A 58,272-nucleotide genomic window follows, 5' to 3' on the forward strand; every position below is an offset into this window, starting at 1 on the left:
TGTTGAAGACTGGTTTTTAATTTCAAGTAGAAATATTCGAAATGGGGGGGGGGGGGACCTGGGGAGACTTGCAGGGTGGGATGCACCAGGGTAGGTCTTGAAAATTAGGGCGAAAATCCATATTTATAAAGATTCTTAGGGCCTATATTTATAAAGAATCTTAAGAACCTTTATAAATATGACAGTCATATTTATAAAGATTCTTAAGAATCTATAAATATAAACCATATTTATAAAGGTTCTTAAGATTCTTTATAAATATGACTAAGTCCTATTTAGATTCTTTATATGGGCCCTAAGAATCTTCATAAATATGGATTTTAACCCTCCTCAAGACCTACCCTGGTGTGTCCCACCCCGCAAGTCCAACCCAATGTGTCCTGCCCTGTCCTTAGTTCTTCCCTAAATCACTTCCTGCTCCTCCTGACATATGCCAATGTTTCGATACAAATACTCTCATACTGTTCAAAATGAGCAATACAAGAAGATCTGTCAACATGGCATATGTCAAAAGGATGAGTAAGGTGGATTAACCCCTGAAGTAGACATCTTTATTCCTGCTGATGCCACAAATACTTCAGCTTTACTCCTGCTGCCACCAGACTATTTTATTCATCTTAAGAAGTGACTTCTCTTACTGGAAGGGTTTATTATAATGACCTTCAGTGCAAGAAATCCTTAGTTGAGTAAAATAGTCTAGCAGTAGCAAGAATAAACCTGAATAAAATTAAGGACACAGCAACAATAAGCCAAAAAGACATGAGAGTACTGAAGGGGTTAAAAGATAAACATGCATTGGTTGTGATGCATGTTAAATATCCATTAAATTCACATTCCAGTGAGCATGAAAATTTTATACTCTTCACTAACTTATCCCAATTTTTCTTTTTCAACTGCTTCACTTAACTCGGCGCACAGAAAGGAAATGCTATGGCTCAAAATCCTTTTAACATGATGTTTGTGATTAGCATCACATTTTACAAATCTACTTTCAATATTATTCAAGTTGGAAATTAAGGCCAAGTTAAAGTTCAGAGTATATAATCCCACAGCAATAAAATCTCCAAAAACATACATAATACTCATGCCCATACCATACCTTAGCTCCCAATTCTAGTTTCTGGAGCAAAATGCAACAACGTTTCCAAAATTTGTGGAATGCCAGCATAACATGTCTAACATTAATGAAACACCTTCACTCCAGTGATAATAGCCATGAGTTTTATATATATATATATATATACGAAGTTATGAAGTAATATTTCTTGCCTCTAAGACCCGTTCCCTTCAAAAACCTTGGAAATTAAGACAAGGTTAGCTTATGCTCTTATGACGAACAGTCTCCTACAATTTATATACCTTATTAATTTCTTGATCATGTAAGACATGCACCTCATACGAGAAGGGCTTAAATATAAATTTATTAGTCATGGTCTGGTGCAAGTAGGCAACTAATGATATAAAATACATATAAAAATAACATGAACTTTTAATCAGCTGTTCCCTGCCTATCCAGTCATCTCATAATCATAAAACTTGCCTCTGTCAACATGATACAAACATCAGTCAATTTAATAGGCAAAGTTGTTCCCAGAAAGATTTAATTAAAACACAAAGATTCAAATCACAATGACTGGACACCATTTAAAAAAACAGGGTTGTGGTGCGAGGGAATAAAAACTGGCAAGCCACATTGCTGTATGCCACTGTGGCCAAACTGGCTTGTATTTTTTGTTTACCTGTGCACCAGGAGCATGGATTTGCTTAAGCTGCAGTTCTCGGGTTGTGTGGTTTTCTATTTTTTAAGATACACAAATACTTCAATCAGCAAAACAACCAAGTGTGTGTATGTGTGAGGGGGATTAATATTTCTTTCAAAATATAGGAAATTCTGTGATTACCTTGCCAACATTAAGCTGTTTTTCATGTTACATGTCTTGAGGCAAAAAATAGAGTACTCCACTAGATAAAGTAATACTCAAAACATTTATATACAACCAAATCATTTATTACAATATATAAAATATTTTATTGTTAGCACATACAAATATATAAGTAATGGATGTGGGATCTTGAGGGCCATAACATACTAAAACCTACACGAGCGAAAAACTGCTAAAAAATCAAAGGGTCTGATTGACTGTACGGGCTGCTCCAAGAGATGCTCCCACATCCACATGCATTACCAGTGCATATACAGATGTCCTCATTTAGTAACAGGTATGGCCTAAAATACATAAATTTCCATACAATTGGCAATGAAATATTGGTACTCTGCATACTAGGCTTTCTTGGTCAGTCTTTTCACAAACAATAAATCAGATAAGCTTTAGTTAGGACACAGTCTCCTTGGTTACTAACCATAACCATGCAATAAAATTTGTTGCATTAGATTAAATGAACCTTCATATGAGGCAGGAATGTCTCCTTGGTTACTAGTCACAAAAACATGGTACAGCAATGAAACTATAGGGACACGAGATGACTTTTCATTAATCTCCTTGGTTACAAGTCATATTAATTTGTTACAGCAATAAAAATTTTGCAGACTTTGAGGGAGTTGCCTTCATGGAGTGGCACTGACATACACTGTGGACCTCCATCATCCTTGTGTTATATCATTTATAAAGGCACCAACATACTTGCATGTGTTGGCCTTGGTCATTATGGCACCTCTCCACACTACTCGATCTCTGACAGCCTCCCTAATCAGTCCCTTATCCCTGAGGTCACACTCTATGACCTCGCCCAAGGTCTTTTTCAGTCTACTGCTCACAACTCTATCCTCAACGTACACTTCTTACTTTCCACACCCAACTACCATCCTCTCGATATGGCCAAACCTTCTCAATCTACCCCTCCTCATCACAATACCAATACACTCCAGTCTCATCCTGCCTCAACTCTTCAGTCATTCAAGTCCCACCCATTTCCTTTCAACTCTTCAAATATTCAAGTCCCACCCTTCCTCTCAACTCTTTACCTACTCATCACAACACCAATACACTCCAATCTCATCCTTCCTCTCAACTCTATCTACCCCTCCTCATCACAACACCAATACACTCCAATCTCATCCTTCCTCCCAACTCTATCTACCCCTCCTCATCACAACACCAATACACTCCTGTCCCATCCTTCCTCCCAACTCTATCTACCCCTCCTCATCACAACACCAATACACTCCAATCTCATCCTTCCTCTCAACTCTATCTACCCCTCCTCATCACAACACCAATACACTCCAATCTCATCCTTCCTCTCAACTCTATCTACCCCTCCTCATCACAACACCAATACACTCCAATCTCATCCTTCCTCTCAACTCTATCTACCCCTCCTCATCACACCACCAATACACTCCAATCTCATCCTTCCTCTCAACTCTATCTACCCCTCCTCATCACAACACCAATACACTCCAATCTCATCCTTCCTCTCAACTCTATCTACCCCTCCTCATCACAACACCAATACACTCCAATCTCATCCTTCCTCTCAACTCTATCTACCCCTCCTCATCACAACACCAATACACTCCTGTCCCATCCTCCCCATCAACTCTTCCATCATGCAAGTCCCATCCTTTCTTTCAATTCTTCAATCATTCAAATCCCATCCTTCCCCTCAATTCCTTAATCATTCAAGTCCCATCCTTTCTTTCAATTCTTCAATCATGCAAGTCCCATCCTTTCTTTCAATTCTTCAATCATTCAAGTCCCATCCTTCCCCTCAACTTTTCAACTGCCAATCATATATCCATAATCCTATTAAACTAAGTCTCTTAATTCCCTCCATATGCTTCCAAAGGATAATGATGGACTACAGAAGTGCTAATTCAGCCTGCAGTCCACTGTGCCCATGCTAAGATGTGGCTGGGATCTATCTACTGCTAGACGCTTTAACCCTGTAAGGGGTGGCCACAAACAAATCACCTCCATGTCCCCCTGTCCCCCACCATTTTGCTACCTTCCCCCCCCCCTCTCTTGGATCACAAACTACTTTTTCAGTAAATTATTTGGACATACAAAAATAAATAAATGAGGACTTTCTGTTTGGACATACAATACATAAATAAATAAATAAATGAGGACATTCTGTATAAACACCCTTAATTCTTATACCATAACTTGGCCAAGTTATCTTTACAGTCTAAGATAGTAATTTTAGGCCAAGTTACAGCAGAGTATGATGCAGTTTAAACTAGTGATGCACACACACACACACAAAAAAAGCATTTTTTATAACTTGCAAGAAAAAGAAACAAAGCTTTTATTTAATTTTTTTTAACAAGCAAAAATATTTCTTTCAAAGGTTATTACAGGAATTTACAGCAATATAAGAGTTCCTTCAGCCAGTCTAGCTTATGTGTAATAGAACCATCTGAACCGCTGATATACTTAACTGTACAAGATGCAACCAAATTATATATTAATAACCTGTTTAATAATATACAACTTATGCAACAGGCTTCTACATACTGTTATCTCTTTTTCCCTAACCATAGATATAAAAGGATAATAAAAAAAATCAACTAAAAAGGCAAGGCACAATATGTTCAATAGTATCGGAGCTCTAGAATCGAAAATATATATATATTTGTTTTCTGTTCCACTTGGCAAAACTTAATCTGCCAAAACAAGTATTTTAATTCATATACCTTTTTTTAGTCCTTATTAATCTGGAGTTTATTATAGTGTATACAGAATAAAGGTAAAATACTGAGACTTGTAGCTCCCTACCCTGTCTTTGTTACATTATGAATGATAAAGATCTTGCTTACTTTGGTTGTACTTACTGTAAAGGTCCTTTGTACAAAAACTGATACAGCTTGAGCCTTGGGCTGAAGCAGTTATTATCAAATAATTACAGGCAGGAGAACAAGAATTAAGAAAGGAGTAAAGAATTTTCCCTGTAGTTCTAAGGTTTAAGGCAGTCAGTTATCAAGCCTGAAGGCCAGACTCGTCAGAGGCTCTAGTCCTGACTCCTGGCCCTGCTGCCGCCTCTAACGTGGAGTAGCAAACTGGGTTAATTTCTGGCAAATTTTAGAATACATAAACACCTCGTCAACACAGGTCAGACAGGTTACAAGGGAAATATTTATTGTATCTTTACTCTTTACATGCCTGTCAGAATGTTTGACTAATGTCTGGTCCACAAAATATGAACTTTGGCACAGAAAATGGTATAAGAATAATCAAATAATCCTACAGGGAAAAAAAAAAAAAAGTACCATACAGAGGGGCTATTGAGACCACCAGGGACAACTGAGACCACCTTAAGACAGTTTTACTATAGATAATTCCTGAGGGGACAGGGTGATGTGGTGATTTGTTTGTGGCCACCTCATATAAGGGATTAAGACGTCTGGCAATAGAAAGATAGATCCCTAGGGAGAACGAATAAATTTAAGATAATGCTGTTGGTATGGTTATGTAGGTATGGTATGTACTATTAATATATGTAAAGCACATTATTCCACTGATCCCAGAAGTACCAATAAATCCAAATAATTTTTTGTACTAACAAGACAGGAAATTTCAACTGTGAATGCTAAGGTGCTGCAGCCAAGCCGTATCCCTCAGCCAGTCCATACTCAAGTGATATGTAGCACTATATCCCATGTATGTATACAGCCAATTTGGTAATGATGGACATTAATGTTTACTCTATTAATGTTATGTAACATGGGGTAATTGAGACCACCATACTGGGGTAACTGAGACCACTGCTTATGTACTTTCTGTTTGTTTCTGAATGGTGTGTCATTATAAGAAAAAAGTGACATGCGCCAAGGTCAATACACTTTTAAGACTATGACACAGGCTGTTGCTGCAGTAAGGGACGGAATGAGCCAGTGTAAGGCAACCAAGAATTTTTGTATCTCCAAGACGTCATTACAACAAGTCGTGTCAGGGAGATCTAAGGAACCAGGGAGGGTAGGACAGAAGACATCCCTGCTGCAGTTTGAAGAGGGTATACTGCTCAAAACACTGCTGCCCTTGAGGATTTTGGTCTTGTGTTTGATATGTTCCACCTACGGAAATTTATAAAAGGCCACTTGGATTGTCAATACAGACATGTCGAACAGTTCAAGGACAATTTACTGGGAGAAGACTGGGCACGTGGGTTTATTAAAAAGCACTCAAATATTCTGACGCACCGGATGTGTCAGAATATAAGCAGGAACCGTACAGCTGTCTCGGAAAATGAAGTTTAAAAGTACTTTCATTATCTGGATGAGAGTGTCAGTGGAGAACCTACGGCCAATATCATCAGTTATGATGAGACAAACTTAACAGACAACGCTAAGACAGATAAGTGTAAACAAACCGGGATGTGTGGCCTTCAAGTTGCCAGACTGAAGCCAAGGATGTCATAACTGTCGACAGAAGTGTGCAGAAGGTAAAAATGTATGACGAGATAAAGAAAAAAGTTGTAACAAATCATACATTTCAGGGACTTACTGTGCACTAAGTTTTGTGGGGTAAGTGCTGGACGTAATGCAACACAGCAAATATGATGATGAAAGGACATTTAATTTCAGTTGACAAAGTTCTTTTTTTGTTATTTAAGTGGTAGGCTGAATGTGAGATCAGTGGTGGCCTTATTGTGTCCAAGCTGTTGACTTGTTGATTCCTAAGTTTAAGTGTTTAGGTTATAGTGCAGTGCAGCAAATACGATGATGACAGGTACCTCCCTTTTACTTGAAACACAAGTTTTTTTAGTTGTGGTCTTCTTTGCCCCATGCCGGGGGTAACAGAGACCACTTGCTCAAAAATCTTGAACTTAGGTTTATGTTTCATTGTTTTTCTTCAAATTTTTCATGGTATGTTCTCCAAGGATCTACCTGCCTCTCTTATTCAAAGTAAACTGATCCGCTGTATAGGTTGATATTTATTGACATTTTACTGAAAAATCCAGACTCAATAGTCCCACTGTAGAGGAAAATATATATATATATATATATATATATATATATATATATATATATATATATATATATATATATTTTTGCATCACTAGTTTAAACACATTACCAATCCTGTTATAACATGTGGCATTTTCCTATACACAGCTGGATCCATCTTGCTGTCTTGATATTTTCCTGTACACAGCTGGCTTCATCTTGCTGTCTTGATACCATCTTCAGCCATCTTGTTAGAAGTCAACTTACCTTCTGCAAATATTGCAAAAAACAAGTTAAGTGGTTTGCTTTCATCTGATGAAACTAGACCACTCCCAAAACTGAAATACTAAGCTGTGCTTCAGCGGCACCAGGCACCTGAACCCATTACACCACCAGGCACCCACACCCACTGCACCACCAGCCACCCAAACCCACTGCACCACCAGCCACCCACACCCAAGTCATCTCATTACACCACACCTCACACACACACACATCACGTATGTCAACCACCAACCAACAGCAGCAACAAAACCCACTAGGCCACCAGGCACCCATACCTGTCCTCTAAACACAGAAACCCACCCACGCAGCCCCCTCCCCACCCCCACACACAATGTCAAACACCAGTTGACAAACGACTAAACCCACTAGACCACCAGAAATGTTAATACCATACCTTAAGAGACCTAACATTGCACAATACACCTAGATGCAGCACCTTAACCCACTAGACCACCAGGCATCTCAAGACACAGTAGCCATAACAGACTTAACATTCCAAACACCAGCCAAGCTACATTCACCTGAAGCATCTTAACCCACTAGACTACCAGGCATCTATATAATTCACCCACTGAAGCACTCCTAAGATGCCATACCACATCTAGTTGAAACACCTTGACCCACTACACCACCAGGCATCTATATAATTCACCCACTGAAGCACTCCTAAGATGCCATACCACATCTAGTTGAAACACCTTGACCCACTACACCACCAGGCATCTATATAATTCACCCACTGAAGCACTCCTAAGATGCCATACCACATCTAGTTGAAACACCTTGACCCACTACACCACCAGGCATCCAACACCCAAACCCACTGCACCAGCAGCCACCCACACCCAAGTCATCTCATTACACCGCACCTCACACACACACACACACATCACGTATGTCAAACACCAACCAGGCTTGGGTTAAAGTTGGAAGTCAAGCATGGGACGGTCCAAAGTCCAGGCTCAAGTTGTTCTCTGCCGCCTTGACCGGCCATGTGCAGAATCAATACTCAAGTGACTTCACAAAGTCGGGCTTAAGTTGCCAACTTGCAGCAAACCTTCCACTACTTTCAAACCGGCTGATCACATCACCGAGTTTTGAACAGCAAGTTTGTCAAATAAGGCACGATAAACCAAGATGTTTTATAAAAGTACCAGCTAACTGATATGTACAGTCCATTACAAGTGGAAACCTTTGTTGGCATGCCCCAGTCCTCCATGTCATGTGCTTAGCAGTTATCGTTTACAGTACAATCATACACAACCTACATATTTATCATTTAGTACATAATGCAGCACAGAACTGTTAATATTACAGATGTTAATGTTGAAAGAGATGGCCATATACATTTCAAACTGCCACCACATCACTCTGTCCTGCCACTGCACAAACTCACACACACCCTCATACCTCCACCTTGCTCACATACTCTCCTAGTCATCTCATTCTCGATTCTCTCCACTTCATCTCACTCACATATTCTAGTCATTCTCAATTCTCTCCACATTCTCTCCATCTCATTCACATATTCTCCTACTCATTCTCAATTCTCTCCACCTCATCTCACTCACATACTCTCCTAGTCAATTTCTCTCCACCTCATCTCACTCACATACTCTCCTAGTCATATTTCTCTCCACCTCATCTCACTCACATACTCTCCTAGTCATATTTCTCTCCACCTCATCTCACTCACATACTCTCCTAGTCAATTTCTCTCCACCTCATCTCACTCACATACTCTCCTAGTCAATTTCTCTCCACCTCATCTCACTCACATACTCTCCTAGTCAATTTCTCTCCACCTCATCTCACTCACATACTCTCCTAGTCAATTTCTCTCCACCTCATCTCACTCACATACTCTCCTAGTCAATTTCTCTCCACCTCATCTCACTTACATACTCTCCTAGTCAATTTCTCTCCACCTCATCTCACTCACATACTCTCCTAGTCAATTTCTCTCCACCTCATCTCACTCACATACTCTCCTAGTCAATTTCTCTCCACCTCATCTCACTCACATACTCTCCTAGTCAATTTCTCTCCACCTCATCTCACTCACATACTCTCCTAGTCAATTTTCTCCACCTCATCTCACTCACATACTCTCCTTGTATATCCCAATTCTCTCACCTCATCTCACTCACATACTCTCCTAGTCATATTTCTCTCCACCTCATCTCACTCACATACTCTCCTAGTCAATTCTCTCCACCTCATCTCACTCACATACTCTCCTAGTCAATTTTCTCCACCTCATCTCACTCACATACTCTCCTTGTATACTCTCCTAGTCAATTTCTCTCCACCTCATCTCACTCACATACTCTCCTAGTCAATTTCTCTCCACCTCATCTCACTCACATACTCTCCTAGTCAATTTCAATTCTCTTCCTCTCATCCTACTCACACTCTCCTCGTCAATCTCCTTTTCTTCTCTGTCTGCCTGGCCAATCCATCAAGGCGCCTCTAATGCCCTCCAGTATTCACAAACACATTAACTATATTAAATTGGGCCAAGCTGTTGGTGGTCTCACTCATGGGTGGAGGATCCCTTCCATACTTCTGTGGTTAAGCCATAGAGTAAAAAAAAATATGTATATACCGGTATGTATAGTTTAGTAGATCTAAAATTTTGGAAAAAAAAAAAAAAAATCTATCTATCTATCTATAGCCCGACGCCCTAATCCCGCAAAGGGTGGCCGCAGACAAAACGCTCCAAGTCACTCTGTCACCCACCATTTGACTCCCCTCCCCCCAACTCACCCCCCCCTCCCTCATATACCTCTCAACTCCATCCCTCCACCTCATCCTCGGTCTACCCCTCCCTCTCCCTCCCTCCACCTCACCTACATACACCCTCTTAGTCCGTCTTTCATTCTCCATTCTCTCCACAAGCCAGAAAAAAAAAAAATCAACTCAAAATCTTGTTCCAATCACAAAAGGAAGTACTTTAACAGGATCTGAGATTTATGGGCAGAAAAGTACAAGCCAGAAAAATAAAATCAAAATCTAGTTCCAATCACAAAAGGATGTACGTTAATAGGATCTGAAATTCATAGGCAGAAAGTACAAGACAGCAAAAAAATACATAAAAGATAATAAAAAAATAAAAATAATGATCCAAACATAACGAGATGCCTGGACACGATACAGTACAGCCTCACTTCACGGCACTCCACCCACTAGACCAGTTATCAGATTTAACAGACACTTTGAGAGCCCCTGACAAACCATAGTGTATATCCCACCATCCCCTAAATGGGTAAAACCATATAAACCTACCACACAACTCCGGGCCCACCTGACAGTTTTGTGTATTTAACTTATAGTAATCTCTCAATTATCCGGTGCTTTCTGCTCGGCTGTATTAAAACTGTATGGCGAAATTTGGCAATATCCGTCTCAAACACAGGAAGCAATCGGCACTACAGCACAGTCGTGATTAAAGGCAAAGGGAAGTAGCGATCTTACACTAACACAAACATTTAATTTCTCCCTAATTATTCAATAACATGATAATATCACTCAACCGCGCAGGAGAAACTGAGTGGAAAATGGGTGTGTTTATGGATTTCCAGATAGCTGTATTTCTTTACAGCTCGTGCGTCTTTTGTGTCAGTCACTGCTTGGGTTCCTTGAGTGTGACCCACATCCCATACCCGCCACTGCCTGCCTCGGCTGTGTTTAGAAGCATTTACTTATTTACTCGCTCACTTCATATCAGAACTCTGAGTATGAAGTTCCACACTATCTCTGGTTATATTTAAGCATCCTGAATGTGGTAAGAACATAAGAAAAGCATTTATTGCCAAGCAGCAAGTAAAATCATTAGACAAAGTGGTGTGTGGTGTGAGCTTAATGCAAATGAGAATATCAGTCAGACAATCAGATAAAATGAGTCGTGTGTTTGCAATGTGGAAAGTTTCTTGTTGGAGAGTGATAAACTAAATATTTTAATGGTGACGGAGCAGTACATTAATGTCTCTGTGTTTAGTGCAACAAGTGTGAAAAGGGCTTGTGACCAGCCTTTGTTATGAAGTGATGGACTCGGGGCTAGAAACTTCAGCTCTTACGGTGTGTGAAGAATATACATGTTGATGTAAAGTGGTAAGATAATTATGAGGTCAGTTCTTGTGAATTATACAATCATGCAAATTATACTGCCTGACTGGTTTATTGTTCAGGATTATTGCATTCGTGTTTAGCATTTAAGTTATAAGCAGTCACTCCATGCTGACAATTACAGTAGGCTACAGTGTATATTGTTTCGACGTTCAAAAATAGGTTCACACTGCTTTTATTTTTAATGTTCTGAAAGTACCCCTTGGTGAAATATGCATGATGCTGGGCGGCGATTTTTCACGTGTAGATTAGAAGTTTTTGTCTGGTTGGTACTGGTGGCTTTCAAGGTTAGGCATTGAGGCAATCCTTGGTGGTTAAAATTCTGGGGTGTACTGGGGGACAAAACTTCTTGGTCAGATCCAATTGGCAAGACTGTACAGTAGGTAAACACACTGCCACAGATGTCTTACACCCAACACTAGGTATGACTATGACTATATTATGTACTGTACTATATGTAATGTATCAATAACGCATTTAATGCTTGATTTTAATCTTTTACTCCGAGGGTTGAGACGGATATCTCGGGGTAGTGACATTATCCGGCTCAACGTATGCTGGACAGCCGATTGGGGGTACCAGCATTTTGCAATATCCGGCATGGGGGTTGGCTGGATTACGCCAGATAATTGGGAGATTACTGTATTAATCTATTGTTACAACTCAGCATTCGAGATGGAAAGATGTCAAATAGACACAGGTTACAATAAGAGTACAATAATTACAAGAAGCAAGTAAATTTGTCTTCCTGAACTGTGCCACTCCCATTACTTCAATACTTGGTTACGGTTGTGATAAATTCTCTAGGTTTTAGGTTACAAGGCAGAGTTAAGCCATCAGTCAAATCAACCCTCCGATATAAGCATTCATTTTGGGCCCCTTAACTCGACATTTGGCCTTCCACAGGGACTCGGGGCTGTTCGGCCAGACTGCCTAGGGAACAACTTTTACTGCCCTCCAATACAACTTCCTCATTAACCACGCTGAAATGTATTAGGGATCTTTGTTAGGCTTGACTAAATGGGCGGAATACCTTGGCAATAAGAGTCAGAGCCATTAAGGTGATGTGGACTAGGCCAAGGACTATCTTAGACTCCAGTAAACTAGCATTCAATGAGTTAAGTATGACATTTTAAAGCCAACTCACCATTGAAGTATCCAGTTGAGAGCTTCACCCAAGAACTAAGGTGGTGGTGACTTCTTAACCCAGGCAGGGACGTCCTCCAACACCCTCCCTCCGACTCCAAGGACGTCCTCCAACACCCTCCCTCCAACTCCAGCAATGTCCTCCAATACCCTCCACCAACTCCTGAAAAACCATTACATCTTACCTCTCTAGAATTATGCATTAAGTTTCCTCTTGCCATCTCCTGACTACTTAATTAAATCTCTTAAACGATAGCTATATTTCATGGCAAGATAAACCAGTGTGGTATCACAATACTGATCAAATTCTTGTATAGGCTATGTATCAATTATCTATCTCCCCTGAAAGATGATGGACAGTTGGGAAGGATCACTTCAGACTGCAATCCAGGTTCACATTCGTAACAGTCTGGGGCCACAAAAATGAGTTGTGGGCCAAGGACACTATTTGTATATATATATATATATATATATATATATATATATATATAAACCTACCCCTATAAGGTAGATAGTGGTGACCATCAACCACTCACTTGATGCAGTGTTGTCCACTTCACTGTCATTCTGTTTCTGTGTCTGCCCTCCTCTCTCCCTCTCATTCATGTCACTTTTTTTTTTTTTTACCCTTCTTTCCACTTTAGGTGGCTCTACACTGAGTGACAAGCCTAACAGTTTCCTGCAACCCAGGAAACCAGATACAATGCTGGGTGGTAACCATATAACCAGATAACAGGGTGATAAGCAGCCTGCTATGGTGCCCTAACTGGGTGGAGATGCAAACGCAGCATCCATCCAGGAACTGAAACTCCATAATTTTCCCTGCACCTCACCGTTGGGGACACCGTCAACCACGAGGGAACATCAGTTCACTGGCTGGCATGACCCTGCAGAGGCAGCTGCTTGAAGGCAACAGATGGGTCTGCTTGACAAGACAGACCAGGGTTCATCAACAACAAAAACAAATACAGTACTGCATACAGTATGACACTATTTCTCTGTTCTCAAGTTGGCCAAGCTAATGCAAAGAGCATATGTAATGGCAAAATATATTAAATTACCATCATCCCCATCTCTTTCCCACCTATGGATGTTGTGTCACAGTTCAAAAATAAGAGGTAAACACAAGAGGGAAACCTAAAAGCAATCCCATCTTTTTCCCACCCCATGATGAAGTGAGGCAGGACCCAGAAACCAAAGCAAAAAACACTAAGGAAAACCAATCACCAGACTGGCCAGTGAAACAGGCCACACAGACATTCCACTCTTCTCTTACAACTAATGGTGGTGACGGATGCCTTCAAGTGTGGCACCAATGTGACCAGCCTGATCCACTGCCCATCCCAATGTTTTTCATCTCCGTCCTTACCCACTCACAAGAATGATGGTGACCTACTGGAGTGCAATTTCCCCCTAGTCACCTGGGTTTGCATTTCAGATGAGCCAGTGGTCACAATACTGTACCTACATGCTGGTGACCAATACCCTTTCACTTGATGGTGTTGCCTACTACTTCCTTCCCATTTCTCACTCTCTCTCTCTCTGCCATCCGGTTCCTACTTCTCCCTTTCCATCCTGTCACTTTTCTTTCCACTTCAAATGGCTCTACACTGAGTAACAAGCCTCAATGGTTTCCTGTAACCCAGGAAACCATTTACATTGCTGGGCAGTAACCATATATCCAAATCAGGTGATGAAGTGGAGCCCTACTACAGTGCCCTGATAACTGGGTGGAAACAAATCCGGTGTCCATCCAAGTACCAAACCTCCACTCTATTGCCCACATCCCACTGTGGTAATCAACAACTGCACCTACAAGATACTGTACTTCACTGCACCTACATACGGTAAAACTATTGTCCTCTACCTCTCAGTCACTATTTACCACGGTGGAGAAAGAATTTATAAGCAGCAGCAGCATTCAACACCAGCAGCACAAACACTTCCATGTTGAATATTCCTCCAACATTCTCCTACCACACTACTGTATACCTCAATATTTACCAAACATTTTATCTGTGTACCCTCAATATCTACCTTTATCAACCTGAATATCTAGCTTTATCAAGATATTAGGACCACCACAGAATGCAAGGATGTACAGCCCTAGTACTGCCATTCCATCATTACACTAGGATAAAACCAACAGCGTATGCGACTGCCCTAGTACTGTCATTCCATCATTATGCTACGACAAAACCAGCAGTGTATGCAACTGAGGTGGAGGGGGGGAGAGGGATGGACAGGACGACATGGAGGCGATTTGTTTTGTGGCCACCCCTCACAGGACTGAGCTGTCAGGCAATAGAGAGAAAAGCAGCAGTTATGAAAATCTAGACAAGGTTAAAATGACAACCATCTTTCTATTTCAAGAACAATTACTTCCGCACATTTCTCACTGCCTTAAAAACATTCTCTTCTTTTACCACAACAAAATCCCTCTAATTATCTTGTTATTCATCTCACAACTGGGCCACCACCACTGCCTTAGTACCAAGTGAGTGTAGGAAAATCAACAGGCCTTAGTTATGAGGAAAGCATCGTTTTCAATTTTGAAGGCTTGCATGTGTGTCAGCCTTGGTCACCTAACGGCGGCTCTCCATGCTGCTCGATACCTGGGAGCTTCCCTATTTAATCCCTTAACCCTGAGGTCACACTCAATAACCTCATCCCAGGTCTTTATCAGTCTACCTCTCACTACCCTACCCCAGCATTACTACTGCTCACTTTCAGCACCCAATTATCATCCCTCATCCTCTCCACGTGCATCCTTAAGTACTGTAATCTTTATCTGATCAAACTCGTCTACTCCCACATTTTATATACAGTACTAAACAATGGTTGCAGGAAGTTCAGTGTGTCCAAGTTACGAGTTCTGAGTCTCCTTGGTTGCTAGTCAATTTTCCCTTAAACTCTGATCACACTTGACAAACTGGGCTACAAACACGGTCTCCTTGGTTACTAGTGAATCTGACCATCTACTCTGATCACACCTGAACAAATGAGCCAGGTTTACGAAGTCTCCTTGGTTACAAGTCAAACAACATTCCACTCTGATCACACCTAACTGAGCTAGGTTTAGAGTCTCCTTGGTTCCAAGTCAAATAACCTTCCACTTTGACCACACTTGACCAAATGAGCTGAAAAAGGTGGAGGGAGCTTTTTATGAACATATGAATGACAGTACTTATTCAACTGAGCTAGGTTTAGGGGGTCTCCTTGGTTACTAGTCAAATAACCTTCCACTTTGACCATACCTGACCAGTTAAGCTGAATAAGGTGTAGGAAGCTTTTTAGGAAGAACAAATGAATTACAGTACCTATTCCATCACACTTCCGCCCAGTCCCCCTCCCACCACTCCTCTCCCAGTGGCAGTTCAGGCCCCCGAGCTCAGGCGTCTCTCTCCCATCACTGCTTTGACCATCTGGCAGTCATCCCTCCAGCAACTCTTATTCAGACTGTCTTGCTTCTGATGCTCGGTTCATGTCCACACCAACCCACTGTAATAAAGAAACATGTGGATTAGAAACATGTACACAGTGAAACATACTTCAAATACTATCTATTGCCAGACGCCTGTAATAAATTAGAAGCGTGGATTAGAAATATACAGTATACACAGCAATATATACTTCAAATACTATCTATCTATAATTATTGCCAGACGCCTGTAATAATTTAGAAACATGTGGATTAGAAATATATACGCAGCAAAATATACATCAAAATACTATCTATCTATCTATCTGCCAGAAGCATATAATAATTTAGAAACGTATGGATTAGAAACATACGCAGCAAAATATACATCAAATACTATCTATCTATCTGCCAGAGGCATATAATAATTGCATAAACATGTGGATTAGAAATATATACACAGCAAAACATACTGGAAATACTACATATATCTATCTATTGCCAGACGCCTATCAAAATTGCAGAAATATGTGGATTAAAATATATACACAGCGAAATATATTTGAAACACTATCTACCTATCTATATATTGCCAGATGCCTTAACCAAGTTTGGGGTGGCCACAAACAAATCACCTCTATGTCACCCTGTCCCCTGCCATTTCACTGCCCTCCCCCCAGCTCACACCTCCCTCCCCCATACTTGAAATAAATTTAACGCAAACACAGACACTAGAAATACACTGTAGCAATATAATCCTGTTCAGTGATCTTAACTATGTCTAAATCTCCCTCTCATCAGGGCACTTCATCTACACTTAGATTTTATTATTATTATTATTATTATTAAGAAAAAGACGCGCTTAACAAATTGGTGATGACTGACTGCGTGCAACATATCCGAATAACATCATTGTCTTTCAAATATCGGGTAATGTGAATCGAAACTTATACCTTTATCTATCTATCTATTTATCTATTGCCAGAAGCCTTAATCCCGTAAGGGGTGGATACAAACAAAACGCCTCCATGTCGCCCTGTCCCCTGCCACTTCACTAAATCAAATTTCTCTCTCGCTGCATTCAGCCAATCATCACCAACATTTCAGGCACATCTTCGTCTCGATTAAGAAGAGAGAGAGAGAGAGAGAGAGAAATAGTTCATTGGCGGAAAACTAATGCTACAGCGCCATCCTTTCCACAGCACTTCATTACTTGCATCAGATTGTACTATTTCACCTATTGTTACAAACTTTGTAGTGGTTCAGACAGAAATTTTAGGTTGAGAGGAAGTGAAAATTATAGTGTGTGTGTGTGTGTGTGTGTGTGTGTGTGTGTGTGTGTGTGTGTGTGTGTGTGTTACAATTTTACAATTATTAAAAATGAAGATCTTCACTTTTAAGCCAAATCAATGTGAGAAGAGTATAGCACTATATTCACATTAAAGTTACTACTATGCACTCAAGATGGAGCCAAGGCAGTTGAGGATATTTTGGAGAAGAGAAAACTGCAGTCTGATGTGAATGACAGGAATTGTCAAACATTATGCCATTCAGACCATCCTTCATCAGCTACATCAGTTGAACTGTGTAACCCCCTTCCACCTGGCATCACGCATGTATCAGTTGGATTCACACTACTTAAGTCAGCTGGTTTCCTTCACACTGAACTGGCTCATGAAATTCAATTAGCCTTCTGAGGCAGGAATGGGTCTCCTTGGTTACTATCTGAATTTACCCATCAATCTGACTACACATGGCCATCACATGACCAGCAAGGGGTAAAGGACATCTGACAGAGTAAATGAAACTTCTGGATTTTTGCTCAATTTAGGATGTCTAAAACCTACTGAATCTCTCCTAAGAAGAGAAGAGCTTTAGCTTTTGAAAGCTGGCAGCTGACTGGTTGTCCGAGTGTATTCACCAGTGCCGGTAATGAAGTACAGTATTTTAATTATTACAGTACTGTATATGGGTTACAGTAACCATTATGTCGATAAAATCACACAATAATATATATAAAACAGCATTTATAAGCTGGTGTTTCATAATACGACAGTTAAGCAACACTCATAATTTTACCCTGCATTTATATGTAGTGTAACACCAACCTATAAAACAACCATTTTTAACAATCATAAATTTGGGCACCATTTTGAAAATTTAGTTTTTATAATTGTTATCACCTTTGTAAACATTTTTTTTTTTTTCCAGTATATAAGAAACAGTACAGGTAAGCTCAGTCTTTAGAAACCAGTAGTTTTCTTTATATTTTAAAGAAAGCATCCATCAAGGAAAATTTGGGATTTCTTTTATTTCTGGAGCTTTTAGTATTAGTCATACCACAAATGACACCAGATATGAATCTGTGGTTGGTATACACCCTTTGTGTGAAATCTTAGCTCTGTAGCTCAATGAATACTTATGTTGCATACGTCCAAAGTTGGTTGCAAGGCCAAATGTTCAAAAATAGTTGTAAATTTTGAATGGCTGTATCTAAAAACCTTTACAATTTGGGATTCTTTCACAACTCTTGCATATGTATTACCATGAGTTTTTCCACATTTTTATTGGAAGTGACCTGGGGATCTCTTGATCTGGCATGGAATGGCATAGTTATGAGACAGGCTCAGCTTTGGATTATGTTATACTTGATTACAGCCAGGCCTTGGCAGGTTTTACATAATAAACTAGAGAATCTGAGGCACAACTGGCTCAACAAATAACCTACCCTAACCCAAAATCTACCACTGTCAAACAAGAACATGAAACAGACATGTTTTGATATATGCATAATTACTATTAACCCTTTCGTTACCGGACGACGCAGGCTGCGTCCAACCGCAGGCAAGTACTCAGCCAGCTCGGCCTTGGCTGAGTGCTAGGAGAACCCCCATTTCCGCGCTCTCCGAAAACATTTTAATTTCACACCCTCAGTTTTGCTTCTATCTCCGTGATTTTTCTCTCTCGTAATCTCAAATAATTGTACTTGCTTATGGGGTCGATAAAAACGTTCGACGAATTTAATTATGAGCTAATTTACAGTTTTTCTTTTCTTTTCATCAAAGGATGATTTTGTTGGACGCAGCTTGCGTCGTCCAGTAACGAGCGGGTGAGACTAGGTTCGATGTAGCCTGCATCGTCCAGTAACAAGCAGGTGACTTTTACACCATAACCCTAAGTAACGAAAGGGTTAATATGCATACACCTTCATTTTCTTGACAATCAAATAGCTGGGCCAGGCCTCAATATGACCATGATACTGTAACTGGTACCAGCATATGTGTTATCACTAACCCCTAACTGCCGGCTGATGTGTCTAGCCGTCACGATTTTGGGTGCAGAGCAACGCCAGTTGACATTTATAGCTGCAAGCGTCTTCCCGCCACGCTTTGAACTTTAACTTATCCTTACTCATCGACGGGACCGCCTGGAGACGTGGGGATACTTTCATTTGAAAGATGAAGAGTTAGTGATTCTTATGTATCTAATTTTTTCTCTAGCTGTTATAGTTTGGCAGATATTAGGGTTTGAAGTAAGGGTATTTTTTTCGTCATGGATATCCCCCGTAGAGAGGAGTGAGCAACATCGGAAAAACCCCAGCGTGTAGGGGTTATAACAATCAATTAGGGAAAGGTGTTAAGGAGCTTCTTATCATGGGTAATGCTGTAAATGATGTACTGTTTTTCTACGGCCAGACGCTTTAATCCCATAAGGGATGGCCACATACAAACTGCCGTCACGTCGCCCTGTCCTACATCATTTCACTGCCTTCCCTCCAACTTACACCCTCCTCTCTCATTAAAACAAGGTATGCTTTTCTTTTTTTTAATGCAGACTACACAAACAATAGATGGGAAAGTAAAAGATATACTTCGCTTATACACTCAAACCTCAAATACTGCAGGCAATAGGGACTGGACAAGGACCGTGGTGCTCAGATCCGCATCACTCGGACAACATGTTTACATAAATAATTTTAAGATCAGTCCGCATCCTTAAATCGTGCCACAACTCTGAATAATTAAAAATTCTAGTGAAAAGACGAGTTCTGCGGGGAGGGAGGTTTGAAAAAAATCGCAAAAAATCAAAGAGGGCTAAAGGAAAACTATATCATTATATATCCTCTATTACCACAGTACGAACTGATCTTAAAATTTAAATGTATGTTATACCAATGCTTGGATTAAGCAGGTTTCCTTAATTTTCTGTTATATTAAGAAGTGTCGGAGAATTAAAGGAATTGTTCGAATGCTGACCTTGACTTGGACTGTTATAATACTTTGTTGACTCAGTATCTCTATCATCATATGAAAATTTCATTGTTGAATTATAATGGATTTCTTATTGCTTTTGACGATCATATTGTTGACAAACTCAGTATCACATGATAATAAAGAGAGTATCAGTTTTGGCAACAACGAAATTGAACAAACACCTCCAGCCAATCAGAATCTCGGCAGGAACGTGTTGCCATACGTGCCTGGCCAGATTAATTGGTATGAGGTATAGGTGAGGCACAAGAATGGACTGATAACCATACGCCCAATTGGTCCTGATGTGTTGGGAAGCATGAAATTGAAAAAAGAATGTGGAACTGAATCCTAACTTAGAACTTATGGATCTTTTTTTTTTTTTCTCATTAGCATACATTTTTTATACACTTCATCCCCTGAAATCGTGAAACCCACAAATTTTCGTCTATCCATTTGGCCTTGAGCGTGCCCAGGAAGCATATTTCTGTTCTGTTGTGCGTATTCTCCTCACCACTGGGAACCCTCAGTCAGGAACGACACTAACCCAATCGTTTAAAAACTAAGCACATGTTTTTCTTGAAAATATGCTCATTGTGTTTCCCAGACAATTTTTTTCAACAACCTAACCTATCCCACTGGGGCTGCTTGGCTGAGGTGGCTGGCTGTGGTACTGAGACAAATTTCATTCATTCATTCATTGCCAGACGCCATGTATCCCAGGCGGGGTGGCCAATGGCTTAGAGTTAATTGTTTTACAGGGAGGGGCACTAATCCTCCACCAACTCCACTTGACACGTAGGGCTGGCTGTGGTACTGAGACAAATACCCATACAAAACGGAAATATGTGCCCAGGAAAGGTACAGGGGGTTACATCACCACGTGCAACTTTCCAATTTCATCACCAGGCCAGCTGACTTCCCACGTCAGCTTGAGTTTTTCCGCATGCTGACATGACTTGCCTCATTATGCTGTGCGAGTTACAACAAAAGCGTACTACTCAACTGCATGTTACTCAAGGACTGAGTGTACTGTATATATTTTTGATCCAGTGTTTTCAGCTCTAATCAATGAATGCCTCTGTTACAAAATCAAAGTAATTTTTCCCCCCCACTGTAACACTGTTTTCTGGCATCAGAGGGAAATAGTGATAACATGGCACTCGCTCACTATGTGTTCACAAAGTGTATTTACTGGTCTTCGCTTTGGTAGTCTCTCCTTTGTTTTGAGTGTATGTTCATGGAAACACCATTCCATCTACCTACTGCCAGACGTCTCAATCCCGTAAGGGATGGCCACAAACAAATCGCCTCCACATTGCCCTGTCCAATGGCACTTCACTGCCTCGCTCCCAGCTCTCAACTCCATCCCTCCATCTCACCCTAAGCCTCCCCTCCCTCTCCCCCCTTCCACCTCACTCACATACACTCTCCTCATTAGTCTCTCACTCTCCATCCTCTTGACAAATACGAGTGCATGTGATACTAAGTGATCAACTTTGGAGTGAATTACTGAAACTTGTGACTTGGAAATCATGTCTGGCAGGGATGGTACCCTTAGTGGAATGCATGGTTCTAATCAGGGCACTGAGAGCAAGCCTGATTTTAATTATTATTTTTCAAGGCTATGTGGTTCTTCGCCTGCAACATATCCCCAGTGAACCTGTTATATAGACCCCGGGGTATGATAATTACGCAATAAGTCTTCCTTTGATGTAACCCCATCGTATACCCCCCCCTTTTTTTTTTAAGCTGTAGGGTCCTTCACCTGCAACGTATCCCCAATAAACCAGTTACATAAACCTTGGGGTATGACAAGTTGTTACGTGACGAGTCTTCCCTTGGCGTAACCCCATCGCATACCAAGGTGTGACTATCAGGTTTGGGATGGCTTGATTTCATTAATTACAGCTGGTTAATCTGAATTAGGATAGGTTAGGTTGGACAAAAATAAAATAAATCCCTTGAAAGGTAAATTCTCCAGATACTGTACTGGTAATGCAGCACAGTGATTTTACATAAGCTATTAAATTTTTTGAAATGATGTATAGCGGTAGTGTTATATTGTACCTTGAAATTAGGACTCACAAGCAAGCCTACTTACAGTTTAATCCCACCCTAATGCCTCCCCTATATAACATTAAGAAAAATTAACCCTCTCGTTCTTGGAAGACGCAGATTGCGTCCAACCGCAGGCAAGTACTCAGGATGTGGGCTGCCTCGGTCGTGGCCAAGTGCTGGGAAACCCCCCCTCCTCCCCCCTGTTTCCACACTTGCAATACTTCAACATTTTCTCCTCACACCCTTAGTTTTGCTTTTATCTCCGTGATTTCTTTGTCCTCATAATCTCGAATACAGGTATACCCCAGTTTAATGGTGCACTTGATTAGGTAAAAACCCATCATTAGGCCGGGTATCGTATACCGGGGTAGATTTAACACGTAAAGTAATGGGATGTGTTTTTCAGCCTTGAGTTTCCCCCGCAACCAAGTCCAAAACCCACCCAAATGAGCCCCAAAACAAGTTTAAAGTCAATCTAAATGGCCTAACAGCAGTAAATGAAGCTGACCTAAGCCTAACACCTGTAATTAACTCACTAAAACCAAAAAATAAAATCTGAAGATCATCAAATATAAGCCTGGAAAAAATCAAGCTTAGTAAACTGTACACAGAAATGACACTGTATGGCTAAAACACATTAATGTCTAAAAAGTTTGCAAATCAACCTAACCACACAATTTTAGTTTTAAAAAATCATCAAAATCAGTTTAAAAAAATAAAAACCCATCGTTCTAATAGGGCTTGGCCATCGTTAGGCAGGGTATGGTGGTACTTCTACCCCCATTGTTAAGCCGGGGTATGACATCAAGGGGTAATGGATATTGAGGTATTACTGTAGTTGTACTTGCTTATGGTGTTGATAAAAACGACTGGTGAATATAAATTATGCAAAAAAAAAATTCTAAAGCAAAAATATCATGGGGCGATTTTGTTGGACGCAGCCTGAGTCATCCAGTAACAAGTGGGTAAGATCAGCTTCGACACAGCCTGCATCCTCCAGTAACGAGCGGGTGACTTTTGCACCACAACCCTAAGTATCAAAAGGGTTAAATGCTCAAATTTAAACCCCACAATCCATAAAATCACAATACCACAAACAATGACCCTAACTAATTATTAAATGAATTACACGACAAAATGAGATGGAGAACGTCTACCAATATATACCAATAAAATATGATACGTGGCTAGCCATGGCATTGTGATTTTACGAACTGCAGGATTTAATTTCACGCATTCAATTTTTCAAAATGTTACGCAGAGGAGGCATTAGGTTAAGTTTGGTTAGGTTTACATTTGTAGTAGGCTTGCCTGTGAGTTCTAATTTCAAAATATAATAGAGCTGTACGTTTCAAAAAATTTAATCGGTGAAATCTAAATCCTGAGATCCGTAAAATCACAATGCCACCGCAATTGTTAAAAATGCCAATAATGCCTTCCAGTTAAATTTATACTTACCTTAAACCACCACAAAATATTAATAAAGTAACTGCAGGCTATCCCTAAAGGCTATATTATGGAGCTTTGAAGGCCAATTGTATTTTTTTTAGTTCAATTGGATACCATCACACAATTTTATATAGCTTAGAAACACTCCATATAACATCTACACTAACACACATTCTTAAATATCATCGCTTAATGTATGAAACCTACAAGATACCTTCCCGGGGTCTATTATTTTCTTTTCACACCTTAGTTCACCCCTTTCTCCTCCTTATTTTCTTCATATGGTCACAGAAATAAACACTAACTGCTTCATTTATTATATTCTTATCTCCAGGGTGTGTTAAGGCACGTCCCGGTCATGGATAACAAGTAGGCTGGACATGAGACGCCATTACAACCATTTCCTACCTTAATCGGCTCCCAGCAGGTCCAGCATCCTTCCTCTACCCTTGATTTACATTTATTTTCATGAAGACATGCATACTGATACACTGCAAAAACTGACTGCATCAATTTACTCACCTTCAAAACCTTAAATGGCGACGATGAGCACAAACAAGCCAGAAATTTGATGATTAAGATCTCAGGAAAAAAGGTTCCGTACAACAACCATCAGCCATTTTCGTTCCAATAACATTCCACAGTCCTCGTGACACCTGCCTGATCAGCAGTTTTTAGTAATATTCGTTTGTTATTCTATAAAAAATGCGTCAAAATTTTACCATTTTATAATTATGCAATTAGTATACCGAATTATAACATTTTGATGCAAAATATTTTGCAACAATATACACTGGTCAATCACTCATACTTATTTTCTTTGCCTAACCTGACTAATTATCGCAGCAAATAAACCATTCATATACATTTGCTGGAGAAAGCTATATAAAACCAAATATAAAGATAAAGAAAATAGTTATAAGTTTTTACAACAACAAGCTAGCTGCGGGAAGTCCTGAACCCCCTACCATTAATCAGGAAAAATGTATGAGGTCCATAATAAAAAAGGGGGATATGCATATTAGCTAACTGTTCTGTTCAAATAATCGGTATCCTACGCATGAATTAACCTTACAGTGAGTTACGAGAAATTATTGCACAATCACATCACTGATTAAGCCTGTTATTGCGAAGATTTATGGGAAGTCTTTACTCATACTCTCCTTGTCCTACCTGTAAAAATAATAAGATGTTCGTGATAACGTCCCTCGTAACTAAATATGTGTTTCTGAAGGAAGGAGAGGAGTTGAACAATATGCAGATGAGGGAGAGGGAAAAGAAAACGCAATGGAGAGGGAGAATCAAATCCTGAGGGTGTTCTGTCACAGACATCCTATGTCCCATATTCCTGGGACCAAGAGACAGAGGCGTCGGAGATGATAATGAACACGGGAAACGAAAAGTTTTACATTTTCCTTTAATACAAAAAACAAATTATAGTTTGGAGAGGCAGTTGTTTGAAAGTTTGTCACACTGGGCTTAGATTTCGCAATGCCTTCTATTTTTCTATTACTATGAATATACCTTTGTGTCTTCTTGCATGCTACTTATTCTGATTGTCAATATATTAAAAAGACATAGCTTGCATACACAGGGCCTGCTTAACGTAGGTGTAGGCCCTGATGCGAATGTGTGTGAAGGCTTTATTGTTTGTAGAGGTCCTATTGTTTCTGATGGCATTATTGCTTGCAGATATTCTATTGTTCGTGGAGGTCCTATTGTTTGTGGGAGTCCTGTTGTTCGTGGAGGTCCTATTGTTTGTGGGAGTCCTATTGTTTGTGGGAGTCCTATTGTTTGTGGGAGTCCTATTGTTCGTGGAGGTCCTATTGTTTGTGGGAGTCCTGTTGTTCGTGGAGGTCCTATTGTTTGTGGGAGTCCTGTTGTTCGTGGAGGTCCTATTGTTTGTGAGAGTCCTGTTGTTCGTGGAGGTCCTATTGTTTGTGGGAGTCCTGTTGTTCGTGGAGGTCCTATTGTTTGTGGGAGTCGTATTGTTTGTGGGAATCCTATTGTTTGAGGAGGTCATATTGTTTGTGGAGACCCTATTGTTTGTGGATGTCCAATTGGTTATGAGAGTACTGTTGTTTGTAGAAGTCCTGTTGATTGTTGGGTCCTATTGTTTGTGGAGGTCCTATTGTTTGTGGAGGACCTATTGTTTGTGGGAGTCCTGTTGTATGTGAAGACCCTTGTGTCTGTGGGGTCCTGTTGTTTGTGGGGTCCAATTGTTTGTGGGGTCCTAATGTTTGTGAAAGCCTTATTGTTTGTGGGGGCCCTATTGATTGTGGGAGCCCTATTGTTTGTGAGGCTCTATTGGTTGAGGAGACCCTATTGTTTATGGAGGTCCTGTTTGTGGAGTCCTATTGTCTGTGAAGGCCTAATTGTCTGTGGAGGCCCAATTGTTTGTGAAGGCACTATTGTTTGTGGAGGTTGATGCCACTATTGTTTGTGAAGGTCCTATTGTTTGTGAAGGCACTATTGTTTGTAGAAGTCCTATCGTTTGTGAAGGCCCTATTGTTTATAGAGGTCCTATTGTTTGTGGGGTCCTAATGATTGTGAAGGCCCTAATGTTTGTGAAGGCACTACTGTTTGTGAAGGCACTATTGTCTGTGGAGGTCTTATTGTTGGTAGAGGTCCTATTGGTTGTGGAGGTCCAATTGTTCGTAAGAGTCCTATTGTTTGTGGAGGACCTACTGTTTGTGGAGAACCTACTGTTTGTGGGAGTCCTATTGTTTGCGGAGGACCTAATGTTTGTAGGTTTTATTGTTTATAAAGGCCCTCTTGTATGTGCAGACCCGGAAAAGAGGATTGGCCCCAAAGCCATATTAATGCCACTTGTAATATGGTTCACAAAAATGCAAATGTAAATCACTGCAGCATAAATCTGTCTGGATCACCGTTATGTATGAAAATAAGAAGACAATGCGTTATCTTAGCGCCTCTTTTCAGGCACTGTGCTGTGGAAAGTAGAAAAAATGAAGAACGAACTGTGAAGTCTCCCTTTTTGTGGAAGTCCAGACAGATTCACCTTTAATCCGGTGTCCGGCACTGAGCCTACAATATTAAGGTGATGTAGTGTTAAAATCGCTTGGGAAGAAATGTCCTGATGTCTTCTACACCAACGAAAACAAAGTGGGAAGCCATTGTAAAATCTTACTTTCCACGACCTACATCTCTTATTATGTGAGAGGGGAAGGGCTCTTCCGCCTTTGCAGCCAGTTACAGGAAGCCGTCAAAGTACAGTAGGAGTGACCTATCTACACTAATGGACGATCAGTCGGTCCACTACCGAATAAACTCATCTGATATCATACAAACTGCCTATTTGTGACAAAGTCAGTGAGAGTTAAAATGGTTAAATTATTCAGGTAGCCTAACCACATGATGCATTGTGCACGAGTGTTTCTTACTTTCACCTGAGTTGTTGCAAACCCAGATTCACCTGAGTCAAATTAATACTGTACTATAAAGTGTCTTCGATTACTGCATTTTGCATAAATTTTCAGAGCTTTAACTAATCTGACAAGACTCCTACTCTAGATTATCAAGGGACTAATAATTTTGCTGTATTAAAATGAAAAATAAGACTTTGCTTGGGACTGGATAAAGTTTTAGTGATATATGACAGAAACACAAGAGTCAAAGCTGTCTGGCTTGTCCACAATATATATTCCTTTAAATTATTACACTTTTCCTTCTTTAAATGTCTGATGACAGCTTTGTTTTGAATTCACTTGTCAATCGCCGGAGAGTAAGCGACGTGTCCGCGTAAACAAGCTAACAGCTGTTGACGTTTTGTTTACATTAATGAATTCTTGTATTTATATGTCATTTCCGGCCTCCGTACCTTGAAGACGAGAAGAAAGTGTGGTCTAGAGGTCAGCAAAAGGTCGGGAAGTGAAAGTAATCAAGAGGAAAAGGAGAATAGCATCGTGAGATAGGAGTATGTGGTGTGGCTGACGGACGAAGGGACTACTTTCATAATAGCGTTACATCTGAGTGGGTTAGTACGTCGTCCAGTGTTGCTGCTTGGCCTCACAAATACACATACTGCCATTTCCCTCTTGTAACCTGGATAGATGTTCGCGGGAAGGACAAGGCTCGTGGCAAATTTCAGCAACACTCTTCCTTGTCTTCAATACAAAAACAAAAAATACCTCATGATTTTCCTCCCTTAAGAATTAATTTTTGCTTAAAGAACAAGCAACACAGAAAGATTCTATACCATCCTTATCCTTCCTGCAAAAGAAATTGTTATGGCAGTAAAGTGATTATAAATATGTGAATGTGAGTAACCCTTAACCAATTCACTACCTTTGAAGTGGCACTGTGATTTTATGGATTTAATTTCAGGGATTAATTTTTTTTTAATGTACAGCGGTAATGTTATATTATGAAATTAGGACTCACGAGGGAGGGGGAGGCCTAGGATGAGATGGAAATTTATAGTGGAGAATATATGAGAGAGGGGCGTGTGAGCTGGAGGCAGGGCAATGAAATGGCATTGGACAGGGCTACATGGAGGTAATTTGTTTGTGGCCACCCCTTATGGGATTAAGGCATCTGGCAATAGATAGATGGGACAGATAATAGACTAAACTCTATCTTTTATTTCTACAGCTAACTTGCCACCTTCAAGACTGGAGGAAATACCACAGGAGAAGACTTTTGTGAAGAGTGAGAAGATGGAAAGTTAGAGACAAGGACTTTGGAGAGACTTTTTAAACTGAGAGAGACTTTTCAAACTGAGGAAATAGATACAGCCCTCATTAACCCCTTCAATAGATTAAAAAAAAAAGAAAAAAAGTCCCTTACTGTAGATAATAGAGGAGGGGAAGAAGGAAAATTAAAAACAAGGGCTTTGCAGAGACTTTTTCAAATTAAGAAAATAGGTATTGACTTCATTAATCCCATCAATAGATAGAAAAAAGTCTCTTAGGATAGATAATAGAAGAGGGGAAGAAGGATAATTAAAAACGAGGACTTTGGAGAGAGTTTTCAAATTGAGAGAGATTTACGCAATTGAGGAAATAGATACAGCCTTCATTAACCCCTTCAATAGATAAAAAAAAGTCACAATAGATAAAGGAAAAGCAAGAAGCATTTTTAAGTAACAAATTGGGGAGATCCTGGAAAGCATTTGAATAAGAGAACTAGAAGGGATTGGTTAGGGAAAGAGAAAGGGAGTAGCAAAAGGAAAAAGGGGAAGGAATGAGGAGGAAATAAAAGATAGGAAGGGAGGAGTGAGATAAGGAAGAAGGAGAAAAAGGGGGACACTGAAGCAAGAACGAAGACAGATAAAGAAGGAAGTGGAAATAAAGGGAAAGTGAGAAAGAGAGGAGACATTAAATGAAGTAAGAGAGAAGGGAGAATAGAAGAACACACTAAGAAGGAAGTAGAATTAAAGAGAGTGAGTGAGAGGTAGCAAAGGAGGGGACATTAACTGAAGTAAGAGAGAAGGATTAAAAGAAAAACATATAAAGAGGGAAGTGAAATATAAAAGAGAGTGAGTGAGAGAGAGAGAAAAGGAGGGGATATTAAATAAAGTAAGAGAAAAGGAAGAATAGAAGAACATACAAAGAAGGAAGTGGAAATAAAAAGAGAGTGAGTGAGAGAAAGAAAGAGGGGACATTAAATAAAGTAGGAGAGAAAGGAGAAAAGAAAAGCATACAGAGAAGGAAGTGGAAATAAAGAGAGTGAGATAGAAAGACAGCGGGGACATTAACTGAATTTAGAGGGGAAGAAGCAGAAAGAGAAAGAAAGCAATCATACCTCACAACATGAAAACAAAAGCATAGACTCGCAAACAACAAGCACACGAAACGAGAAGACAGTCCGAGAGAGTTACCCCAAGAGAAGCTGGCAAGATGGGTAATGCCGATACCAAGCTGCACTTCAGAAAGGCAGTTGTCCAGCTGACCACCAAAACACAGGTATTGTTCCAGTCCTGACCTACTCTCTCTCTCTCTCTCTCTCTCTAGCTACACTTCAGAAAGGCAGTTGTTCAGCTCACCACCAAAACACAGGTATTGTTCCAGTCCTGATCTACTTCTCTCTCTCTCTCTCTCTCTTAATTTTTGCAGTACAGTTGATCCCCTGCTTACAAACTTATGAATTATGACCTTCTGGAGCTATGAACATTTTTTAGAAGCATATACTGAGCTATTTTTTTCATATCCACAAAATATTATATGCAGAATGGCCACCCTTTATGGGATTATGGCATCTGGCTATAGATAGACAGATAGATAGATAGACTTAGAGACTTCATGATAAACGTATTGGTGATTGGGTTTACTTGTAGCAGATATTACAACAACAGCATTTCACTTTCTACTTGTGTTCATAATATTTATCCATGATTTTGTACATACACTGACTCAGGTACCGTACAGTATTAGTAATTTTTGACTTGAATCTAAAAAACAAATAGTTCACATGCAGGGGAGCAACTGTACTAAGTCTGGCTAATAATGTGTAGTTTTTTGGCATTACTGGTATATTATAACTGAGTACATTTTTAGTAATTTTTGACCTAAATTAAAAAAAAAAAAAAAAAAAAAATCACATGCAAGGGAGTAACTGTATTGAGTCTGGCTAATAATGTGTAAATTTTTGGCATTACCCCTATTTTATCATGGAGTACATATTCAAAATTTTATGAGTACTCTGGGAACACATGTTATTTTCTCATACTTACCACAGCCCATCGATGCCGGGGATGAGTCGTTCTGGGACCAATTCTGGGGTGAACACACGACAACATCGCAGGACGTGTTTGCGTTGATCCCGGCAGCGGAGATCCGATCCCTGCGAGAGGAAGCCCCGTCAAACCTGGCTACACTGTGTTATAAGGCAGTGGAGAAGCTGGTGAGAGCGGCCGACACTGGCTGCTCTACCTCACAGGAGCAGAATATTGGTGAGAGAGAGAGAGAGAGAAAGAGAGAGAGAGACAGACAGACAGAGAGACAGACAGACAGAGACAGAGTGCTATAGACAGACAGATTAATAAAGATAAAGGATGACTTAGATCATAGCTAGAGAGAGAGAGAGAGAGAGAGAGATTCATTGTATGTATGTGTGTGTGTGTGTGTGTGTGTGTGTTTTGCCAGATGGGTGTAGGTATTTATGTATCCTAGTAATTATTTATTTATGTGATGTATATAAATGTCTGATAGGGGAAAAAAAAAAAACTATCCTGACCTAGCCCAATGCAGTGTGTCTTCATTTGATCTGCCTTTACATTATTTAGTCCCCTCCTTCTTTAATCTGACCAGCCTCTCTCTCTCTCTCTCTCTCTCTCTCTCACTACACTCAGTTTCTTTTTACTGAGGCGAAGATGCACTGAACAGGTTGGTGATGCTTGGCTGAGTGCAACATGTCCGAATAACATTTACTAACCCAACTTTCCCCCTCATATATATGTTGTCAGTAAAGCTAAGAGGGAGGGGGAGGCCAAGGATGAGATGGAGGGATGGAGTGGAGAGGTATATGAGAGAGGGGGGTGTGAGCTGGGAGCGGGGCAGTGAAATGGCAGGGGGACAGGGCAACATGGAGGCGATTTGTTTGTGGCCACCCCTTATGGAATTAAGGCGTCTGGCAATAGATGGATAGATAGATAGTAAAGAGATTATGAAGTAATGTTGTATTCAGCCATCACCAACTTGTCAAATGCATCTTCGCCTTGATTAAAAAAAAAAAAAGAAAAAAAAGAAAAAAGAAAAACAGTAGTGTTGTCGCCTCTTTCTTTAACCGGCCTTACTCTACTCTCTCTCACTCTAACCTGCCTTATTCTCTCTCACTCTAACCAGCTTTACTCTCTCACTCTAATCAGCCTTACCCTCACTCACTAGTGTTATGTCCCCTCACTCTATAACTAGCCTTACTCTCTCTCGTTCTAACCAGCCTTATTCTCTCTCACTCTAACCAGCCTTACTCTCTCTCACTCTAACCAGCCTTACTCTCTCTCACTCTAATCAGCCTTTCTCTCACTCTAATCAGCCTTACTCTTTCTCACTCTAACCAGCCTTACTCTCTCTCACTCTAACCAGCCTTACTCTCTCTCACTCTAATCAGCCTTTCTCTCACTCTAATCAGCCTTACTCTTTCTCACTCTAACCAGCCTTACTCTCTCTCACTCTAACCAGCCTTACTCTCTCTCACTCTAATCAGCCTTACTCTCTCTCACTCTAATCAGCCTTACTCTCTCTCACTCTAACCAGCCTTACTCTCTCTCACTCTAACCAGCCTTATTCTCTCTCACTCTAATCAGCCTTACTCTCTCTCACTCTAACCAGCCTTACTCTCTCTCACTCTAACCAGCCTTACTCTCTCTCACTCTAATCAGCCTTACTCTCTCTCACTCTAACCAGCCTTTCTCTCTCACTCTAACCAGCCTTACTCTCTCTCACTCTAACCAGCCTTACTCTCTCTCACTCTAATCAGCCTTTCTCTCACTCTAATCAGCCTTACTCTTTCTCACTCTAACCAGCCTTACTCTCTCTCACTCTAACCAGCCTTACTCTATCTCACACTAACCAGCCTTACTCTCACTCACTCTAACCAGCCTTACTCTCACTCACTCTAACCAGCCTTATTCTCTCTCACTCTAACCAGCTTTACTCTCACTCTAACCAGCCTTACTCTCTCTCACTCTAACCAGCCTTACTCTCACTCACTCTAATCAGCCTTACTCTCTCTCACTCTAACCAGCCTTACTCTCACTCACTCTAACCAGCCTTACTCTCTCTCACTCTAACCAGCCTTATTCTCTCTCACTCTAACCAGCCTTATTCTCTCTCACTCTAACCAGCCTTACTCTCACTCACTCTAACCAGCCTTATTCTCACTCACTCTAACCAGCCTTATTCTCTCTCACTCTAACCAGCCTTACTCTCTCTCACTCTAACCAGCCTTACTCTCACTCACTCTAACCAGCCTTATTCTCTCTCACTCTAACCAGCCTTACTCTCACTCACTCTAACCAGCCTTATTCTCTCTCACTCTAACCAGCTTTACTCTCACTCTAACCAGCCTTACTCTCACTCACTCTAACCAGCCTTACTCTCACTCACTCTAATCAGCCTTACTCTCTCTCACTCTAACCAGCCTTACTCTCACTCACTCTAACCAGCCTTACTCTCTCTCACTCTAACCAGCCTTATTCTCTCTCACTCTAACCAGCCTTATTCTCTCTCACTCTAACCAGCCTTACTCTCACTCACTCTAACCAGCCTTATTCTCTCTCACTCTAACCAGCCTTACTCTCTCTCACTCTAATCAGCCTTACTCTCACTCTAACCAGCCTTATTCTCTCTCACTCTAACCAGCCTTATTCTCTCTCACTCTAACCAGCCTTACTCTCACTCACTCTAATCAGCCTTACTCTCTCTCACTCTAACCAGCCTTATTCTCTCTCACTCTAACCAGCCTTATTCTCTCTCACTCTAACCTGCCTTATTCTCTCTCACTCTAACCTGCCTTATTCTCTCTCACTCTAACCTGCCTTACTCTCTCTCACTCTAACCTGCCTTACTCTCTCTCACTCTAACCTGCCTTATTCTCTCTCACTCTAACCTGCCTTATTCTCTCTCACTCTAACCTGCCTTATTCTCTCTCACTCTAACCTGCCTTATTCTCTCTCACTCTAACCTGCCTTATTCTCTCTCACTCTAACCTGCCTTATTCTCTCTCACTCTAACCAGCCTTATTCTCTCTCACTCTAACCAGCCTTACTCTCACTCACTCTAACCAGCCTTACTCTCACTCACTCTAACCAGCCTTACTCTCTCTCACTCTAACCAGCCTTATTCTCTCTCACTCTAACCAGCCTTATTCTCTCTCACTCTAACCAGCCTTACTCTCACTCACTCTAACCAGCCTTATTCTCTCTCACTCTAACCAGCTTTACTCTCACTCTAACCAGCCTTATTCTCTCTCACTCTAACCAGCCTTACTCTCACTCACTCTAATCAGCCTTACTCTCTCTCACTCTAACCAGCCTTACTCTCACTCACTCTAACCAGCCTTACTCTCTCTCACTCTAATCAGCCTTACTCTCACTCACTCTAACCAGCCTTATTCTCTCTCACTCTAACCAGCCTTACTCTCTCTCACTCTAACCAGCCTTATTCTCTCTCACTCTAACCAGCCTTATTCTCTCTCACTCTAACCAGCCCTATTCTCTCTCACTCTAACCAGCCATACTCTACTCTCTCTCACTCTAACCAGCCATACTCTACTCTCTCTCACTCTAACCAGCCTTATTCTCTCTCACTCTAACCAGCCTTATTCTCTCTCACTCTAACCAGCCATACTCTACTCTCACTCTAACCAGCCATACTCTACTCTCTCTCACTCTAACCAGCCATACTCTACTCTCTCTCACTCTAACCAGCCATACTCTACTCTCTCTCACTCTAACCAGCCATACTCTACTCTCTCTCACTCTAACCAGCCTTATTCTCTCTCACTCTAACCAGCCATACTCTACTCTCTCTCACTCTAACCAGCCTTATTCTCTCTCACTCTAACCAGCCTTATTCTCTCTCACTCTAACCAGCCTTACTCTCTCTCACTCTAACCAGCCATACTCTACTCTCACTCTAACCAGCCATACTCTACTCTCTCTCACTCTAACCAGCCTTATTCTCTCTCACTCTAACCAGCCTTATTCTCTCTCACTCTAACCAGCCATACTCTACTCTCTCTCACTCTAACCAGCCTTATTCTCTCTCACTCTAACCAGCCATACTCTACTCTCTCTCACTCTAACCAGCCATACTCTACTCTCTCTCACTCTAACCAGCCATACTCTACTCTCTCTCACTCTAACCAGCCATACTCTACTCTCTCTCACTTTCACCAGCTTTACTCTCTCTCACTCCAACCAGCCTTACTCTCACTCACTAATGTTATGTCCTCCCTTTCTTTAGTCTAACTGGCCATACTTTCTCTCACTCTAACCACCCTTATGCTCACTCTAACCTTTCTCTCTCTCACTCTCTAACCATCCCTGCTCTTACTCACTCTGACCAGCCCTACTTTCACTCTAACCAGCCTTACTCTCACTCTAACCATCTTTTCTCTCTCTCTCTCTCTCACTAGTGTTGAACTGTGTGCGCATCCTGACGCGTGTGTTGCCGTACATCTTTGAAGACCCAGACTGGCGGGGCTTCTTCTGGTCCAGCCTGCCTGCGGGTGGAGACGACGGTGATGATGATGATAATGCACATGCAGAGCCCCTACCACTGGCACATAGTCTCATTAATGCTTTATGTGTAAGTGTGTGTGTGTGTGTGTGTGTGTGTGTGTGTGTGTGTGTGTGTGTGTGTGTGTGTGAGAGAGAGAGAGAGAGAAAGAGAGTGCAATTTTCTACACAAGATACAAAAACATATATCCTGTCACAATAATTTTTTACAGAGAGAAAATAATAAATAACCTTTTCTATAGATACAGAAATATATATAAATAACCTTTTTACATAGACATAAATAAATAACATTTTTTATATATACAGAAATAAATAAATAAATTAAATAAATAAATAAATAACCTTTTCATTAGACACATAAATAAATAAATAAATAACCCATTTTATATAGACAGAACTAAATAATCTTTTTGATATATACAGAAATAAATAAATAACTTTTATATATACAAAACATCTATCTATCTATCTATTGCCAGACGCCATAATCCCATAAGGGGTGGCCATTTGACTTTGAGTTATTTGTTTTACGGGGAGGGGCACTAACCCTCCACCAACCCACTTGTTGACACATAGGGAGCACGTATGGTTTGGTTATATGGTTACCACCCAGCGTTGTCAATGGTTTCTTGGCTTACAGGAAACCATTAGGCTTGTCACTCAATGTAAAGCCACCTGTAAAGGAAAGAAAAGCAATAAGAAGTGACAGGAAAGATGGGAGAAATAGGAAGAGAGGAGGACAGACACAGAAAAAGAATGATAAAGGCTAACGAAGAATAAATAAGTAAATAAATCACCTTTTTACACATACACAAATGAATAACCTCTTTACATATACAAAAATAAATAAATAAATGAATATCCTTTTTCCCACCATAAATATTTCTGTGTATTTCAGGACCTGCTGTTCTGTCCGGATTTCACCGTCTCTCCCAACAAGAAGTCTGGTCCAGTGAGTTTCATTTCGATTTTGAATTTTTGAATTGAATTACAGCACTGTATTTTGGGTTTTTGAGACTCCCTGGCATCCCATATTTACCAGTTAATTTGTGTACCATCTGTATCATTATTGTCATCATCATCACCATTGTCATTATCATCATCATCATCACAAAGATCTGAAATAAGCTCCAAAAGGGCGGAATTGTGGACTAAGTTAGTGTAACATGTAGTTCTCATTTTTAGTACTAGAATATGGTACTGTACTCTTTTATTTTCAAACGTACTGTATTTGAAATCCCACCAGAGGGATGGACCAGATATAAATAGATTTTCAGCTTTAACGGATCAGACTTCCCGCCAGTGAGTCCTTTACTGTATAGGGAACTAATGTATTATTATTATTATTATTATTATTATGTATCCCTCATCTCACAACCATCCTATTGTTTTTTCAGGACAAACACGAGGACCTCCAGAGCATAGACAGCTGTGAGTACATCTGGGAGGCGGGGGTGGGGTTTGCACACTCCCCCCCACACGTACCAGCGCATGACTCCAACCGCACACAGCTCCTCAAACTCATCCTCACCTGCTTCTCCCAGACCATATACCAGCCGGGACCAGGTGGGCAGGGCTGGAGACCATCGATGGAGGGCTTGGGAAAGTTTGGGAAATATTAGGGTGGAATGTAGTGTTTTATTTTTTTATGGATTAGAATTGTGTAGTTGTGTCTGTAGTAGTAATGGTGGTGGTGTTGATGGTGGTAGCAGAAGTAGTAGTAGTAGTAGTAGTGCTGTATAGTAGTAGTAGTAGTAGTAGTAGTTGTTCCCCAGGCAATGTGGCTGAACAGCCCCAAGTTGTAGTAGTAGTAGTAGTACCACCATAATAATAATAATAGGCTAATCATCATCATCATCATCCAGACCTCCTTTCTTACCCTAGGGCAGGGTGAGGAGTAGCAACGTCTAGATGACCAAAGTTTGCCCAGTTCAAGGAGCCATGCTTCCATTCACTCATCATTCAAGCCCCCGGAATCCTGGCTCTATATGATACGCCAAAAAAATTTCCCCACATTCTGTAGCTTCATATATAGCTACCTAATAATCTAATAATATCTGTTAATACCTAATAATATAATAAATAGTAATAATGATAATAATAATGTGTTGCTAAAATAAAGTACAGTAATGTGGTGGTGTTTGTTTGTGGTACAGATCCCAATGATGCCGGCAACCGTTGGATAGCAGCGTTTACGTGCGCGGACAACCGTCATGCACTGCCGCTCTTCACGTCCCTGGTTAATACCGTGTGTGGGTACAATCCCGGTGGTCTGGGGGTGCCGTACAACCACCTGCTGTTCTGGGACCACCGGGAGCCGCTGGTGGAGGTGGCGCTGCAAATACTGATCACGGCACTGGATCGCGACGTCACTGCAGGATTGCCAGGATGGGACCAGGTCTGTGCCAGTTTTGATTCTTCTTCCCTCCTTTCTTCAGTTCATTCCTTTTTCCAGCTTTCTTTCCCTCCTTCTTTCCTACGGTCCATCCCCCCTTCCATCTTTCCTTCTCTCCTTCATTCCTTTCATCTCTGTTTGTATCTTCCTCTTCCCTCCTTGTCTCTGTTAGCATCTTCTTCTTTCCTTCCTTCCTTCCTTCAGTCCATTCCTTGTTCCATCTTTCCTTCCCGCCTTCTTTCCTTCCTCTCATCTCTTAGCATCTTTCCTTCTTTCCTTCCTTCCTTCATTCCATTCTCCCTACCATCTTTCTTTCCTCCTTCTTTTCTTCCTCTCATCTCAGTTAGCATCATCTTTCCTTCCTTCGGTCCATTCCTTGTTCCAGCTTTCCTTCCCTCTTTCTTTCCTGTCTCTCATCCCTTTTAGCATCTTCTCCCTCTTTCCTTCCTTCCTTCAGTTCAATCACTCTGTCTCTATCTTAATCACCAACAGAATGGCCCTGGAGACAACCTTTTTATCAACTACCTGAGTCTCATTCACCGTGAGGAGGACCTGAGTTACATCTATCAATATACAGTATCTATTTATCTCTCTCGGTCTGATCTCTTTCTGTCACTCAGACTATCTGTTTATCTATCTCTCAGTCTATCTCTGAGGAGGACCTAAGTTTTGTCTATCTATATATATCTATTTATCTGTCTCAGCCTAATCTCTTCTTTCAGTCAGACTGTGTATCTATCTATCTGTCTATCTATCAGTCTATCTCCCTCTTAATCACCAGCAGAATGGCACCGGAGACAACCTCTTCATCAACTACCTGAGTCGCATTTACATCTATCTATGTATCTATTTCTCTGTCTCAGTCTAATCTTTCTATGTCAGTCCATCTATTTATCTATCTCAGTCTATCTCTGTCGTAATCACCAGCAGAATGGCACCGGAGACAACCTCTTCATCAACTACCTGAGTCGCAGTTACATCTATCTATATATTTATTTCTGTCTCAGTCTAATCTCTATCTATGTATCTATTTATCCATCTATCTGTTGCAATCCCCGACAGAATGGCCCTGGAGACAACCTCTTCATCAACTACCTGAGTCGCATACACCGCGAGGAGGACCTGAGTTTTGTCCTACGGGGCTTCACACGACTCCTCAACAACCCACTGCAACAAACGTACCTCCCACACTCCACCAAGAAGCTCACCTGCCATCAAGAACTGCTTGTGTTTTTCTGGAAGTTCTGTGACTACAATAAGGTGCGTTTGTGTGTGTGTGTGTGTGTGTGTGTTTCTGTTTCTGTGTCCTGTTTTGAGTTGTTTTCCTATCACTCTCTCTTTAGGTCTTTCCTTGTTCATTCCTCTTCTTTCCTTTCCTCACCTCTCCTTTCTTCTCTCTCTCTCTCTCTCACCTTTGCGACTCCTCAACAACCCACTGCAACAAACGTACCTCCCACACTCCACCAAGAAGCTCACCTGTCATCAAGAACTGCTCGTGTTTTTCTGGAAGTTCTGTGACTACAATAAGGTGCGTTTGTGTGTGTGTGTGTGTTTTTTTTTGCTGTTTCTGTAGCCTGATTTTTAGGGCTTTTTTCCTCTCTCTCTTTAGGCCTTTCCTCTTTCCTTTCCTCTCCTCTCCATGCCGCTCCTCTCCTCTCTTCTTTTTACCTATCCTCTCCTCTTCTTTCTTCTCCCGACCTCTCCTCTCCTCTTCTCTTTCTCACCTTTGCGACTCCCCAACAACCCACTGAAGCAAACGTACCTCCCACACTCCACCAAGTAGCTCACCTGTCATCAAGAACTACTTGTGTTTTTCTGGAAGTTCTGTGACTATAATAAGGTGCGTTTGTGTGTGTGTGTGTTTTTTGCTGTTTCTGTGTCCTGTTTTGAGTTTTTTCTTTCTCATTCTTTCTTTAGGTCTTTTCTCGTTCCTCTTCTCCTTTCCTTTCCTCACCTTTCCTCTCCTCTCCATTCCTCTCTTCTGTCCTTTCCTCTCCTCTCTGTTCCTCTCCACTCCTTTCCTCTCCTCTTCTTTCTCTCACCTTTGCTACTTCTCACCAACCCACCACAACAGACATAGCCATCAAACTCCACCAAAAAAACTTACATGTCATCAGGAGCTGCTTGTGTTTCTGTGATTATTTTGTGAATATGATAAACTGCCATCTTTCCTGTCACTTCTTATTGCTTTTCTTTCCTGTACAGGTGGCTTTACATTGAGTGGCAAGCCAAATGGTTTCCTGTAAGCCAAGAAACCATTTACAACGCTGGGTGGTAACCATATAACCAACCCATACATGTTCCCTACGTGTCAACAAGTGGGTTGGTGGAGGATTAGTGCCCCTCCCCGTAAAACAAATAACTCAAAGTCAAATGGCCACCCCTTACGGGATTATGGCGTCTGGCAATAGATAGATAGATAGAATAAACTGCATTTTGTGTCTGTTTTTTCCTGTCATATTTCAACACTTTTATGACAACATTACCCAAAATAATAACATGTAGTGTTACCTAAGTGTTAATGATTGTTTATTCTCAGGATCAGTCTTTCAAGTTATCTATTAGACGCCATAATCCTGTAAGAAGTGGCCGTTTGTCTTTGAGGTCCTGGTAGCTGTTTTACAGGGAGGGGCACTAACCTTCTGCAAACCCACTTGTCGACATGTAGGGAAATGGTTACCACCCAGCGTTGTAAATGGTTTCCTGGCTTACAGAAAACCATTAGGCTTGTCACTCACTGTAAAGCCACCTGCAAAGAAAAGAAAAGTAATAAATATGACAGGAACAATGGGAGAAATAGGAAGAGAGGAGGACAGACACAGAAAAAGAATGATAAAAGTGAAGGAAGAAGTAGGCAACACTACATCAAATGAGTGGATGATGGTGAGAAATATGAAGAGAGGAGAGCAGACACAAAAAAAAGAATGATAAAGGTGAAGGAAGAAGTAGGCAGCACTACATCAAATGAGTGGATGATGGTGAGAAATATGAAGAGAGGAGGGCAGACACAAAAAAAAGAATGATAACGGTGAAGGAAGAAGTAGGCAACACTACATCAAATGAGTGGATGGTGGAACAGATTAACACTAAAATATGATGCTAGTCACAGAGGAAAAACAGATTGACAGTAGAGAGAGAGAGAGAGAGAGAATAGTCACCTCTGAACAAAAATCAGTCTCTCTCTCCACCTAAGCAATCATGTACATCACAATACATATTTCACTGACCCAGTTTATTCATGAGAGAGGGGGGGGGGGTGAGCTGGGGGAGGGCAGTGAAATGGCAGGGGACAGGGCAACATGAAGGCGATTTGTTTGTGGCCACCCCATATGGGATTAAGGTGTCTGGCAATAGATACTGATAGATAGATAGGTTTTGAAAGATAGATAAATAGATAGATAGGTTTCATTAATTTGTGTTTTGTGTTTCAGAAATTTCTCTTCTACGTCCTCAAGAGCAGTGACGTGCTGGATATCCTGGTGCCGATCCTGTACCACCTCAATGATGCTCGCGCCGATCAGTGTAAGTAAACAGCACCGGTAATAACAGTGGTAATCATCGTCGTCATCGTCATCATCATCATCATCATCATCGTCGTTGTCGTCATCATCATCATCATCATCATCGTCGTTGTCGTCATCATCATCATCATCATCATCATCATCATCATCATCATCGTCACTCTTATCGTCGTACTTGTCATCATCATTATTCATCATCGTCCCTGTCATCATTGATATCTATATCATCACCATGCAGTGACCATTGTAAATTCATACTGGTGGTAATAATATTAATAAATAATAATAATATAACAATAAATCATCATCATCATCATTGTCATCACCACCATCACTGTCATTGTCATCATCATCATCTTTGTCATTATCATCATCATCATCAGTATCTTTATTTAAATCACCATGCACTGACAAGTATAAATTCACACTAATAATAGTAATAATGATGATAATAATAATAATTATAATTATAATAATAATCATTCATTCATTCATACATTCATCATCTAATCCTGTGTTGCCCCATGAGGAACGTAGGAGCCCGGGGCTATGCAAGTTGGTGCCGACATTTAAGATGAGAGTGACCAGCCTCACTCATCCCTGAGTGGCATTACGTGAGCAATAAACCCCAACCACCCCTTGGATATAAACCTGCACAGATAATAATAATAATATAATAAATCATCATCATCATTGTAATCAGCATCAATATCTTTATCACAACCATCATTATTTTTTTTTTTTTATTATTATTTTTTTTATGTGTCTGACTCTGGGCATAGGCTTCACAGCCTGCTATCAAGGCCCAGCAGTCCTCCTACATACCACACACCACTACATGTCACCACTTCGGCACTAACACCCACCATCCATATTGAATACATGCTAGGGCTGTCTCATACAGGACTGGTGTATTGGTATTAGCGGGGGTATTTTTATGGCACTAACACCCACCGTCCATACTGAATACATGCTAGGGCTGTCTCATACAGGACTGGTGTATTGGTATTAGCGGGGGTATTTTTATGGCACTAACACCCACCGTCCATATTGAATACATGCTAGGGCTGTTTCATACAGGACTGGTGTATTGGTATTAGCGGGGGTATTTTTACGACATGTCAGCGGGTCTTCTGGTAGATCAGTAAAGCCTGATTTAATGAAATTCAAATCCTTAAACTGTTCCCTGCCCCAGCCGGGATTCAAACCTGGGTCTACTTTACCCTCTTTATCATCATCACTGTCTGGGGTTTTCTCTTGATGTAACCCTACCGTATAGCGAGTTGTAAGTAGATGATGATGATGATGATGATAAAGGTGATGATGATGAAAATGATGATGATGACAGTGTTGATGATAATAATGATGCTGATGGCGACGATGACAGTGACAACAACGATGATGATGATGATGATGATGATTATGACAATGATGAAGATGATGGAGAAGAAATGCCAGTGGTGTATTAAATTATGGTATTGTCTGTCACTATACCTGCCTCACACCGTCTCTCCCTCCGTCCCCAGCACGTGTGGGTCTGATGCACATTGGGGTGTTCATCCTGCTGCTGCTGAGTGGCGAACGCAACTTTGGTGTGCGTCTCAACAAACCCTACACGGCCTCTGTACCCATGGATATCCCTGTGTTTACTGGTGAGCCGCAGTGTGATGCGTGAGGGTGGGGTGGGGTGGGGTGGGGTAAGGAAAAAAAAAAGGAAAGATAAAGCAAGGTAGGGTGGTGTGGTGTGGGGTGGGGTGGGTTTGGTTTGGTTGGGGTGGGATGGGGTGGGGTGGGATGGGGTGGGGTAGGGTAGGGTAAGGGGAAAAAAAAAGAAAATGTAGGGTAGGGTAAGGAAAAGAAAGAAAATGTAGGGTAGGGTAGAGTAGGGTTGGGTTAGGAAAGGAAAGCTAGGGTAATGTAGAATAGACTGGGGTAAGGAAAGGAAAGGTAGGGCTGAGTAGGGTAGGGTAAGGAAAGGTAAGGTATGGCAAGGTAGGGTAGGGCAGGGTAAGTATTGTGAGTGAGGTGGGGTAAAATAGGGTAAGGAAAGGAAAGGTAGGGTAAGGTAAGGTAAGGTATGGCAGGGTAAGGTAGGGTAGGACAGGGTAAGTTAGGGTCAGGCAGGGAAGATTCGGTGGGTTGAGATGTGGTGGGTTGAGGTGGGGTTGGTTAAGTGACTGGTAGGAGTGGGTTAGAGTGGAGAGGTGGGTCGGGGTTAGGCTGGGTTGCAGTCAGTGTGTTTTGACTCCACAGAACTGAGCCATTCCCACCACTTTGCTGAGACTTAGTTATGAGGTATTGGTAGGAATGAGTCTCCTTGGTTACTAGTCAAATCAAGTATCCCTTCAACCACATAAAACTTTAATTGAGACTTTTTTATGAGGTACTGGTAGGAATGAGTCTCCTTGGTTACTAGTCAAATCAGGTATCTGATCAACTAGCACTCTAATTACTGAGACTTTTTTATATGATACTGGTAGGAATGAGTCTCCTTGGTTACTAGTCAAATCAAGTATCCCTTCAGTCTGATCACCTCTGGCCATCCACTAAGCTGAAAGGGGTTAGGGATCATTGTCAAGATGGAACAAGTGTGCTGTTGTTTGAGTTGCAGTATATACACTCATACCTCGATGTAAGGGAGTCACTGGGGAATCAACATGTCCCTTGCTTGAAAATGTCCCTTACTTGAAAATGTCCCTTGCTTGAAAATGTCCCTTACTTGAAAATGTCCCTTACTTGAAAATGTCCCTTACTTGAAAATGTCCCTTACTTGAAAATGGCCCTTACTTGAAAATGGCCCTTGTTTTACTTGTCCCTTACTTAAAAATGTCCCTTACTTGAAAATGTCCCTTATTTGATAATGTCCCTTGTTTTACTTGTCCCTTACTTGAAAATGTCCCTTGTTTTACCACAAAGACAGTCTTATTATGAAATGCAATGATTGTTTCACTTATCTAATTTATTTATATGATTATGATTATTATTTTACATGTACTGTACTGTATAAAGAAACATATTAATGTGTATTACCAAGACATTACGTATCACTTTTAAATGGTCTTGTCCGTTTGTCAGGTAGAATATGGAGTCCCTTAAATCCGAAATCCCTTAAATGGAGGTCCCTTAAATCGAGGTTTGAGTGTACAGTGTTAATGACCTGTAACAACATCATACCCCCTCCCCCAGGCACCCACGCTGACCTAATGATCATCGTGTTCCACAAGATCATCACCACCGGACACCAGCGACTCCAGCCATTGTTTGACTGCCTCCTCACCATCCTCGTTAATGGTACCCGCCTTGTTTGACACCATTAAATCCTTCAATCAATTATATACTTTAATTTTTTGTGCTTGGTAGCCCTAGTGATCTATCTGTCTGACTATCTAACTATCTATCCATCTGTAGCCAGACACCATAATCATGTAAGAGGTGGCTGTTTGTCTTTGAGTTCGTTGCTTTACAGGGAGGGGCACTAACCCTCCACCAACCCACTTGTTGACACGTAGGGAACACGTATGGGTTGGTTATATGGTTACCACCCAGCGTTGTAAATGGTTTCCTGGCTTACAGGAAACCATTAGGCTTGTCACTCAATGTAAAGCCACCTGAAAAGGAAAGGAGAGTAATAAAAGGTAACAGGGAAGATGGGAGAAATAGGAAGAGAGGAGGACAGACACAGAAAAAGAATGATAAAGGTGAAGGAAGAAGTAGGCAGCACTACATCAAGTGAGTGGATGATGATCGCCTCCACCTACCACCTAACCCAAGTGCTGATGGGGATAATGAAGGGTGTGTCTTGAAATTTCTGAGTTAAATCATATAAAGATAGCAGGGGAAAGATATATAGGACATTATAGTGAAAGGACCGCATCTTGTGTTTTATATCTTGTCTCGTGTTTTATATCTTGTCTTGTGTTTTATATCTTGTCTTGTGTTTTATATCTTGTCTTGTGTTTTATATCTTGTCTTGTGTTTTATATCTTGTCTTGTGTTTTATATCTTGTCTTGTGTTTTATATCTTGTCTTGTGTTTTATATCTTGTCTTGTGTTTTATATCTTGTCTTGTGTTTTATATCTTGTCTTGTGTTTTATATCTTGTCTTGTGTTTTATATCTTGTCTTGTGTTTTATATCTTGTCTTGTGTTTTATATCTTGTCTTGTGTTTTATATCTTGTCTTGTGTTTTACATCTTGTCTCGTGTTTTATATCTTGTCTCGTGTTTTATATCTTGTCTCGTGTTTTATATCTTGTCTCGTGTGTTATTCCACTTGATGCCAAACTGATTTATTTATATGAAAGAGAGTCACAGGAGAGGAAGTGTTAATACTGAAATCATTAATATTCTCCCATAGTCTTGTCTTCACCTGTATTATATTCCATTTCATGCCAGATAATATTAATCAGTTATGTTGTGGAGAGGATGGAGGATGAGAGACTGAGGAGAGTGTATGTGAGAGAGAGAGAGAGAGAGAGAGAGAGAGAGAATCATTAACCCAGAGAGAGAGAGAGAATCATTAACCCAGAGAGAGAGACAGAGAGAGAATCACTACCCCTCAAACACCTCAAATATTTCTTTATCCACAGCAGAGAGAGAGAGATACAGAGACGGAGAGAGAGATAATCATTACCCCCAAACTCAACTCTCTCTCTATCCGCAGTGTCTCCGTACATCAAAACAATGTCTATGGTTGGAGAGAGAGAGAAAGAGAGAGAGAGAGAGAATCATTACCCCATAACCTCTGCCCCTCAAACTCCTCAACTGTCTTTCTATCCGCAGTATTGCTGTACATCAAAACAATGTCTATGGTGGGTGCGAATGAGAGACAGAGAGACAGACAGAGATAATCATTACCCCCCAAACTCAACTATATTTCTCTCCGCAGTGTCTCCGTACATCAAAACAATGTCTATGGTGGGTGCCAATAAGCTGGTGCACCTGCTGGAAGCCTTCTCCACCCCTTGGTTTCTGCTGTCAGCGCCGCACCACCACCACCTCGTGTTCTTCCTCCTCGAAACCTTCAATAACATCATACAGTACCAGTTTGATGGTGAGTGAAGATGCTATTGTCACTGTTGTCATTATAATCATCTTCATCATCATTAATCTTATATTTATCGTTGTCATCAACATTATCCTCATCCTCATCTTTATTATCATTATCGATATTGTCGTTGTCATCATCCATCATCATCATCATATTCACCACCACCACCTTCAATTCCTGTATCATCATCATAATATTCACCACCACCACCACCACCACCACCACCTTAAGTTCCTGTATCATCATCATCATATTCACCACCACCACCACCTTCAATTCCTGTATCATCATCATCATATTCACCACCACCACCACCTTCAATTCCTGTATCATCATCATCATATTCACCACCACCACCACCACCTTCAATTCCTGTATCATCATCATCATATTCACCACCACCACCACCACCACCACCACCACCTTCAATTCCTGTATCATCATCATCATATTCACCACCACCACCACCACCGTCTCCTTCCTATATCATTATTTCATCATGCAAGGCTAGTTTAAATATTTGGTAACTTGTGTACTTGCAGAAGAGCACGTGTACAATATGAAACACAGCAATAGGGAATTACCAAATGATGTAATTAAGTTGTTGTGCCAGTGTTCGATGCCTGGTAGTTTTTTTTTTTAATGCAAGAAGAAGGAACCAAAGGCCAGGATCCCACAAAACTGTTCCCTCCAAGAAAAAACAGAAACAAGATAACACAGTGCCAGATTCAAGATCCGTTCATTTCGAGATGCCTGGACACACTGTGGTTGAATGACTGGAGATCAAAGGCAGTTGGAAATACAGACAGAGGGAGACAGTTCCTTCTTCCTTGCATTAAAAATAAATAAATAAATTAAAAAAAAAGTGTATACCATCATCCACAAACATCAGGCATTGCACATACTGACCAACCATCCCACAAACCACTCCAGCGCCTGCAAAAGTCTGGCCCTTTCTAACAGCCTCTAGAAACTCCTCCCCCAGGCAATTAATTGACTTTATACAAAACACATATAAACTTACAATCTTCTACAGCCCTAACAACCACTAACAGTTATCTAACACCCTCTAATTTCTCTAACAACCCTCTAACAGCCTCTAAGAACCAATTCAGGCAATTAATTGGCTTTATACAACACACACATGAACTTACAATCTTCTAGAGCCCTTAACAATAGCTAACAATTATCTAACACCCTCTGATTTCTCTAACAACATTCTAACAACTTCCTACAGCCTCTAACAATAGCTGACAATTACTAACAATCATCTACAACCTCTGACAATAGCTAACAATTTTCTAACACCCCCCTGATTTCTCTAACAACCTTCTACTAACTTGCACATTCCAGGCAACAGCAACCTGGTATACACAATCATCCGCAAACGTCAGGTATTCCACGCACTGGCCAACCTCCCCACCGACCACTCCACTATCAGCAAGAGTCTGGCCAGGCGTGGGAAGAGGCTGCCCCCCACCCGCCACCCCTCCACCGACTCCACACGCAACCCACCCACCATGGAGGGAGCCACCCCCGCCCTGCCCGCCCAGCCCGGCACACACACCGCATCACTTCCCGCCATGCCAGGTGAGACAATGCTCGTACGCTTCCCTACATTGCACCCACAAACAACAATAACTACAGCTCACAAACAATCTAACTACAGCTCACAAACAACTATCTAACTACAGCTTACAAACAACTATCTATATACAGCTCAGGGGTAAGGGACCGAGTAGGGAGGCTGCCAGAGATTGAGCAGCATGGAAGGCCGCTATAAGGTGACCAAGGCTGATGCATGCTAGTATGTTGGAGCCTTTACGATATGATGCAGTATGATTCCCCATCCTCTCCTGGCTAGTGTGAATTACATGATACGATTCCCCATCCTCTCCTAGCTAGTGTGAATTACATGATACGATTCCCCATCCTCTCCTGGCTAGTGTGAATTACATGATACGATTCCCCATCCTCTCCTAGCTAGTGTGAATTACATGATACGATTCCCCATCCTCTCCTAGCTAGTGTGAATTACATGATACGATTCCCCATCCTCTCCTAGCTAGTGTGAATTACATGATACGATTCCCCATCCTCTCCTAGCTAGTGTGAATTACATGATATGATTCTCCATTCTCTCCTAGTGTGACAAATCCCCATCCTCTCCTAGTTAGTGTGAATTACATGATACGATTCTCCGTCCTCTCCCAGTGTGACAGTTCATCCTCTCCTAGTGTGACGATTCTCCATCCTATCCTCGTTAGTATGATTTATATACATGATACGATTCTCCATCCTCTCCCAGTGTGACAATTTCCCATCCTCTCCTAGTGTGAGAGAAATACACATTCAACTTTTTCCACAGGTCTGGAGAAGATGACCGAGAAAGAGTCAGCCCACCCGACCACCCAGCAGCTAGACCAACTGACCCATGCCGACCCCAGCAAGGTGGGGACGGAGGCCAGTGATGAGGTGATCGGCAGCTCTCCCCCGCCCCCCGGCACCACCGTACAGCCACCCACACTGCCCTCCTCACCACAGCCCACACTAGATGGACTGACACTGCAGGATAAGGTGTGTATGATTGGGTGCTTGGCAGTGGGTGAGGCAGGGAGGGAAATAAAGAATAAGTAAGATTTAAAATGGAGGGAAGAATGAATGAAGGAGGGAAGGAAAGAAAAAATGGGAGGGAGGGAAGGAGGGAGGGAGGGAGGAAAGAAGGAAGGAAGGGAGAGATGAAAGAAGGAAGGAAGGAAAATAAGAAAGATTTAAAACAGAGAGAGGAATGAAGGAAGGAAGGAAGGAAGGAGAAAATGGGAGAAAAGAAAAGGAAGGGAGAGAGGGAGGGACGGAGGAAGGAAGGAAAAAAATCAAGATTTAAAACAGAGGAAGGAAGGAATGAAGGAGGGTAGGAAAGAAGGAATGGGAGAAAAAAAAGTGGAAGGAAGGAAGAGATGAAGGAAGGAAGGATGGAAAATAAGCAAGATTTAAAATAGAAGGAGGAATGAATGAATGAAGGATAGAAAGAAAGAATGGGAGTAACGAAAAGGAAGGAAGGATGGAAAATAAGCAAGATTTAAAATAGGAGGAGGAATGAATGAATGAATGAAGGAAGGAAAGAAAGAAAGAATGGGAGTAAAGAAAAGGAAGGAAGGAAAATGAGCAAGATTTAAAATAGAGGGAGAAATGAATGAATGAAGGAAGGAAGGAATAAAGGAAGGAACGAAGAGGGAGAGAGAGAGAGAGAGAGAGAATGAAAAGTTATGCAGACCCTTTAGGTATGCTTTGTGAATGAACAGAGAAATAGATAGATAAATGGATGGATGGATGGATAGATAAACAGATAGACTGGTAGAGGGATAGACAGATAGATAGATAGGTTAAGAATAAAAAAATATATCCTATCCCCCAACTGCTGCACGAAGGACGAAGATGATGATGATAGTGATGGTGGGGGTGAGTTGGGATGGGGGGTGGGGAGCCCTGACCCCCCCACCACCCTCCTCCACACCGACCCAACCTCACCCATCGGACACACTGACGATATGGTAAACACAATTGCGGGCTCGCGGCCTTTGGTTCCTTCTTCTTCGCATAAAAAAAATATACTCTTTTCACTTTAACTTGACCAAAAAAATCATATACATACTCTTTTCACCTTCACTTGGCCAAAAAGATGGTATACTTTGCTCTCTTCACTTTAACTTGGCCTGAAATTGACACCTGTCCATTTTGAATTTTGAGTAATAATAATAATCACCAGTATATGGTGCTAGTCATGAAGAAGTGCTGTGAAAAAGATGTAGAGTTGTAGTATTGTCTTTCTCCTGCCACTGAGTCATGTGAAGTGAGCTGCAAAAGGATGAAAATCTGGGCCAAGTTAAGGTGAAAGGAGTACAGTTAAAGCAGCTTAGTGTTGTATTTGAAATGGGTGTTGAAAGTTCGGAACATCTCTTCCTTAGTGATTTATTTTGTAGAAATCACCATACCTTCTGTTGTATGTTATTTATGGTCATTTTAAGCCTGACACAGCTTGCATCAGTAACACACAGGAGGATAGTGCCGTGTAATGGAGGATAGTGCCGTGTAATGGAGGATAGTAAAGTGTAGTGGAGGATAGTGAAGGGTAATGGAGGATAGTGAAGCATAATTAGTGTAGAGTAAATTGATGATGATGATGATGATGATGACAATGATGATGATGATGACGATGATGATGATGATGACAATGGTGATGGTGGTAATGATGGTGATGTTGGTGATGATGATGATAATACTGTAGATGATGGTGGTGACGATGATGATGACAATGGTGATGATAATGACAATGGTGATGATGATGACAATGGTGATGATGATGATGATGAAATTACAAAGGAAAATACAAGCAATATGATACAAGGTGTTATCAAGTCTCCCAAACCACTTACACTATGACCCTCAATGTCTTCCTCTGTGTGTGCATGTTTTGTGGTTGTTTGCATGTGTGATTATTGTGTTTGTTGTGGATGTTACTGCCTATGTTTCTGTGCAGGGCAATCACGCTACCCTCCCTCCATCTCATCCTCAGTCTCCCCCTCCACCCCATCCCTCCATCTCATCCTCAGCCTCCTCCTCCCACTTTCCCCCTCCACCTCATCCCTCCATCTCATCCTCAGTCAGTCTCTCCCACTTTCCCTTTTCACCTCACTCACATACACTCTCCTAATCAATCCTTCATTCTTCATTCTCTCCACATGGATTTTTTTTTTTTAACATCCTCCCTTTTGCAGAGTAAACCACTGCCATACTTCACCACAGTTCACCACACCACATCACCACTACTCTAGCTTTTTTTTACTGCATGGATTTCTCACCATCCTGTTTTGTCTATCCATCTATTGCCAGACTCCTTAATCCCGTACGGGGTGGCCACAAACAAACCGCCTCCATGTCACTCTGTCCCCCGCCATTTCACTGCCCTGCTCCCAGCTCACACCCCCCTCTCTTGATGTACCTCTCCACTCCCGTTATGTAATGATTATAAATATCGCAAGCCAGATTCATGTTAATGAATTTGATGAGATCCAGACACATGAGAAGAAAAACAGTGTCCAATTAATGTCCACTCTACTTAATAATAATTTGTATAATAAAAGAGATTTGTCATCAGATAATACAGGGTGGGATTCTGGGACATATTTACGATCAATTCCCTGTCGTAACTTAAGATGCAGTACCCTCGCGTCCAAGACGGTAATATTGTCGCCTGAGGGTCCTGTCTTGGATGAGAAACGTCTTGGACCAACACAAGACCTTATGGAAAAAATTAATATTGTCACAAAATCTTTGAAATGTGCCCTTAAAAACATCAACCTAGACCTGTTTTGGCACCAAAACAAATTTCCTCACCTTGAAAGTGTTTCTGAGCTTATCTCCAGCTTAGTAGCTCATTATCTCCAGCTTAGTTGCTCGGTTATCTCCAGCTTAGTTGCTCAGTTATCTCCAGCTTAGTAGCTCATTATCTCCAGCAGTTATCTCCAGCTTAGTATCCTGAGGTAGATGGCGGCACTTCAAGGGGTTAGCAGTCAGTTTCCTAGACATGGTTACATAAGGAGAGGCAATAACCTAGGAGCAAACGCTGAGTGCAACACACAGAAAGTGTGTCCATGATTCTCTGGTGAGAGACAAAACAAGCCCTGCTTGCTCATCACATGACCAGATGCCAATATTTTATTGGACATCACAACCACGTCGCTCTTCAAGGTGCAGGAGCCGTGCTGGACCAGGTGAGACCGTCATAGCTGTTTTCTCCTCGGATTTGGGTCGTTATGAACTGTTGGTTCCGTATTGGACTTATGCAACTGTATTACAGTTATAATTTAGGTTATTATTTATGGTCTCTGTCTTGGACGCGAAACGTCTTGGACGAACCTGTCTTGGACACAAGGGTACTGTATATTTTTACAGGACGAACTAGACAAGGGAGGATTTTGTACTTTCTTAAATTGTTGTGCAGAAAACATCAGTAACCTGCAGTAATATTTGTCTCATAACTAAAAAAATGGGAAACAGAGGAAGATTTGACAGTCTCCTTGTCCTCTCTGCATATCAAAACCTGACTTACAAGAGGGCATTGATTGTAAGTGCGTTTGTGTATCAAGCGTAAGTGCGTATGTGTATCTTTGGCCCAGGACATTATGAGCCAGACTGAGTACTGTTAAAAATAACTAACCTAATCTAATCTAACCCAGTGCAAAAATATCTAGCCTTCCCCCCCCAGAAAAAAAAACTAGCGCCCAAGCCAACCCAAATCAAACCAAACCTTAAGCATTACCCAGGCAGACCCAAGCTTTAAAAACAAACAAATACACACACACACACACACACACACACACACACACACACACACACACACACACACAAAACCCACCCTAACCCAGTCGGAATTTGTGCAGGGTGGTGATGAGAGAGGCAGCAGCCCAACCCAGTCACAGGGTTGTGACTGGTCGGTGGGCGGGGGGCAGGACTCTGAGAATGAGGCCACCCCATCCTCCACCCCACGTGACCCCAGTGTGACCCCACATGACCCCTCCTGGACCCCAACGCCAGCCTGGGTCAGCGGATGGAAGAGCAAGCTGCCGTTACAGACCATCATGAGACTACTGCAGGTTCTGGTCCCTCAAGTGGAGAAAATATGCATTGATAAGTAAGTCAACCCACACAGTTACCTTTGTAGTCCATCACGTATCCAACAGGTCAACTCTGGAACTGTCTTCTTCTGTATTTCCCACTTGCTATGACCTCCAGTCCTTCAAACGCCGTGTCCAGGCATCTCAAAATGAACGGATCTTGAATATGGTGGGCACGTAGCACCCTTCTAGCAACAAACTCTTCATCCCTTTTCTGTCCAACTCTTTAATGCATGGGCTAACTTATTCCCAGTCCTTCATGTATGCAACAGGTCAACTCTGGAACTGTCTTCTTCTGTATTTCCCACTGCCTATGACCTCCAGTCTTTCAAATGCAGTGTGTCCAGGCTTCTCAAAATGAATGGATCTTGAATTAGGCTCTCTGTTGTCTTGTTTTTGTTTTTTCATGGAGGGAACAATCTTGTGGACTCCTGGCCTTTGGTACCTTCTTTCATGCATTTAAAAAAATAATAATAACCACATAGCTTTGTATTTCTCCTTGCACTTCATGTAGGTTTGTATTTCTCCTTATGGATGTACATCACATAGGTTTGTATTTTTCTGTATGGGTGTACATCATATTATGTAGCTACTGCTGGTCCTTGTCCCTCAGGTGAAGGCATATATTGGTAAGTATTTTGGTAACTACAGTACAAAGTTGCACAGCTTTGTTGTTGGATACGTTATTGCACACATCACACTTGACAAGTAACTTAATCATTGTTGTTGTTTTTGTTATTTTTGGTATTGAGGTTCCAGGCTCATCTGAACATGAACCTAGTATACATCCTACAACACAGCATTGTTTCATTTTAAAAGGCTCCAACCTGCTTGCGTGCATCAGCCTTGGTCACCTAATGGCGGCTGTCCATGCTGCTTGATCTCTGGCAGCTTCGCTATTCAGTCCCTTATCCCTGAGGTCACACTTAATGACCTCATCCCAAGTCTTGTTCGGTCTGCCTCTCACAACCATACCCCTAACATTAGCACTTCTCTTTCCATGCTGCTCGATCTCTGGCAGTTTCCCTATTCAGTCCCTTATCCCTGAGGTCACACTCAATGACCTCGTTCCTGGTCTTTTTCGGTCTACCTCTCACAACCCTCCCCCTAACATTAACACTTCTCACTCTGTGCATCATGGTTGGTTTATTGTTGGCACCAGACCTAGCACTAATTCCATGCCTCAGTACCATGCCATGCTACCCTATGCCTCACATAAACACTTCTTCAGCCCCAGTCCAACCCTCTGTCAGTCATTCAGCTTAACTTGGCAGAGATATTTGTTCATTTGCATTGTTACTTATTGTATCTTAGCAACAAAACAAGGCAAAACTGTGGCTGTACATCAGAGCCACAGCACCTTCTCATGACTGGTTCCATATCTATCTATCACTATCTATTGCCACACGCCTTAATCCCGTACGGGGTGGCCACAAACAAATCGCCTCCACGTCGCCCTGTCCCCTGCCATTTCACTGCCGTGCTCCCAACTCACACCCCCCCCTCTCTTATACCTCTCCACTCCATCCCTTCATCTCATCCTTGGTCTCCCCCTCCCTCTCTCCCCCTCCACCTGACTCACTTACACTCTCCTTGTCAGTCTCTCACTCTCCATCCTCTCTACATGGCTCCATATGCAGGTGTTAATGTCTTGTTACATCTCAGCATTCTGTATGAAGAGATGGGAGTTTTAGGCCCAAGTTAAAGTATATAGAGTACACAATTGCCTTGTGGAGAGGATGGAGAGTGAGAGACTGACAAGGAGAGTGTAGACGAGTGAGGTGGAGGGGGGGAAAGGGAGGGGGGAGGCCAAGGATGAGATGGAGGGATGGAATGGAGAGGTGTATGAGAGAGGGTGGTGTGAGCTGGGAGCAGGGCAATGAAATGGCGGGGGACAGAGCGACATGGAGGCGATTTGTTTTGGCCACCCCGTATGGGATTAAGACGTCTGACAATAAATAGATAGATTGAATTGCCCTCTACCAGTTCCTCACACCAAACCTCTGCAGGGACCTGATGGACATAAGTGAGATCCTTTGGTTCCTGTTACATGGTATCCTGGTGGGACTACTATCTATTTATTTATCTATCAATCTATAGCCTGACTCCCTAATCCCGCAAAGGGTGGCTGCAGACAAAACACCTCCGAGTCGCTCTGTCGCTCACCATTTGACTGCCCTCCCCCAAACTCACTACCCCCCCCTCCCTCATATACCTCTCAGCTCCATCCCTCCATCTCATCCTCGGTCTACTACTGGTACAGATTCCGGTGCTGTTCCATATATACCTCACTGCAGCACCTACCCTATTACAACCCTCTGTAACATCTAACAAAACACCACACATCACTTCAGCAACCCCAGTCCAACTCTATCATTTCCGTGCCTTACTTCAGTCCTTCAACCCCATTCCAACTCTACCATATCCATGCCTTACTTCAGTCCTTCAACCCCAGTCCAACTCTACCATTTCTGCACCTTACTTCAGTCCTTCACCCCCATTCCAACTCTACCACATCCATGCCTTACTTCAGTCCTTCACCCCCATTCCAACTCTACCATATCCATGCCTTACTTCAGTCCTTCAACCCCAGTCCAACTCTAACATATCCTTGCCTTACTTCAGTCCTTCAACCCCAGTCCAACTCTACCATATCCATGCCTTACTTCAGTCCTTCAACCCCAGTCCAACTCTAACATATCCTTGCCTTACTTCAGTCCTTCAACCCCAGTCCAACTCTACCATATCCATGCCTTACTTCAGTCCTTCACCCCAGCCCAACTCTACCATATCCATGCCTTACTTCAGTCCTTCACCCCAGCCCAACTCTACCATATCCATGCCTTACTTCAGTCCTTCACCCCCATTCCAACTCTACCATATCCATGCCTTACTTCAGTCTTTCAACCCCATTCCAACTCTACCATATCCATGCCTTACTTCAGTCCTTCACCCCAGCCCAACTCTACTACATCCATGCCTTACTTCAGTCCTTCACCCCAGCCCAACTCTACCATATCCATGCCTTACTTCAGTCCTTCACCCCAGCCCAACTCTACTACATCCATGCCTTACTTCAGTCCTTCAACCCCAGTCCGACTCTACCACATCCATGCCTTACTTCAGTCCTTCAACCCCAGTCCGACTCTACCACATCCATGCCTTACTTCAGTCCTTCAACCCCAGTCCAACTCTACCACATCCATGCCTTACTTCAGTCCTTCAACCCCAGTCCAATCCCTGTATGTTTGTCTATCTATCTATCTATCTGTCTATCTATAACCCAACGTCCTAATCCCTATATGTACTCTAAAACAACCGCACATCTCCACAGGGGCCTGACAGACGAGAGTGAGATCCTGCGCTTCTTGCAACATGGCACCCTGGTTGGCCTTCTGCCGGTGCCGCATCCCATACTGATCCGCAAGTACCAAGCCAACGCCGGTACTGCTACCTGGTTCCGCACCTACATGTGGGGCGTTATATATCTCAGGTGGGTTATGAGAGAGAAAGAGAGAGAGAGAGAGAGAGAGAGACGCAAGTACCAAGCCAACGCCGGCACTGCCACCTGGTTCCGTACCTACATGTGGGGCGTTATATATCTCAGGTGGGTTTGGGGGGAGGATGTAGGATGGAGTGGAGAAAAAACAGAATACAGGAGAGGGGAGGAGTGGAGAGAGGAGAGGAAAGGAAAGGAAAGAGAGAGAGAAAGTGAATTTCCATTATCCCTTTAAGTAGTTTTTTTTTTTTTTTTTTTAGAGAGAGAGAGAATTTCCATTATCCCTTTTAGTTTTTTTTTTTCATTTTTCGTTACATCCACATTATAAAGAGAGAGAGAGAGAGAGAATTATCCATTAACCCTTTGAGTGTTTTTTTTTTTTTTTTTCATTACATCCACATTATAAAGAGAGAGAGAGAGAGAGAGAGAGAGAGAGAGAGAGAGAGAGAGAGAGAGAGAAAATTATCCATTAACCCTTTGAGTGTTTTTTTTTTTTTTTTTTTTATTTTTCGTTACATCCACATTAGAGAGAGAGAGAGAGAGAGAGAGAATTTCCATTATTCCATTATCCCTTTTTAGTTTTTTTTTTTTTTTTGTTACATCCACATTAGAGAGAGAGAGAGAGAGAGAATTATCCATTAACCCTTTGAGTGTTTTTCTTTTCATTTTTCACGTTACATCCACATTTCTTTCTTCGTCTTTGTAGTCACTAAAATTCTTCCGTCCCTTCAGAAACGTGGATCCGCCCATCTGGTACGACACCGATGTGAAGCTGTTTGAGATCCAGCGGGTGTAGAGTGGAAAGGGTACAACGATGATGAACACAGAACATGAAGAACGATGAACATGGAGCAAGAACATGAAGAACGATGAACATGGAACAAGAACATGAAGAACGATGAACATGGAACAAGAACATGAAGAACAGTGAACATGGAACAAGAACATGAAGAACGATGAACATGGAACAAAAAGAACATGAACAACAATTAACTCAGAACAAGAAAAAGATGAACAGTGATGAACACGGAAGAAGAAGAAGAACGTGAACAACTAAGGCCACAGACGATGAACTGATGAACATGGAACAAAAAGAACATGAACAACAATGAACTCAGAACAAGATGAATGTGAACAACAATGAACTCAGAACAAGATGAACGTGAACAACAATCAACTCAGAACAAGAATAACAAACAACTAAGGCCAGAAATGATGTACACAAAACCAGAAGAAGAACATGAACAATGATGAACACAGAACAAGAAGAACATGAACAACTAAGGCCACAGACGATGAACCAATGAACATGGAACAAAAAGAATGTGAGCAATGATGAACACAGAACAAGAAGAACATGAACAACCATGAACACAGAACAAGAAGCTGAAGATGAACAGCAATGAACACAGAACAAGAAGAACAGTGAACATGGAACAAGAAGAACATGAACAATGATGAACATGGAACAAGAACATGCACAACTAAGACTGCAGATGATGAACACGGAACAAGAAGAAGAACATGAACAACAATGAACATGGAACAAGAAGAACGGGAACGACTAAGGCCACAGATGATGAACACAGAACAAGAAGAAGAACACAAACAGCAATGAACACGGAACAAAAGAACAGAGAAGTAGAACAGTTGAGAAAGGATCAGTCATACCAGAACAATAACCACAGAAGAACAGAGGGGTAGAACAGTTGAGAGAGGATCAGTAATACCAGAACAGCCTCAGAAGAACAGAGGAGTAGAACAGTTGAGAGAGAATCAGTAGTACCAGAACAATAACCACAGAAGAACAGAGAAGTAGAACAGTTGAGAGAGGATCAGTAATACCAGAACAGCCTCAGAAGAGCAGAGAAGTAGAACAGTTGAGAGAGAATCAGTAGTACCAGAATAACCTCAGAAGAACAGAGAAGTAGAACAGTTGAGAGAGAATCAGTAGTACCAGAACAACCTCAGAAGAACAGAGGAGTAGAACATTTACAGAAGGCCAGTGGTAAGAGAACAATGAGAACAGAACAACTATACTCTTTTCACCTTAACTTGGCCTAAAGTTCCCATTACTCCATGAAGGCTGAGTTTTAACCACAGATTAACAGTAAAGGATGTTGCTAGTCATGAAGAAGTGCTGTGGGAGGGAGGTAGAGCTGTAGAACTGCCTTTTTGTATGCTGCTGAGGTATGTGATTTTTTTTTTTTTTTTTTTTTTTTTTTTTTTTATATAATGGAGGAAGGAAAAACAAAGGAAATACAAAAAATAAGGAAAGG

The 58,272-nt window shown here is 41.5% G+C and overlaps 1 protein-coding gene across 1 annotated transcript; it reads left to right on the plus strand.

The window, feature by feature from the left end:
• The first annotated feature begins 29,434 nt into the window (after window positions 1–29,434).
• LOC145390567 (protein HID1) lies at window positions 29,435–56,796 on the plus strand. The gene is made up of 16 exons (XM_080265381.1): window positions 29,435–29,577; window positions 30,350–30,563; window positions 34,751–34,923; window positions 35,755–35,808; window positions 36,254–36,422; window positions 37,013–37,254; window positions 38,314–38,511; window positions 40,683–40,773; window positions 42,299–42,424; window positions 43,959–44,063; window positions 45,659–45,823; window positions 47,174–47,410; window positions 48,189–48,397; window positions 52,261–52,511; window positions 55,829–55,987; window positions 56,726–56,796. The coding sequence occupies exons 1-16, from the start codon at window positions 29,512–29,514 to the stop codon at window positions 56,787–56,789; spliced, it is 2,523 nt and encodes an 840-aa protein (XP_080121507.1). The 5' UTR covers window positions 29,435–29,511; the 3' UTR covers window positions 56,790–56,796.
• The last annotated feature ends 1,476 nt before the right edge of the window (window positions 56,797–58,272 follow it).

This window comes from Coenobita brevimanus, chromosome 15, assembly GCF_032717465.1.
Source record: "Coenobita brevimanus isolate Jiangsu-jjx chromosome 15, ASM3271746v2, whole genome shotgun sequence".
NCBI classification, from domain to species: Eukaryota; Metazoa; Arthropoda; class Malacostraca; order Decapoda; family Coenobitidae; genus Coenobita; species Coenobita brevimanus.

Bases quoted from the DNA above. Each gene is read 5' to 3' on its own strand.
- LOC145390567 (XM_080265381.1), top strand. From the start codon at position 29,512: ATGGGTAATGCCGATACCAAGCTGCACTTCAGAAAGGCAGTTGTCCAG. The intron at 34,924-35,754 runs GTAAGTGTGTGT...TGTGTATTTCAG, and splicing joins GTCTCATTAATGCTTTATGT to GACCTGCTGTTCTGTCCGGA. The intron at 45,824-47,173 runs GTGAGTGAAGAT...TGCACATTCCAG, and splicing joins CATACAGTACCAGTTTGATG to GCAACAGCAACCTGGTATAC.